This window comes from Condylura cristata, unplaced genomic scaffold, assembly GCF_000260355.1.
Source record: "Condylura cristata isolate star-nosed mole 26May11 unplaced genomic scaffold, ConCri1.0 scaffold00003, whole genome shotgun sequence".
Classification (NCBI taxonomy): domain Eukaryota; kingdom Metazoa; phylum Chordata; class Mammalia; order Eulipotyphla; family Talpidae; genus Condylura; species Condylura cristata.
This window is the reverse complement of record NW_004567104.1, coordinates 38,882,819-38,954,907: the sequence shown is the minus strand read 5'-3', so window position 1 is coordinate 38,954,907 and position 72,089 is coordinate 38,882,819. Positions and strand designations below refer to the sequence as shown.

The 72,089-nt window shown below is 40.3% G+C and overlaps 1 protein-coding gene across 1 annotated transcript; it reads right to left on the bottom strand.

Moving 5' to 3' along the window:
- Positions 1-19,593: 19,593 nt before the first annotated feature.
- ZBTB20 (zinc finger and BTB domain containing 20) lies at positions 19,594-59,685 on the bottom strand. Its single transcript, XM_004675200.2, has 4 exons — positions 59,473-59,685; positions 58,910-59,097; positions 30,415-32,022; positions 19,594-20,348 (listed from the first exon to the last, which is right to left on the bottom strand). The coding sequence occupies exons 1-4, from the start codon at positions 59,481-59,483 to the stop codon at positions 19,927-19,929; spliced, it is 2,229 nt and encodes a 742-aa protein (XP_004675257.1). The 5' UTR covers positions 59,484-59,685; the 3' UTR covers positions 19,594-19,926.
- Between the last annotated feature and the right edge of the window lie 12,404 nt (positions 59,686-72,089).

Sequence of the window (72,089 nt, the reverse complement as noted above, 5' to 3'; positions counted from 1 at the left end):
TGGAAAAGCTATTGAACAGCCGTAGGGCACTCTGCCTCTCCATCGTCACAGTGAGCGGATGGATGGACAACCCACAGGACCAAAGATGAGGCAGGCGAGATCCTGCTCCTTGATGTGCCTTGACCCAGCTTCCCCAGGGCTTGGGGGCCTTCATCACACCCACAGCCATTTTCTCCAACTGGATGCCTTCTCCTCCCACCCCATCCATAGAATGTGGCGGATGAGAGGACAAATGGTTCCAGAGAGCATGATACAGGAAGGTCTCAGAAGTTGAGGGCAGAGGTGATGGACGGGAGGCGCTCTCTTCAGGCATCCTGGCCACGGGATGGGAAAGCGTAGCTGCCCACAGAGAGGCTGGAGTCCCCCTCACATTGTACTTCATGAGATCTCAACTCTCAGGCTCACCACCGTTAGCCTCTCTCTGTTACAGCTGGCCCCCAATCCTCAAGAAGGCACTGATCCAGATAGAGAGGCAGAACCAACCGGCTGCGTCATACATAAAAGGGCTACGAACAGTGGGGTTTCAGAAACAAATTTAACTTTGGTTTTCTGACTTTTTCGAACCATAAAAATTAAAGCAGGGCTTCAGTGGCTTCAATCATCTGACAGCTGTTAAATTTTTCTCATTTGGCAAGGCTAAGGCGGGGGGGAAGAGAAAAGGAGTTTCCCATAATTGGTCGAAGACACAGGGTGGTAAAATGCTTCCACACTTAAACTCACAGTCCAGTGTTTTTGACATTTCATAAATAGCTTTTTTTCTCTAAAAAAAGAATAAAACAAGAACAATCCCTTTACTTACTCATCTGAAACAAAATAAACAGCAGTGGGTACAAACTTCTTCTTGTAACAATTACAAAAAACAACAATATAATCCCAACTTTTAACACGCATCTTGAATCAGTTATTTTTTTTTTTTTACCTCAAAACTGCAGCATATCCTTAAGGGCAAACTTTTCGATTAGTTTTTTTCTTTTTTTTTTTTAAATAATGTCTTCACCAAAAAAACAGTCTTGTACCAATAAAATGCATTCAAAAATAGAAAATATTACACAACAAAAATATGTATCCTTCCTTTCCAAAAAAGATTCTTCACAAAAAAATGTAGAAAAAATTCCAACAATTTTTCCCCTCTCCTAAACATTAATTTTCAGTCTAGGGCACAATTATTTATTGATTTAAATGTCTATTTTTGCATAAAACATGGAAGATGCAAAACGATTACGGTATTAGGATTGTGAAGTTACACCCACTCCCACCCCTACTCTAAAACAAAACAAAACCAGAAAAACCCAGCAAACATTAAATAAATGCTTGAGCCAGTTGGCTGGGAAAATTATCTCTGTCTTTTCACTATGCATTTGTATGGGCTAACTGGCTCTGTTGGCATCTGGGAATGCTGAAGAAGGGCCTTCAGGCTGGAGTTAAGAGGTTCTTTAGCGATAGCCAATGTTCTAGTGGGTCATTTACAGTCTCCCTTGATGTGGGCCACCTGTGTGAATCCTCTGGAGCAGGGGAGCACGGGAGCAGCTCCCGGGCACGTGAACTGCGTCCACGTGTGCAGGAGAACCACCTGCACAAGCCACCTTCTCAAGCAGAGCATAGCAAGTTATTGGTGTGTGTGTGTGTTTTCTATTCTCAAAATGGAGCACAAACATAGGGTTAAAGGTTATGGGGAGCACGAGCGGCCTTGGGACAGCGGGCTTGCTTCCTCCAGAGTCTCCTCTTCCGTATTCAACCCGTCTGGGCATTAACTGCAACTATGGAAAAGGTCTCCTTTTCAAACAAATGCCCTCTTTTCCCCATCTCCATTGAACCCATGTTTCTTTTATATTTTTAGCATGGTCGCTTAAACTATGTATTTTTCTTATTTGGTGGTATTTCTCTTTCATGTGGACGCTATTTAGTAAAATAGTTCCCCCGTCCCCTCCCCCTCATTACTTATTTGGTTGCTGGTTTTTTCTCTGCGGTTTTTGTTTTGTTTTGTTTCTGATTTTTTAAACAGTGAAATGTGTCCAATTTTATTTCCAGTGCATTAAACAAATTTTAAATTAAACGAAGAAATAACCCCCCCAAAGGAAATGACTCATATAAGTACAAATAATAAAATCAGGCATTGCCCACAATAGCATGATGTGCAACCTCAATTACATCAAAGAAAAACAGACAAACAAGAATTATAGAACATAAGCATGAAGGAGCCAAGATTATATACTCCCAATTATCCTAGGATCAGCAAGCACTGGTTAAAAAATAGGTAAGGCTACTCTTAGATATCTAACTAAACATAGTTAACCACTGCTCTTCTGTCTTTTCCTTCAACTTTTAATATTTTACTCACTAGTTCTTTATATCTTTAAAATGAACAAATTTGTTTTTATATTTTTGGTCTACAGTAGAATTACATATTAATAATAAAATAAAAAGATATTTCATTAACAAGTTGGAACTGCATCCATGTGGGGAAAATAGAAAAAAAGCACTCAGATAGACATAGCAAATGGATTCTATTCTTATAAAAATAACCACAAATATAATAGAAATTATAATCAGGGCAACAGATTCAACTGAAAACAGGTGTAGAAATGTATTTTGGGTAGTACAAACTCCTGACAAGCTATGCCCTAGAATTGCAGCCTCCAAATCTTTCCCATTATTTCCACCTTTCCATAGGATCACTGGAAATTCAAATGAAAATGGAAACAGAATGAAAATAAAGTGACAGGTGGTTCAGTCAGCCAAAGTTTCCAAGTTATCTCAGTTGGCTTAGTCAAGACCAGGTGACTCACTGATGATATCTGCTTTGAATTTTGGAGGCATTCCTAGCCCACTGATAAAGAGAGAAACCAAGGAACCAAATAATTCTTCTGGCAACATGTATTGACATGAAATGTAATTCTGATAAGAAAGGAGATGGTGGTAAGGAAGAAGGAGGAACAGGAAAACTTTGGGGCACCACCTCTCTCTCTTTTCCCTGAACCACTGATTCCCTTCTCTGTCTGAACAGCCTTTCAGATTCTCTATAGGCCCAAGTGTCTTTTGGGGACAAATTTGTATGTTCACCTCTCTGTGGTGCTTACTGATGTTCCTAATGGCTCGGTGACTTGGTGGATCTCAGCCCCTCAATGCCCCATGCTCTTGTTGAAAGAGAACAGGGGTGCAAAGTGGTAATGGCAGAGGCCCTGTGCATTAATCTTCTTACCTGTGGCTAATTCACCCTGATGGTTCAGTGTGGGGAAAAAAAAAAATGAAGGAAAAGAATTGATAAGAGTTGAGTTTGGTAACCAACACGTATGAAGTTTTTTTCCCCCAGACCAAAAAATAAGAAAAAAGAAATGGCATCAGTCAGAAAATACTGCTTTTGGTTTCTTTTAACATTAAACCATCCTTGGTTTTTCTCTCATTCAGTTGCTCCAGTTTCCTAAAGTAGAGTTTCTGAATCTAGTGCAAATATCATCAAATCACAGCATTCCAGGAACAAGATCCTATCCTGTCAGTCTGAGTGAATACTATGCCTTCAAGCGTCCTCAGAGACTGGGGGACAATGGTCCAGAAAAACAATCAAATAAATTATTAATCTAGTACTTGCTACAACAAGAAAGGCACTATCACAACAGATCAACTTCGAGCATTTTCCTTGCCACGGGCATGGACATTTGAATCACTCCAGCAACCACAATACTTCAACTCATAGGCCAGGTATGCGACCCTCTCCTGGGCCACTGCTGTTGGCTCTGGTCATGCAGAGCTCTGATCTACTCTGCTACCCCACATTTCACCAGTGATCCTTGTTTGGTTCTAAATGATTTAGCTCACTCTCTTCCATGAAGTTTCGTTCTCTCCATTAGTCTCTAGGTCACGACTCTATTAAAAAGGACTAATTTACAGTGTCAAGTATTACTTTTTTTTATTCCTGTTTTTTAAGCCTCAGACCAAAATCCTCTCATAAAGACAGTTCAGTAACTGCTCTAGTAACAATTCTCCTGTAAATATCAAATGTGAACAGAACGAAACCAGTGTCATCCCTTGACCACTAAAGCATATACCTTAAGTCTGTTTTATTATTTCTGTCTGAAAAAAGGAGGCTGGGCTCTGGAGATTAAAATCTTTGGTGGCAAAACTAGAGTGGGCATACAAGGTGCAAGGAAGAAATTTTTTCCAAAGCCTTAAGTATCCTATGATAATTATGTGAGTATATTTTAAAGGGTCAATGATTTATTTTTATAACTTTGGTTTGAGCAGTCAATATCCTCATGTTTACCCAATACATATCTCTGTATCTGTGAAGAGCTCTGAATTTAGAGATTCTTATTTAAAAAGATTATGCTATGAGTGCTTAAGGGATTGCTCGTTAGTTCTGAAAACTCAAAATGGATTTTTTTCTGACTAGCAAGGTGATAGCTTCCTTGAGAATACTGTAACTTGGAATTGTAGACTTGGATGGATGCTAAGAAGGAGAGGAAGAGATAGGTATTGATACTATAATCTTAGGAAAGAGGATTCAGCTGAGAGCTTTCCACATTGATGCCCTTGTGATAGTTGAGAGTAATTCAACATTAGCCATTTCTGTGGTCTATGACCCTTCCATCCTGAACCAGAATCTTTATAGCTGTCACCCTGGATTTTGAAAGAGTCCTTTAGCATCTTTACTCTTATGTTATTATTCCCCACACAATCTATTGCTTTTTCTGTGGTGCAAGATTCTTTATTAAATTACTAAAGAGCTGTCAAAGTCTAATTACTTCTACGGTTAAAAATAGCAATAAAAATAAATCCAATAGAGAAAAATTAAAAAAACCTACAACTTCAAAACTAAACTTTTAGGCACTGTTAAGGTCTTCTGCTTAATACAGGATAGTCTATGATGGAGCAGTGAGTCAGCAGGTTCTGATCAATCACCCAGCTCTTCTTCCAGTTTCAAAGTTGGCCTAACTTATTTCAAAATAAACCTTCCATCTCACTGGTTTCAGTGTTATTGCACTGTTCCCTTACTGTCATCTGAAAGGATTTTATCACATGCATGGCCTACCTCTTTGGTTAGCCTGATTTAGGTTTCACACTCAGGCTCAAAGTATACCTCCAAATGTGGGCAAGGTTATTTTTCTTGAAAGGAGGCCATGCCACTGCCCTCTGCCTCTCTTGGGATGTGCATCAGCATGAGGCTTTGTGGTCTAGGCCAAGGCCAAGACGTCCATGCATATGGGTTGGCTCTCTTACCCTCTCAACTCTTACTGAAAGGAGATAACATTGGTCAAACTTCTTGAATGTCTTCAATTTACTCTACTAACCCAGCTTCTTTGTATTAAGAAAAGAGATTTTATTACCATGGCAGTTTCTAGGCCCAATCAAGAGTTGGCAGATTCCACAAATTCTCACCAACCCTCCTAAGACCAAGGACAATGGATATAACCCTCCATTGTTGTGATGCCTCGTTTCATAGCTTTCCTTTTTCTTTCCCTCTTGTTTTGCCAACATTCTCTCCCAGCACAAGTAAATACATTTCAGTAGTGCAATGCAGTGCAGTCATATTTAGTGCAAAAAAAAAAAAAAAGCCAAAAAATAAAAAGTCCTACAACAGACACAAGCTCAACCCTAAACAGCTCTTGCTAAAGATTACCAGTGCCACAAAGTGGGAAATTCAGTCTTCTTTACCTCACACTTTTTGTGAGTCATCTCCTTTGTTTCCCCTGTTTGTTTCAGCTCAAAAGAGAGAACCAGCATGCACCATTGTATTATTTTGTAAAACATTAAGCCAATAGGCAGAAAATAAAGGAAATAGTTGAGCTGAAACCAGGGGTAGTATTTAGAAGAGGAAAAATAGTAATTTAATGCAAAGGTCAGTAGTGGTTTTTATTTAATGGTTTTCATCATGTCAAATGGCTCTGATGCTAAAGGATAAGGGTACAGAAAAAGATAAAACTTTCCTGTCTCCCAAAACACGGTCCTAAATTTAACAGTGCTGGGCTCTTATTTTTGAATAGTGCAATCAACTATTCCTTGAGGGCTGTGGGTAACAGCCATCTTAACTAAAATAAATAGGGACACTCGGAACACTCACTTTTTTACATTGTATTTTTCTCCTTCACTTCATTCCTCTCCTATCCACTTTTTTTCCCTGACTATACATAAATACAGATCTACATACACAGACACAGAAATTCTCAAGGCCCCTCTCAGAGTAGATTGAAAATTGGTATAAATAGCTCAATGACAAACAGAGAAAGTATAATTATTAAATATATAAGTAAATTATTATCCCAAAATTAAGAGCCTGCATTGTACCTCTTTTTGTGTTATTCTGTAAGGGGAAAAAAAAAAAAAACCCTTCATAGTAAGTATCTTATGAAGCTTACTTCTTATGATTAATCTAGAACTGGTTTGGGATATGATGGTAGTAAGTGATTCTGGAGAAATGCTGTACATCTGATAATCATTAAAAACCTGTCTCTTCAGCTTGTGAGGGTTTCCACTCTCCAAATGCAAATATGCTTTTCTATCATACCCACACTTGCATGTTGAAGTCTCAGAGAATCAGTGTGTAGTGGACAAGAGCTTACAGAAAGAAAGAAAAGTATTGGGTATATGGGGTCAAAGTACTCAAATTACTTTCAGAAATAAATTTATCACATATTTTTCTGAACTAGCAACCTCTTTGCTTACTATCGGACTATTGAGAGATTGCTTTTATTTGCAGTGAAAACCATACTCCTTTGAATGATAGTGCAAAAGACAATTTTAAATAGATATTAGAAAATTACCCTTATTTTATCTATCTCAACTGCCTCCTGCAGGAAAAGTGAAGTTCTACTCAGTGGGATTAAAAAGGCGTTTGACTGCTGAAAATGCCTTTGAGAATTTTCTCCTAACAAATCTATTCCTGGTTCCAAACCAAGTTTGACCTAGCAGAGCAGAAAAGTAGCCAAACTTGTTTTTTTTTTTTTTTTTTTTCAAGAACCCCCTGATGGTGAACATACACAAAAGGCTTTAACCCTTGTGTCAAACTTGAACCATTATTTGATTTCCAATTATTTCTATGCATATGCTCTGTGAGCAGAATGGGTATAGGAACAGAAAAGGGTTTCCACTGCTTGTTTTCCCCTGTAACCTTATTAAGAGACATCTTAAACCACAAAGCAGTGAGGTTATCTTACCAAGTTTTAGGATTAAAACAGTGACAGCCGGGCAAGAATGGCCACGGGTGAAGAGTGTTAACTTTCTCTGGTACCCCTGAGGACTGGCTTTAGGAATCCAGAGCTGAATCAAATTTAGCCCCATTACATTGTCCTGTTCTCTCTCTTTGCTTTCCCTCTGTTCACTTAATTAAAACTGTAATTATTTTCAAGATTGAGCTAAGAATGCAAATTATAGCACAAAAGACAGGTTATACAAAAGGTTGTCAGGCTATCTGTAAATTGAGTTGAGCTGAAAACAGTATGCTTTCAAATGAAGCATTACAATTTCCTTTTTAAAAGTTTCTAATTTGGATTTTCCTTCTTTTATGGTGGTGAGGCTGTGCATGGATGAAGTACTGACAATGTGGTGTCAATCTCTGTCACTGTTACCTCCAGTGTCAGGTGGCGGAGATGAGAAGCAATGGAGAAGTAGACACTTCTCTATATAAGACCTCATGAACACATGCAGTTTTAAAATGAAGGAATTCTGAACAGACAGTTATATGAATCAATAGATCAAATGGCTTTAGCATTTTAGTAGCATCCTTTCTTTTTCTAGCCTGGATATTTTACTAGATATGAATAAGAAACACTCAAAGAAGATTTTAATTAAATTAACGCACTCCCAGCAGCCTTATTCTAAGAATTTGACGAGGAAGAAGGATTTGTAGTGTGAAATGATTAACTTTCATCTACAATCAATTCCTTTTTTTGTCCCTTCCAGACCTGTTAGACTAAATAAATAGGGTTTCTTTCCTAAGGAATGGTTTATATTTTAACTATTCTACCTTCTAGGCACAGAGAAAATTTCTCTTCTCAAAGCTCTCATGTGCCACTAGAAAAGGAAGATACGGTTTTCCTGGGAAAAGAATTCCTTAAGGTAGAATGGAAAGTTTTTCATACCAAGAGGGAAAGGACTATGGCATGGGCAGGTGGTTATTTGGTGGCCCCTGACAGCCACAGACAGCTTCAAATTGAAAAGTCAAAATCATTTACCATCTTGAGAAGAGAGAGATAAAAGGAAACAAACAAATCAACAAACATTACTAAAATACACATTCCTCCAGTTTTAGGTTTCTAAAAAGTAATAATTATGCATAAATCAAGGTTTACAGATAGCAAACAACTGTTTTAATGTGTAAAAGTATTATCCCTTTGCTCTACTATGTTAGTTTCACTTTCTTTGAAGGAATTGCAACTGTGCACACATGTCCTAAAGTCCAGTGCAGAAAATAAACTGGTTTGCTACCAGTCTCAATCTCAGAACATTTCCTAAACTATACTTGCAAATCCTAAAACTACATATTTGTAAAATGAGATGCAGACTTTCTGAAATGCATTGTAGTGGTAGTGGGGTGGGGTGCTGGTGGGGGGGGGTGAGGAAGCAAGCTTTTTATGAGAAGCAGAAATAAATCCCTTCGTATCCCCCCAAATATATTCTATTATCTTCCTGACCATTATTTTACTGCATTATTTACTGTTAGGGCTATTGGTGCACCTGACAGGTGTCAGTTTGGAAAAGCAAGAAGCTTCATAAGCAGTAAGAAATTCACATCCTAGAATCTAGAATATTAAACAGGATTGAGACATTAATCTAAACTAACTCAGCAGTTGTGGTGAGAAATCCTGGGTCTCGGCACTATAGTTCTTCCTGGGGAACTAGAAGGAACAATGTCAAGAAGGCATCTTGGAAAAGTCCTGTGATTAACTGGACCAAATGGGACCTACCAGAATCAGATCCTTGCCTACTCTACATTATATGTTAATAATAGCATTTAGGATTTAAAAAGCCTTTTATCCTTTCAAAAGTCAAGGTCTGTAAAAAAATACTTTAGATAAAAGTACTTAAAAAAAAAAGATAAAGGGATTCAGAATGGACAAAGGAAGTAGATGGGATAAGACTAGAAGTTGCCAGCTGAAGATCACAGTCCTAAGAAACATAAATACTAAAGTTTCCTACCAGATGCATGACTCAAGAAAGGCCTTTGAACCTTCTCTGTATTTCATTACTCTCCATGGTAAGAGTTGATGTTGTAAACTATTTGACGAGATAAAAGCAAGATTGCGACTTGAGTCAAATTAAGAATATACTTCTGATAGTAAATGTTGAATCTGTCAGTGAGTAAAGCAGGAAATGAAAGCATACCTCATGCACCCAAAACCAGTCAGTAATCTAAATGTCACAGCATTTTTTTCCAAAAGGGTCAAAAGGCAATGTCTTATCTTGGCAAAAGTGTTGGACTGGAGTCAGGAGTGACTGGTTAAGAGTTGTGAATATCATGTAAGGGGACAGACAGAGAATTGCATCAGTCCTTTACACAATGGTCCAAAGACCAGACATTTGTAACTCAACTGGAATGAGATCTAACAGGTAACCAAATTATATGGTGAAAATTCAGATACCCGGGAGGGTATCACCTGGTTCTTCAAGTATTTATATAGCCCTATTATTTTTTATTTAAACATATAGTATGTTGATATCTTAAAAATTTATCTAGTTGCAAAACAGATACTTTAGAAACTTTATGATTCTTTTCATCTCTTAGTAAATTACTGCTTAAGTTCTAAACCAGTGAACAATTATTTTTCAAAAAGGTAACACATGAAAAAAATCATGCTAATTGTTTCCGATAATGTGTTCTGATAATATGTTCAGAAGAACTTGATAAGATTTGATAAGTTATCAAAATTATTTTGAAATGTTACTCCTTTCAGATTCCTATAAGTATACTATTTGGTAAGCATGTCATTTGGCCGAGTATTAACAGAAGTTGAAACAGTCTACATTGATGATAGTTTTTTTCTCCTTCAGAGGTCTACTCATATCAGGAATTTAAAGACTGGTATCTAAAGGGGGAAAAAAAAACTGAAAATATTTTCTCTTTATCTTTGGGCAAATATGAAGGTAAAAAGAATTAATGACCTCTGTGAGGATAGCTGACATTTAAAACTGTGACTCAAGTCCTCCCACACTCAAAAGAATATTGATAACTTTTAAAAACTGAAGGTGCAAAAAAGACATGCTTTATGCTGCCTACGAGTCCCGTGTTTCCGAACTCACTCATGTCAATGCCCTTTATGTAAAGCTTAAAGGACATTCAGAATGGAGTAGGGGAAGATGGAAACATATTCAGTGGCCCTGTTAGTCTTAGAGTGTTATAAGATTTAGGGGTACTTTAGTGTAAAAGGGAGAAGACATAAAAAGTATCAGGAAGAGGAAGGAGGGAAAGAATGAATGACACAATTTGGATATTATATACTCATTGGGAAAGAAAGAGGCTCACCAGCTCTTTATTTAAATAATGTTTTGTTGAAAACTTTGGCATAACAGTTTGGTGATCTTGTTAGCAGAGCCAATACTGCCTCTTTAAGGCGGACTAAGGCAGGCGGCCCCTCAGTGAGCACCAGGCTTCACAAGTGGTGGGCAACAAAAGGAGCCTGTGTTAGGGGACAGAACCTTCCAGAGGGGTTCAGAAAAATGGGACGGAATTTGGGGGAGAAATCTATTAGGAAAGAAAGGAGGGAACTGGTGCTATTTACACCGAGAAGTCTTAATAATGGTCCGGTGTGGGAAGAGTGTTCGTGCTGAATATTATAAACAGCTGGTTTTCATTTTATCCTGAATGTCAAACTTACAGAATGAGACTGATTTTAGGCACCAGCCTTATTCAGTATGGGGTTTTCCAGGCATCGGATTGAAGAGATGAGGGGAGCTGAAGAAGGTCTTTATCTGAAAATAGTATTTGAAAGTATTTCTGGCTAGAAAGACAGACGCCTGACTTCTGAAGCTTCCATGATGAACAGGTGGAAGGGAAAGGCACCAAATCCCCACCTTAATAGAGATCTGGGAGGCCAGATATCCAAGAAATCACCATGGATTCTGCAGACTAAAAAATGAGAGATTCACTAATACACTACTGAGTTCTATTTCCATCAGCCTCTGTCATGAAAAAGTTTCTGAAATTCTGATTTTATTAAAAAAAAAAAATCTCCCAGAGAAATGAACACTATGTTGCCAAGTCACCTCTGGGGAAGCATTGAAGACTAGTTAAAATAATTGTAAGCACATTGAAAACAGAAAGTAGTCAGCAAAAAGCCATATTAAAATCAATGTTTGAAAAGACAGTTGGGACAAGTAGGCATTTCATTTGTCTTATGCTTCTCAGATGAGCAGCTCTTGGAAATGAAGCCTGTAATTGTTGGTCAGATCATGTGGAGGTTAAACAGCCCCTTGGTCATATTTTTTAAAGCAAACACAGACAGTGACAGTCCAAGAGGGGAAATCACAGATACATTCATATGCACTTCTTTTGTTCTTCAGTTGGTGAAAGGGTCAGTTTAACAAGATCACTTTGAATATGAACCTCTTTGTATTGGCCACACCAAAAAAAAAAAAAGTTTTTTTAAAACAAAGTTTTCACTTTCCTACATTTGCTAAGTCTGAGCTTAAAAACAAATTCTAAAATCCTGTTAAGACAATACTGAGGCTGATAATATAAAAGCAAACTAGAGCAGTAATGATTAATATGAAATGCACCAGATTAACTGCAGCAGGTCGGTGATGGGTGATAAATGCAAAGAAATAATATTTCAATCAACTCATGATAATAGGCAGATTCAAAAGTTAAAATGAATATAATGTAATATATATGTCAATACAGAGTTGTTATATATAAGTGTATGTTCTAGGTTTCAGAAATACTGCACTGTAGTGTATTGTACTTAAGTAAGCATACCTAAATAGTAACTCATATTCCACAAAGTCACTAGAACTGTTAACTAAAAAAAAAAGAACAAAAACAACAAACTCTATTTTTTCTTCCAGTAAAAAGAAATACCAATGCTTACAGTCACAGACTTCTTTTGGATATAGAAAGACAATATAAATTTTAAAAATAATAACAAAAAAATTGTAACTAGAAGTAGCTTTACTTAGTGGGGGAGGGGAAATGTCACCAAAATAGAAGAGGAAAGAAAATGTCCTCTGAGTTCTGTAAGTTAGCAGAAATAATCTACATGTCATAAAAAATAATAAACTATCTAGTGAAAGGGCATGGAGGTGAGAAAACTGAAATCAGGCTGTGCCTAGGCCACCCTTCAGAGTCAGCTATGAGAGCAGGGTCCATTTGTTCAGAGTGCAGCAGAGTGGCGTTCTACTTTGATGTCTGAGAGGGGCAAGAGCCATCCATTCTTAGAGATTATCAAGAACTATTCTCCCCAAGAGTCTATTGGTTTGCTAGACGTGGTAAACAACCCACTCCTGGAAAGACGTCGGCAAAGGCCACACTGGTTTCAGGAGATAGTTTGTGAATTATGATGATGTCCGAAAGATGCAGGCAGAATTAGGAAGCTTTAGTTTGGGAGTAAAACTTAGATGAGTGGGTGAGTGTTTGTGTGCACACACTGGGTCACACAGCCGGAAAGAACGGAGGGAGGCTTTAAAGCTGTGGGATGGCTCAGGCCAGTGTTTGTCTGCGTCTTGCCTGACCAGCCTCGCTGCCTCCTTCCCCTCCCTTGGAGACCTGATGAGGTGCCCCAGACTGCTACTCTCTCTTGTCTGCATGCCAGTTGAATACTTCTGTTCTACCTTCTCTTGGAGGAAAACAGCCTGTCACTGTGGGTTTGCTGTGGATCCAACAAACTGCCTTTGTTTCTCCCAACTCCAAAACGCTAGAAAAAGCAACAGAGTGGGCAGGTGACTGCTTCCTGGGAAGGGAGCCACAAGTCTTGAGCACAATGGTGGGAAGAGGCAACAGTATGTATGCACCAGACCTATGCCTGTGTGCTTCCTCTGAGATACACACAAACGCCCTCAACCACAAGAAGCATACACACAAATACACACACGTGTACACACATGTGTACACACACACACACAACCAGTAAATCCAATAGAAAAGTGCAGAGCTTGATAAGTGCACTCTACTCCAAGAATATTCAAGTTTCTCATGAAAAGGGTACGTACAAACTACTGATGGTTGGGCTCCTTTAGAATGCCCCAAAGTCTCACCATAGTGGATGACACTGATACACCTGACTAAGGCAACAGAGCAGAAGCAGGTATGAGAACTTTGACTAGAAATTCCAGAATCTCTTATTGTTATGAACGTGGACACTTTAGACCTGAGAGCACCTCACACTGCATGCGTGCATACATAACGTATACTCACTTCCACACATTCCAGATCGCAGTTGTGATACACTAGTTGGGTTAAGTCCCTTTCATTACTAGAAACTACATGTAAATTGAAATTATTTTTGCTGGGCAATAACAAACTTCTGTTGCAACAGCAGTAGAAACAGATGTCTCCTATGGGGTTAAATTCGCCCCCCCACCGCCCCGGTACCTTGGGTGTATCAGAATCTCATATGAGGCATTTTGAACCAAGCAAAACTGAATTTCAGGGGGGTTGTAGGGACTTTTCATACCCTACTTAGGTATCTCAAAAGCCAGGACTCCCATGATGGTGGCTAGATTTCCCCTATTATCTGCAGATTATGCTTTCATTGAAGACTGGAGAGTGGTGAGCTTGCATTTAAGCCAAAAACTACCAGATAAAACCAGATGCTCTCTAAAACTGAGGGAATAAAAAAGTTTAGAGACATACACTGTACAGGGCAAGATAGCTTTGCATTGAGATTGCTCTCCCTGTTAGGAAAATGTTAAAGCATCTATGAGCATGTCTTATGGGATTCAGTATCTGGCTAAGTGATTATTTTATACCTGGCCGGGGCCCATGCCACTCTAGTCAGAAATAGCAGCACTTCCTGAGAGCAGTCATTCTTGGTATGTTTGGTACCTTTTCCAAAAGTGACTGTTCCCAAAGTCCTCTGTCATGAGCAGGGCTTATTTTTGTGACAATGCAACCATTAAGAAGCAAGAAAAGTTCACTTTCTCCATGCCCTTCCAATTGCATGATCTTTCTTGAGCTTTTTAATTTAAGGCAAGAATTCTTTACTGTAAGTGGCTTCTTATAAAATAACTTTAACTGAGGTCACTACAGATGAGATATTTCAGTCTGAAAGTTCTCAATTTGTGAAACAACAGGCCAGATCCGACACTACAGGAATCCAGGTGTTTCAGTTAGGGTGTAGAAATCCCATGCTTGTTTCAACCCTGGCTATGTCTGTCTACTCTTCACTCAGTGAGACATACAGTTCTGTGAAAGAACCCATGCTGTGCAGTCTTCATCTTCTACCTCTTCACCCTAAAAGGAGTCAAAGAAAGCCCTAGTGTTTATGCCAACTTCTGGGATTGCTTAATGTATACCACTGACTGCTGGATTCAGTGTTCAAGGAGAAAAAAATATTCAGAGAGTAAATCTTTGGGCTAGTTTATAGTCAGGCTGGTCACTTTAAAACCTGGTGTTAGAGAGAATGCTTTGGGTTAGTAATTTCCACATTCTGTGTTTACAGGAACAGCATCACTGGTCCTCTTGTGGAGGTTTAAGTGACATCAGAAATGGCAACGCTATACTGAGAGCCCTTGGAAAAAGGAAAATATTGTCTCTCTACAGCCAGGGCTCTTCTGTGCTCCTTTTCTGCCTCTGTAAGCAGCCTGAGCACCAGGGGAGAGATTGCTTTTGAAAATCTGCCCCATATAATTTATTTTGTGGGCATCTAAGAGAACAGCCCTTTCTTTACAAAAACACAGTAAAGAGAAAGAGGCTTCTGCAGTCCCAATTGGAAAGTTATGTCTGGCCTCAGAAAGCCCGGATGGCTGGGTCAGCTCAAGTACTCTCTTCACGTATGGCAGATGGAGAGACATTGGGTTGCTTTGCTTTTTCTATGGAATTAGGGAATCTATTGAAATTCTAGAGCACCCTTCCTTTTGTTTGTTACCAAGTCACATGGTTCTGTCTTTAATGTCCTATTTTTCTTTCTTTTTTTTTAATTTCTTTTTCTGGGGGACAAAAATTGGCCACTTAAATTAAGTTCTTTTTTCATCAGTAAAGAGGTTTCTCAGAGCCAGAAATCACTCAAAAACAGGTCTGTTGACCCTACTCATGGAAAAGCCCAGAGATTCCTCTGAGGACTTTTTGCCAAACTTCCTGATTCCGGGACTAGATTTCTTGGTTTCGCATTGTTAGGTGCTGAATATATTTTGCAATCCTTTTGTTCTCTTCCTCAGGACTTCTATTACCCTGGTCTTCAACTCATTACTAAATTAAAGAATTCTTTCAGAAGATTTTTTTAAGAGTCAGGTCACAACAGAAGGGGCAGCCTCCCATTCTCCTCAACCCCCAGGGTGTCTCAGGTTGTGTCTGCTTTTAGCATCTATCTAGGCTTTGCTTCTCTTTTTTCTAGCAGTGCACAGGGCTTAAACAGAGTTGCCTCTTGTTGGTTTCCTGATACCTTCTTTTCCTGCAGTCATGTCCACCTGCTCCTAGCCCTGACCTATAACAATGCAGGGGGCTCCAGAACAGAACATCTGGTGCAGACCTTCCTCACTGGCCTCTCCCCTAAGGACATGTCTGTTCAATGTTATGGAAGAGCCCCAACTAGAGAGCAGTATGAACCTCTCTGGTATTCTTTTGGGGAGCTGCGGGATTTTATAAGGGACACCTCATTTTCAACTTCTGTGTTCAGGAAAATCAATAATTCTGAGCATGAGCTGGGCACACACGGATGGTATGTCTGGGTACAAGCACACAGATGTTCACACAAACACTCCCAGAGGGAACTTTTCCTCTTTTCATATCAGAAAGCACAACTTCTAACTGTTGTGGGTTGGAAAGGATTTTCTTGATCTTTATGACATAATGAGATGAGATGATTCAAAAGAAAACCTTTAATCCATTCAAGCAGAGGAAATCCAAGTCTTTCTTTCTTAGGCCAGGAAATATAAAGACCCTCACTGGGCCTAGGAAAAAGGAAAGGACCAGGCCAGAGTCAGAATCACCTGCCACACTTACTCAGGGCACAGATTCAGAGCACTGAGAGCTTGGGGAGAGAAGAATCTATACAACAGTGCTTTCCCATACCAGTTCTTGCTCCCTATACTCATCCTAAGAGGTCTAAAATCTGAACATTTCCTTCCATTTTATAAATCTTTTTCTTCTGATTACTAAATTTATTTTCAGCAGTCATTGCACTCTAGCATGAATTTCTAATGTAAGAGAATTGTTGGATTTGAGATTAAAAATAAAAGGATCCATGCTCATTCTCTACTGCAGCAAAATGTCACCTCACTTCCTGGGACATTGGTGACTATTTAGTTTGAAAGTATGAATCGGTGATCTAAAAACATCTCTAATCACTTGAAATAGGTACATACTGGTTCATTTTCTAAAATATAAGTCAATCTGGAAAGCAGATCTTTCAGAGGCCAAAACAGAGGATTGACCCCAATAGTAATTTTATTGCTCCCCAAATTAGATCTTTCATTCCAATCTAGTTTCTTCCTCTCCCAGAGCACAGTCACTTTAGGTTATGAGATGTTTGAAGTGGACAGATATACAGAAAGAAAAAGTCTACTGCTGTGCAAACCAGGATAGTCCATGTTGTCAAAGTGATTACTATCACCCACCAAGAATTCTTTAAGGATCCTCCAACATTTTAGAAAAAAAACCAAAACCCAGTCACATCCACCTGCAGATACTTCCACCGGATACTTCCCCTAAAGGGAAAGGATGCATTATGCCCAATGGAACTTTGTCCCTATATGTTTTATAACAAAGAGTGGATTTTAATCAAATTGCTTAGCTATTTTTTTTAACGTGACAATCATCATTAAGGCAAATGGGTCTCCCACAGATCTCAGAAGCAAATAGCTAAATATAACCATAATGGTATCCAAGATAAACTTTTTCTAAAGATACTAGAAGTTCTATCTACTTTGCTAGAGTATGAATAAAGACATTGTTTTAAATCAGCTATGTCAGATAATTTAAAATATTTCTAAGTAGGTTTTGGCCTTCCTTTGTTTTTAGCATATGTCAATTTATTTCATGTCATTTTACTCTACATTAAAAAAGCTTTTTAAGTGTCAGTTTTATCATTTGTATTTCCTGCTTTCAATGATTTGTTTTCCAAAGTATCAAAACAATTCCATGACATGGTTAATTAACTAATGCTCCCTCTATTGGCAGTCTGTGGAAAGAAGAGTTTTACATCTACTTTTAAAAGTAAAATTAACAAGAGAAAAATTTACTCTTTTCTAATTTACTAGGCTGTTTCCCACTAACTTTTAAAACAGATCAATTTTGGGCAGCTTCTTGGCAGGAATCATCTTAGAAATCATGGTGGGTGATAATAGTTAACCATCCAAGTCTACATTAAAACTTATAGCAAAATATTTACTTATTGAGTACCACAGGAGCAAATCAAACTTCCATATACTTCATTTACACTAACCCCACTAAATATCACCAAGAATTTATGGAAAAGATCCAAGTCAACCAAATGTCTAAAAATCTATGAAAAGTCAACCTAGACATTACAGGTTATTTCCACTGGAAGATTTCTCTTCGTTTGCTGCACAGTATTTGTAAGTAAGCTGTTGATAGGAAAATTAAATTAAAATGCAAAACAATATGGAGACTAAAACGCTCTCTTCTTTTTTTAAAAGAAAAAATTTTTTAGTTTGGTATTTCTGCTTTGTTTAAAGATTTACCTTTAAGAATGTTCAAATATGCTCAGTAATAAAATCACCTTTGAGCTTTAAGAAATCCTGTATCTGAGTTGAAATCCCACCAGGACACTGACTATAATGGAAAGATCACTAGTTTGATACTGTGAACAGGACCAAGGAGAGAAACCCCAACTAGGAAGAGAGAGTGGCATCTAGGATGATACATAGAGTTGGTGACCTTTTGAGTGGTGGATGTCAACATTTGGGAGATTTCTGGTACTTTCTTTATAACCTTTCCAAAAAGCAAGAGTTAGTAAGTCATCTAAAGGACAATCATCTTATCGTTAGCCCTCTCAACCATGGGGGGGGGGGGGAATAGTCAGGAGGAGATATTTGAAACAAAGGAAGTAATTTTGGCATCAAGGAATCCTGATCTGACCGGGCTTCTCACCACATGCTCTCTGTAGTTATGAAGGGTGAGGAGGCCTGGAAGGGTTTTGGGAACGCCTCCTCCCAGTGACCACAAAAGGAAAGAACCCACTTGTCAAGACCTCCAGAGACTAGTGTTTCATCAAGGAAAAATAAAGTCAAGAGAAATTCTAGAATCATAATATCTCACTGAACTTTTAGAGAAGTAACAAATCTGTTTCTGAAAGATAAAATCCTTCCTATGAAAAAGAACAGAATTCTAGATGGATCAGTTGGGTGAAAAAAAAAAATTCAGTGGAGCAACTTAAGCTTGCTAAAAAAAAAGTCAAAGAAACTACATATCAAAATACAAAGCAGCAGTTCAAATTACAGCAGGGATGGGCTGGCCACAGAGGCCCTCATCAACCCAGGCAATACTTAAAATAATAAAAATTAAGAAAAATTAAAAAAAATATGAAGAAAATATCCTTCCTCTCTTTCAAATATAACTTTAATTGCCTTTTATTCTTTCTATCTGGAAGCAGTATCGCTAACCTTAACAGTCTTGACTTACCAAAAAATATATATATGTGTGTGAAATAAAATAAAAGAGAAGGGATTGGTGGCAGTGTACGCAAAACCAAAATGAAAAAAAAAATTACTTTTAACAATCTCATTTTTTTTTTGTTTTTTTTTTACACAAATACTGTTGTAAATATATTAAAAAAATCAGCATTCTATCTGGTAAACGTCACTTTTGCCCCTCTATAAAATTTTGAATTAAAAAAGCCTCAAGAACTTTTTATTATTCCCCCCACCCTCCATTTCTTTCTTTTTCTCTTCCACAAGAATATATCCTGACACTTTTTTTTGTTTTTTTTTTTTGCAAAGATTGTTGGAAATAATCCTTCTCTTGTACCTAGAAACATAGGTGCAAACATCTGATATCTTTGTTTTATCTGCATTCCTGCCTTTCATGAAAGTCCCTCTTGATTGTGCTGAGGCTGTGGCTCAGCGAAGACACTGAATAAATACGATAGCCACTGTTGCTTGATGCTTGTCCAAGTCTTCCTGGCTTCTGCTGAAAGGGGGGCTATGGAGGAGGTGGGCCGGGGTGTGTGGACCCAAGCAGAATCTGGGGGAGAAGCGTGCCATTCAACTTTCCCACACCACCGAACCCACTGCCCCTTCCCACCCCCACAGCCCTTTTTATGAAATCGGACAACGTGGTAGGTGGAAACAGCAGGGCCTTCCCTCTGGGTTTTCGACCAGAAGTGATATTCCACAGTTTTAACTGGTTACTGTGAAGTCCAAGCGGCCAGAATTGTGAAAATGTCCACTGAAACACTGCAAGCGGTGTACTTAAAGACAGTAGGCCTTTTAGATTTTGTTATATATTTTTGTAGTGCTCTTCACAAGTGAAAAAAAAATTTTTTTTTTTACTTTTTTTAAAAGATTTTTTTGTAAAGAAGGGTTGTATTTAGAGGCCAGTAGCTAGAGATCCAACCAGTGGACCTCTTGAAGCACTACCAGGCCTTAAGGCCACCATCCGAGGGAGGCTGGGAAAACTATTATTCACCCAAGCCTCCGGAAATGTAATGTACCAGCAGGCAAAAAACAGTTCTTCATGTAGTACAAAATGAAACGAAACAAAAACAAAAACAAAGTAAAAACGAAACCAAACAACTCTTAAATTCTAGTGCCATAGCTTTTTTGTTTGTTTCTTTTTGTTGTTGATGTTTTGCTTTGTTCATAAGAAAGAGAGAAAGATACTACTTATCCGTCAGACACATGCATCCTCATGTGGTCGTTGAACTGCTCGATTTGGTCAAACTTTGCTGGACAGACGGAGCAGACATAAGTGGTCCCCTCCGTGCAGGCCACCACGCCTGGGGGGCCAGCTCGGGCACCTGGGGGTGTGCCTGAGGGAGGGGTCCCGTTGCTGGCACTGTGCAGGGCCACGTGTCGCTCCAGGAGGGTCTTGTGGGAGAACTTCTTTTTGCAGATGTAGCACTCATAGGACTTCTCCCCTCGGTGGAGACGCATGTGCACGTTGAGAGAGCTTTTCTGGGTGAAGCGCTTGTTGCAGATACTACACTGGTAGGCCCTCACTCCTGTGTGGGTCACCATGTGCTTGATAAGGTAATCCTTTAAGGAGAAGGAGCGCCAACAGATGCTGCATTGGTGGGGCTTCTCACCTGTCGATGTGGGAAGAGACAGCAAGCAGGACAGAGCCAGACACAGTGAGGGAGGGAGAATGAGAGACAGAAAAACAAGACGACAAAAAACAAAAACAAAAACAAAAATTAAAAAAAATAAAATCCGATTTGTTAATGGATCACCCTTCATTGGAAATATCCAGTCCTTCCTTGCCTCTCATGTTCTGAGAAAACTTCCTTTAAGGTGAAACCAATAGTCTATAGGTTTCCATTTCCCTATGCCAGAAAATGGCTCTTTGGCAAGCTATGATAATCCCCACAAAGTCTTCAGTGATTATTCTGTGGAGAAAAGGGGGTCATGTTCAGTGTCATCTTTAGGGATTTAACTGTATGTTTTCCATTAATATTATCAAATGAGTATGAGAAATAAAGAGCGGGAAGCTGGCTGGAAACACGGGGTTCTCTAGATCCACTCTGAAGCTAAAAACATTGGTCTTAAAGTTAGACTCTTTGGGCACAATTTCCATTTCCAGGATTCTGTTTTGTAAATGCACTCAATTACAGGTCTGGAAAATATTGGTCAACACTGGATTAACTCATTCTGGAGAACTCTTTTATTTTTTTACCTAAAATGTGACTGAAGAGTCACTCGGCTATTCTGTCTCGCCTGCCCTCGCTCGACCCTTGTCAGGTGTGGAGGGTGCAGGTGGTGGACAACACAAGGATTCTGTTCAAGTGCAGGCACCAACACACAGCATACCACCCTGACAGCTCTCCAAATGCCTCTCAGGCACACACTCCAACTTACCTCATTGTACTGGTGTTGACTAAAATACATATGAAATCACTTTGCAGACCACCAAGAGTGGTATGGGAATACTTGCATGGTATTATTACAAGACGATCCTTCCCTCCCTGCACCCTCCCCCCACCATTAAATGGTTCCATATGCTTTTTTGAACTTTAAGATAGTTTTCTCTTTCTTTGCTCTCAGTCTGTTGGCTGAAATCTTTCTTTCTCCTCAGTTTACTGCTTTGCTTTGGTGTTGACTTAGACATCAAATGATCAAGCTTGTTAAAAACAGGTAAGTCAGAATATTGTCACTGAATGACCACTTTAATTATTCTTCTTTATGTAGCCCTCATGGGTCTGGATATATCTTTGGGTAGAGACTTGTTTTTGTTGGTATTCTTTGTGTTCAGCTGGGTTCTGGACAGGTGAGATGAGCTACATTAAGGAGTGTCCATCCCACTCAGCTCAGGGCTGTTACCCTAGGAAGGAACTCAGCTCTGAAAAACCCTTATGCAGCTGATCCCCTACCTGGGCCTAAAACTTTGAAACTCTCTAGGGTAACTTTCAGCAATGGACTCTGTCAGTGTAGGAATTTTTTTTTTTTTAATTTTAATTTACTTCCATTTAAAACACGTGCCTTGACCATGTCTCCATGCTGATGTGTCACGGTAATAATGGCCTTATGCGGAGCCTTTGCTATGAGCCAGGCTCAGTGTTAATGTTCTATGTTCACAATCTGTTTTATCAAACTTTTGCCTTAATCAGTTTTTGCACTGTGCTTGCAAACATGAAAGGATGTGTTTTGAAGGCACATAATTATAAGAAATGGCTAGTTTATTCAGAAATTATGCCATAAATTTCTGAATCAATATCATTATCTTTGAACTTTATTTCTTTCAGTTATTTACAAACATTTTGGCCTAGCTCCCTTTTCATCCCTAAATGAAGAGGTCAGTCTGCATGTGGTGTTTACATATGTACATTTTTTTGCAATGAGAGATAGCCTAAGAGAGACAGACACATATGTTATTTTTAGTTGGAACATTTCTGTCAACTTAAATATGCTTGAAATTCAAGATGGTGTTTGACATCCCACTGCCTTCAGTACACTTTCTAGTGCCCATGATAGGCCAATGTCCCATCATCACTTTAATGGGTATTTGGCAGCTAGTAAGTTGTAACTTTGTCCATGTTAAAGTGCTCTTGTCCGAAAGTTTAACCTTCCTATTTTTTCTCTAGGCAAGGTCACTGATGAAGCCTTCTACTTTCACATGCTTCTAATCTGACTAAAAATTGATTCTTCACAGTTGTCATCTTATCCTCCGTAGCATATATCTCTGTGTTGTTTGTATGACCATAATATTAACTGACTTTATGACGCATGTGACCCAGGGTTTCCTAACTGAGTGTTCTCACTTTTCTGGGTTTATTCTCTCTTCTGTGAGTGAGGAGTGGGGCCAAGCACTTGTCATGGTCCTTTGCAGACATACTGGCCTTCTGCCCACTTGATCCACAATGCTCTTGCTCCCCCAGGACTCTAGTCCAGGCCTCATCAGTACATGACCTGAGGGCAACCTCCTTTAAATCACTCAATGCTTCAGAAGTCCCACATTTTAAATAGGACAAAGGATCCTGCTCCCTTCTCTGCTGCAGAAAAATAGTATAGTTAATGAACAAAAATGTTTGCAAAGCACTGGGGGGTGCCACAAAGGAAAATACTCTAACAATTAAGGAGACATGCTGGTGGAGTTCAGGAACTATCTTCTCAAATGGGGTGCATTTCAGGTTAGTCAGGTGTCCACACTTTTCATTTCTGTATGTATGGATTTGAAAAAAAAAAAAATTCAGTTGAAAAGTTAGTATATTTCCTCTTCATTATTTATTTTCCTGCATATTGTGCAATGATTCAAAAATGACTTTCAAAATTTACGTGAAATGCATGTTGGTCTCTGATTATTGTCATCAAGGTGGAGAAATGAAAAGGGCAGATGAGTGGCAGGCTTTCCAGGAGCCTTGGCCAGGAAAGGCAAGTCCTATTTATTAGAAAGAAACACAAAGTACTTAGCAGGCTCTAGAATCATAGCATGCTAGAATCATAGCATGTGCACTACGACTCCTTCACTTTAAAAATGACCCATGGATGTGGAAGTCAGCGATATAGAGATGTGGGAGTCAGAGATAAACTCTGCTGGCCTGGTTGAGTGACTTAACCATGTCACTTTACCTCTCTAAATCCTTAGTTTCCTTATTTGTAACTTGAGAATGATAGTCAGTCCCGGTCTTGAAAATTAAAGAAAAAACACAGACAACAAAACACAGGATCCCTTTAAAAGAAACATTAAACCGCTCCCCCTTCAGCACAAAGGAACTGACAAATAAAGCCAAATGAGAAATGCTTTGCCAGTCATGGATGAAGGGTAAAACTGATAATCAATAAAGCAAAGACTGGTGTTGCAGCTATGTAATTCAGAGTTAGGAGCATAGTCTACGTTACACGTGCTAATGAAAACTAATGGTTCTGTGACTCGCATGCCTACAAATAGACAGAGGATTTCTTAGCAAAGTAGCAACTGAGCGCTGGAGGCTAAGAAACCAGACAGTGAGTGTTGAAATGGAAGGGAGGAGAGTGGTTCACAGTTCCAGTGGGAGGAGTGGAACGTGCAGATGTTCTTCTTCATTTTTTGCTGCCTAATCTTTAAAGAGTCGCTTTTCCATTCCTTTTCCAGAACCAGCAATGACACTCACTCTATCGTGACTGATAAGTAAAAAATAGCGGGGAAGAAAGATACTGTGAGGTTATTAGCTATAGAGGGCTCTGCACACAGTGTGAGTGAAAGATACCCTAATAGATCATGACACCCCAATTTTGATTAGTGATCTTTATATTGGGGGCTTAGCAATACCTTATTTATTCTGTGGATTCTTTTTCATTCTACCCAAGCTGCTTCTGGGCTAAAAAAGGACAGTGAATGTTTTTCTCAGGGCATGTTTGAGCAGCACTCTTCCTACCTCTCCCTCCCATTTGCTCAGATTTTCCATCATCCACAACAGCCTCCTCCTTCAGGAAAGCATAGTGAGGGGTCAGAAAGCTAACACCATGTGCTTGGTGTGAAGGCAGGCAGCAGGCAGGGAGAAGGTAGTATGGGACAGAAGAGATATCTATTGCCAGGAAAGAAGAAGCAGGGCTTAGAATTCGGTCCTCAGAATGGAGAAATGCAGATTGGGACAGAAAAGGGGAAAGGTTCAGTAACAGCAATGGAAGTGTAATGGTGTGGTCGCCAGGAAAAGGGGAGGTTCCAGGTTCCCTGCACCACAGGGGTTTATTAGAGGGTCACTGGCCACAAAACTTGCTGTCTTCCACAGCAGTCTAATTAAAAGTGGCCTCTCCACCTGACACATGGTGGGCTTGACTGCTCACCAGCCCTCCTTTCTAGTTGCTGGGGTGAGACCTTGGTGCCAGCTTGAGCTGTGACGCTTTCCAGGGGATGCATGTATAGTCTGTTAGGAATGCACTGGATTCACAAAATATCTGTGGCTTCAGTAACAACTAAAATGTTTTGGTGTGAAGATGAATCTAGGGATCTCAAAGATCTTCATTCATATTACTTGACTTCCCTTACAACTTTATGAGTGAGGTAAAAACACCCCCAGAAAAGAGATGTAGCAATGTTCGGAAGGTCATCCAACAAGTCAGTAGTTATTGAGCATGTTACCGCTCCACCAGATTATCTCCTTTTTCTCTATGATTATTCTGCAAAATGCATGATGCCGCGATTATACATTACATATATGTTCCTGAAAGGTGCAGATAATTTTACAGCATGTGTTTAAATGCATTTCACATTCATTATATAATCTGATTTTCAAAGCAATCATGTAAAGTAAGTATGATTGAGCTCTTTATCTTCTGTGACAACAACCAAGAACCTAATTGTATGTCTGTCACCTAAACTCAGTCAGAAAAGCTACAGCACTTGCTTTCTAACCTCAAAGTTCCACAGCTGAGCTTTACTTGAGAATTATCACATTATCATGATCTCACTATTACTACTCTATTTATGACTGTTTTGTCACTATTATTTCTATATCTGTTTGCATCAAACCCATAGCCAAAATAGCTGGGCTTCTCAAAGTAACAAACAAAATTAGCATATGTGCAGGACCCCAATCAGCTAAAAACAGTCACCAACAAAGGGTTGTTGATAGCCTGAAAAAAGGACTAAACATCTACCATTTTTTTGGGTGAAAACAGAAGCGGGAATACAGATAATGTACATTCTCTGGCAAATATCAAAAAGAAAAGAAATCTGTCTTGCTGAGAAAATACAGCATTTATAGATAAGTCCTTTGAATTACATTTTCCTGGAAAACATGTCCCCCATTTTGGAACATTCACCCCCTTACTCAATGAATATTTGTTAAACAATTACAGATACCAGTCTCTAGTCCTCTATAAATTTTAAAGCAAAAAGTCCAGAGTTAGGATCTAAAAAGTACTGCCTGGATAGCACTGCCAGATGAAATACACTCATCCAGTCAAATCTAAATTTCAGATAAATAATAAATAATGGTTTAGTGTAGGTATGTAAATATTATATGGAACACACTTAGACTAGAAATATCATTTTTTATCCAAATTTCAAATATAACTGGGCATCCATATTTCTGTTTTCTAAATCTGGCAACCCTAAATCTAGTAGTCTATAAATAAGCTGAATGCCCTCTTGGTCAATCTCGCCATTATCTGTGATATTTTGTTATACAGAGTAAGGTAAGAACAAATAGAGCACGGTACCTGAAACAAGTTCATATTCTTGTAGAAAATACTTAATATATATAAATATCCAAAGTATTTTACATTAGCTCAGTGGAGCTATGTTACACAATAAACAGCTCTTTGGAAATAGACTATCTTTTTTAGAAGTGATTAGACATCATTATGGAAGGACTGAATTCATCATTTGTCAAATATGTATTATATATGATATTATGCTGGGTATATTTAAGTATAAATCCATCCATCCATCTGATTATTTCTGCTCATACAGAGTTCACATTCTAATACCCATATTTTGATAATATAAGCCAAGTGCTGTCAAATGTCAAAAGTAGTACATTTGTCATGGTACCTTTGCAGTATGGGGGAAATTTATTCTCAAGAGTAAACCACTCACGCCTTATATTGCAGGCAAAATAAAGCTTATTCACTGCAAAGTCAACTCATTATCCATAATTGTGATTTACTTTTCCCAAGCATGAGATTCTTATTGGTGGAATTTTAGAGAGCAATTTTCTGTAAGCGAAGCAATCCGGTGCCATCCTCTTCCTATCACTCAGTCCCTCTAAGGAAGTGATTCCCAACTTAGTGTAACTCAGGACTTGTTGAGTTACCAGAGGTTTTGATTCAGATCTGAGATAGGTCTGAAAATTTGCATGCTGCTGGTAGTGGGAATCACACTTTAACAATTGCTCTTAGCTTATTTTTGAATTTCTTCTATTGCTTGCCTTTCATATACACATTGACACCACAGCTTACCCTTCCATGTTCCATCTTTCTCTTCTATCCCCTTTCTTTAACTTTTGTTTTTCTCTTGAGGAGTTTGGGCACAGAAGAATCATACTTTGTTTCATTCAGAATGGTATTATTTTTATCGTTTCTTTAATTTTCTTGCTTCCAAAAACAATCTTAACTTTTGGTTTCCCTTCTCATAACTTTTAAGCTTTAGTAAAGGGAACACGAGAAACTCTAGATGAAATGAAATTCTGCTGTGTTTACTTGGTAGTGGATAAAGTGTTTAAGGTTGACATTTTCTTTTACTTTTAAAAAAAATCATTGAAGGAATTTAAAAAAAATACTCATTTTATGAAGGAAGTTCAAGGGAAATCCAGAGTATTCTATTGCTGCACCATGTGAATTCCACAGAGGAAGGAAACACATTAACAGCTTATTATTCAGAGGCAGGAGACTCACTGTCTCCTTAGGGGGAGGGGGCTAAAGTGATATAATGACAATTTTTTAAGAAAAGTATTAAGTAGTGCTTTGTCTTTTATGAAAAGCTCACATACCTTTATAGCTACTCAAAAGGCAAGAAAATTATTATTTCCATTTTAAACTCAAAGAAATTGAGGGTTATAAAATTAAGTGACTTGCTTAAGGCCACACATCCAATTAGAGGAACCAAAACTAAATCCAAATAATAGAACTCTGTACATTTGTCTTTCACTTATGCACTCCCCTTAAATTCCAGAGCTGTAGTCATTACAGAATATGCTTTATAACCAGGGCTCCTAAGTTCTTGAAGGTAGAGCTTAGCCCCCAACATGGATATGATATACATCTTATTTGTCTCAAACACTTGCTTTCAATACATTTGTGGATCATCAGTACAAAGTTACATAGAATTTTATTTGGAATCCAGATCTCAGAATTGATTCTCTGCAGTTGTTGAAAGCAAATATTATTTACCTTAAACCTTGGAGTAACTGAAGTGCTAAGCAGATACCCAAGCCAGTGATGATATAGAAAATCCACATTTCTTTCCTTTTATCTCTGTCATGCTTTCTTGGTAAGATTTCATTTTAATTAAATTATAGGTAAGATTAATGAAGCTGCCTCTAATCTTCTAAGCTTCTTTAGAACTTTCTAGAATCTTTTTAGACCAACATTTGGACTTTTTGCTTTGGATTTTTATAATTTCCCCTGGGCTGCTGGATAGTTGGGAGGTCTCACTATTTTTTTTTTTTTAATGCTTTCCTTTCCCCAAGATATTAGATAGAACTTTGTTTTGAAATGTGGGCCACAGTGAATCCAGGTCTTGCATTACTTCCATATGTTCAGGCTCTCTTGCTTTTTGGAAATCTAGACTAATTGTTCTTAGACTTTGTTTGGTTATGAACTGCTTTAGTTAGACCAAGTTTTGACAAATTACTCTTCTAAACTGCCACTGCCAAATAATTCTGCGATGAGAGAGAAGTTCGTCTCTTTTAAACAGGTGCTTTAGTGATACACACACACACACACACACACACATTATCAATTGTTCCCAGATGTGGCCAGTCATAAACATCATTACAAAAACCCTAACCTATTGAGAACCCACATAATTTACTGGAGATCTGAACATTACACTTTGAGCAAAACTCAGGCTTATAAGCTGACTTTACTTGGAGTTTTCATATCTATATTGTCTAAATGTGCAAACCCATTGCTGGTTTTCTTACAAGCAAATCTAGTGATTTGGGTTAACCACAGAATCCTTCAGTGAATTCATTGGATAAATGTGGTAATACACTAAAATAGACAAATTTTGGTAATACATACAAAATTTTATGGTGATCTAAGAAAAATGCAAATTCTCTATCTGCTAAGTCTACTGGAGGAGATGCATGAAAGGGGAGAGTAGAAATGTCTACGGTCTTCAAGACCAGCAAAGTCAACATTGGCAAAGAAGATACATGTGTAAATGGTCTCTTTGTCCCCCTTAATATGAAGGTTTATAAAGCAAAGAACAACTGATTCACATTAACAGCATACACATAGCTTTAGACAGTGCTCTGACTTACGCTGAGCTGCAAAGAAGGCAGAATTCATCCTAAGCAATGATTTCAGTTGTTCACTTCCAGGTTTGGTACTTTGTCTTAGTGTCTGTTGCTCTCCTCTCCTTCTATTCCCCAATTTGTATTTATGAGCTTTATGTCTTCTCCCTTAGATTTCTATAAGCTTGAGAAACAAGCTTGCTTTGAGAACTAATTTATTTTAATATATTGTATGTAACTCAAGTAGGTAACTTTCCCCTGGAAATATATTTTATCATTTAACAGTGTACTCTTCTGGACTGACCAGATGAGTGCCTTTCATGATAGGAACTTCACATTCAGTGATCATCACTGGGATAAGTGGCATTATTTGGTACAAGGAAATCTCTAAAATTGTGTTTATGGGACTTATATGGAAGCCTATCAATGGACCTCTTAATTTTGTGTCTGCTTTATTATGGAGTCATGGCTGGGAGGTCTCGTGATCTGAGTGCCAGAATCATAGATCCAGGAGGAAAAATACCTTGTCCAACTTCTCTCCTGATGATTCTATGAGACCTCTAGAAATGATCATCCATTCTTTCCTTGAACATCTCTAATTATAGGAATTAAATTTCCTGTGGAGGTAAGCGACCCCTTCTTATAGAAGCTCTGACAGTTAACCAATTTTTCCTTTCACTTAGTTGAAGGAAACTCCATAGTTTCCAAAGTTCTACCATTTAGAATCAAATAGAGCAAACTTAGTATCTCTTTCTTCTCAACCACTTACATATGAATAGTGCTAACAGCAGCTACCATCTAGAGAATGCTTGCTAGTACCAGGAATTGTTGAAAGAACTTCATATATGTCAAGTCATTCAGCCCTCAAAACAGCACTATAAGAAAGTCATTTCACTATTATTCCCATTTTACGGACAAGGAAACTGAAGTATAGAAAGATTAAGTCATTTTCCCAAGATGACAGTTCAGTAGTGGTAAAGTCTACACTCAAGCCCAGGCAGTCTGGCCCAGAGCGCCAGTTTGCCTCCTACGCTATGCTGCCCTTGAAGCAAACATAATACAACTGATATAGCACCAAGAGTCTTTTCTTTTGCGGGCTGCACATCTTTAATACCTTCCACTATGACTCACTCACATATCACTGCTTTGTGTCCCTTCACCATCCTAATCATATTCTCCACAATCATGTCCCAGTTGGTCTGTCACTTTTCAAAAAGGTAGTGCCCAATATAGATTGTGGTCTCTAGATGCGAACAACAGAGTAAGCAATAGAAAATAGGGTGAGTCTATCATTCCTATTCATTTCAGGAACCACAGATAGGGCTTAAGCTTACATCAGCTTTGTTGTAGTCTCCTTAAGCTGATGTTTCATACAGAATTTCCTGCAGATTAAAACTCTTTCCAGCTTTGCCTATATGACTTTGGGCTGTAATCTGGTAACTGGAGTATATGGGCTCCAAGAAGTTCTCCAGTTTGGGATCAAAATATGGTCTAGATCAAAGACCATATTACAACGTTCAATGCATGTAAGGGGTATTGTGCCTGAAAATTCTTTACCAGGCCTTTCCATTTGACCTTTCTTGTTCCTTAACGGGTTCTGTGACTTTGTCTTTTGGTGGCAGGGTCCTGCTCCTCAGAGGGCACAGATGGGCTTCTAGAAGGTAGCTGACAGTGGGCTCTCCTGAACATATGAAAGGCCACCAGACCTTCCCTCTGCCTGCTGTCCTGTTCCTCCCTCCCCACAACGCTCACCCTTGCACAGCTGCCAAGCACTCACCTGTGTGTACGAACATGTGCTTGACGTAGTTCTGTTTGGCGGTGAAAGTCTTGTTGCAGAGAGTGCACTCATAAGGCTTTTTTTCACCCTGCCCACTGGCTGTGCTGTGGCCGGCAGATGGGGCCAGGGGCTGTGGTGCTGGCAGCTGTGCAGTAAAGGTCGACAGGCCTGGCTGGGACACTGTCACAAACTGGGTCTGCTGGCCTGTCAGGGGCTGTGGCAGGCTGAAGAGGAAAGGCTTGGGGCCGCTGCCCGCGGGCTGGGTAGTGAAGAGGGCCGGCAGGTAGGTGTTGCCGGCTGTGCCAATGACCTGTGTGTTGCTGGTCAAGGTCAGAGGCATCCTCAGGTTGCTGGTGAGGGTTTCTGTCTGGCGTAAGTAGAGTTGGGTACTTGGCAATGGCTGCCCGATGGACGTGGTGATCGAAGGCTGCTGCAGGACACTCTTGTCGGAGCTGTTGCTGACAGTGATGACCGTGCTGTCCATCTCTACATCGTTGCTTCTTTCCGGGGAGGAGGCACCTGTCTCTAGTTGGTGTGGCTGTTGGCTGCCCTCAGCTGGGGCTTCCGCAGCCTGCTCAGGTTGGGTAGGTTCTGCTGCTTGGCCATCCCGTGCTGCTCCCTGCCCAAACTGCTGCTCCACTGAGTCGGGCTCAGTGCCTATGGAGGAGCTGACTCCCGAGTCAAAGCTTTCGCCCTTGGGCTCACTCTCAGTACCCTCAGCTTGGTCAGTGTCTTCCGTGCACTCCTCGGATTCATTGCGTTCCAGGATCTGCACCCTTTGCTGCCCATAGTAGTCATAGTCGTCCTCCATCTCCTGCTTGATGTGGATGTTGCCCACCAGGGTCTGGATGCGCACAGGGCGGGGCTGCTTGCGGCAGTGTGTGGTCTCAGGGGTGGTGGACAGGTAGCGCTCCATCTGCTGAGAGCGCTCGTGGATACGTGTGATCCAGCTGGGGTCTTCCATGTGGTGGTCCCGCGGAAGGCCGAGGGCAGTCTCGTGGTGGCTGACCACCGCGCCGCTGTAGAAGGAGCGCTCCCCGCTGCCGTTCTGCATGGAGCACGCATACAGCGCCGAGTAGATCCTGTCCACACTGTGCTGGGGGTGGCTCTGCAGGTAGCCTGACTCAGTGTCACTGCTTTGACCCGATGTGCCTGACTCAGGAGTGCCCCGTGGCGTGTCCTGGCCCGAGTCTTGGATGCCTGGGAATACATCGCCCACATTCTGTGATACAATGCGCGTGCACTCATCAATGACTGTTTTGATCTGCAGGATGCTGGCGGCCGTGAGAATCTGCAGGGCTTCCGACTGGGAGACGCGCAGCACGCCGCTGTACATGAAGTCAATGAGCTTTTGCACCGACTGCACTGACACCACGGATGGGATCTCGATGTCACTGTAGCCCAGCAGCAACTTGTCCTGGAAGAAGGGGCTGCCGGCTGCCAGCACGCAGCGGTGCGCGCGCAGCATGCTCCCGTGGATGCGAACCGTCACGTCACAGAAGTGGCCACGGTTGCGCTGCTCGTTGAGGGTCTCGAGCACGGAATTGCTGAAGTTGTGAAGGTTGATGCTGTGAATGCGCTCGGTCATCCCCTTGCAACTGATGTCACCTGCATGGCGAGAGATATACAAAACAGGGCATGGGGTCAGAGAGAACTGACTGCATTCCTAACACCTAGGACTCAGGCTGGTAATACCCATGGTCCTTAGAAGCAGCCCTCTGCAGGCACAAGGCGGGAGGGGGTTGTGTAACCGTGGGGAAAGGAACAGGTGTTGCACAGGGGTCAAGCTGTGGGTATAAATGCCAACGACAAGAATACTGGCTATCTGGTGTATTGAATTGACATTAATACCCACAGAGTTTTTGCCAGGGTTGTCAGTTGAAGAAAGCCATCTGGTAAATAGATGGGTCATTTGCCTGTTGACTGTACAACATTAACAATGGAACTGAAAGGCAACGGAGCGCTTGATCTCTTGGAACTCTACCTACACTTTAGACAAGCCCACGCCTGGGTCCTTTGAGAAAGCATACATTTCTCCTGATTTTATCAGTGTTCCTTGTTCACAGGTTAACAGCAATATTTATGGTTTAAAAGTATCCTTCCCTGCTTTTGCTTTATATAGCATATCCCCCAAATCTATACTATGAAAACAGAATCTCTCAGTCCAGACTAAGATGTCCAGTGAACTGCAGCTGCCCTGTTTTCCAGTTGAGGGTGGTTATAGTATGCAGCTTGTCAGCTAAAGGAGTATTCATCCACTGCTTTCTGCATCTCTCCATTCTTGTCATCTCTCACAACCTGTTTGAGTACTTTCTAGGGTGCTTGCATGTGGTATGGTATTAATCTGAATTGTCTAAGGCTTAAGGAAGAAGGAATGTTAAAAAGGTCAGACATGGAAGCACTGAATGGGAGACTGGAGTAACATATACAATCACATTTATCAAAGTAGGTATTTTTGATAGTGAAAGGGAGCACTATTAACAATTAGACCAGGGCAGCAGGAATAATCAGGACTGGGCGGTATGATCACTACATTGTAGGGTACTATACACACTTGGCTAAAGGAGAATCACCAAATAGCTCCCAGTAGGAAAGCAACAGATTGGCACAGGATGTGGATAACCTGACCTACTGCCACCCTTACACCAGAGTGTGCAGAGGAGGAATAATGTTGGGGACATTTGGATCACAGAATGAGAAAGAAAATAGGTGCTATAACATTAAGCCTCCAAGATTTCCTTTTTTTTTTTTTAATTTTATTTTTTTTTTAATTTTAATTTTTTATTTTTTTATTATTTTTTTTAAAGATTTATTTATTTATTTGTACAGAACTGGGTTACAGGCCAGAGATGCAGAGGGTGAGAGAATTCACCAGAGACAGAGCGGGGAGCAGAATAGGCAGATCGACGAAGTACACTGCTGAGGGGAGCAGCGGGCGGGTCAGGAAGAGGTCTGCCACGCCATGTGGTCGCCTCCGGGGCAGGCGGGAAATCGAACTCCTGAGGAAGTGGCTTTAGATTCTCAGTGCTGTGCTTTAACCCGCTGCGCCACCAGGGAGGGCCTAATTTTTATTTTTAACCTCTCCTCTCAAACGGTTCTAAACTTCCTCTCTCTAAATGAGTTTTTGGTAGGATTCATTGACATAACACTGGCTTCTAATATTACATAGGCTTCAGGTGTACAGCATTATAATTTGGTATCTGTATATACTACATTATGATCACCACTCAAGGTCTTGTTCCATCTATTACCATGCTATTGATCCCCTTTATGCAATGTATCCATCTTTTGCCCCTTCTCTATAGCATCAGTTTGTTCCTGTAATCTAAGGATTTGTTTTTGTTATCTTCCATAAGAGTGAAATCAACAGCTGTTAAAAAAAGACAAGAAACAACAAGTGTTGGCAAGGGTATGCAGAAGGGGGAACGCTTGTTAGTAAAAATGTAAACTGATACAGCCATGATAAACACAATTTAGAGGGTCCTCAAAGAATCATGAATAGAAATACCATATGATCCAGCTATTCTCCTTCTGGGTATTTATCTGAGGAATATGAAAATACTGATTTTAAAAGATATATGTTCTCCTTTGTTCATTGCAGCATTATTTTCAACAGCCACGATTTGATAGTAATCCAAGTGCCTACTGATGAATGAATGAATAAATAAGACATGGCATATATAAACAATGCAGTGTTCAGCTTATTTCAAAAAAGATAAGATCTTATTTTCTGTAACAACAGGGATAGACCTCGAAGGCATATGTACTGAAATAAGTCAGAGGAAGAAAGGTCCCCCATTTTTGCCTTCACAAATGAAGAATCAGCTCGTGAAAGATGAAGTGGGTTTCCAAAATCAGGTGGCACAAATGCTGACTATGGACTGGTGGCCCTGATCCCTTTTAGAAGTAACCCCAAAAGTAATGTTCTGCAAGCACAAGGAATGCCCATCTCCTCAGACACTTCCTCATCTGCCTTAGTAGAGAGGACCTGCTAGCTCGTCAGCCTTCTGCTGCTCAGTCTTCCCCTTGCAATCACGGGAGCACAGTCAATCCATCTCAGTGTGTGTGAGTAGATTCTTTCACGAATCCATTCATTTTGTTTCCAGTAATCTACATTTGATTAACTTCAGATGTATTCACTTAATAAATGTCTACTGGCTCTATGTTGGTTTTAAGTGGTGCACTTTGCAATAATTTTGGTTATTTTTTAAATATTTTTTACATTATTTTTCATTTTGTGCATTTTTTCATCTAGGTTGTAATCCCCGTGACCTTCCTTCCACCACTTCATCCGTGGGTTATCACCACGTTCCCATGTGCTCTTCCCACCCCCATTTTGTTCTTGTCCCCACTCTTCTCCTGTAGAATGTCTCTGTTTATAGTTTTCACTTTGCAATAATTTTTACATAAGAGAATTCCTTTTTCTGGCTTCCATTTAGGCTTGTTATTTGCCAAAAATACTGCATTCAGCTATGGTTTCTTCTTTTTTTTTTCCATTTATGGAAAATAGATCCTTTTTCTCAGATCGAAGATTTATGGTGAATGCCTTCTAACTGCGCTAATACAAAATAAGTACTCAGAGGCAGGCCCCCGATAATAAAGGAAGGAATGTTTAGGAAATCAGTCCTAGACCAAAGTCCAAATTCTTGCTGAGTCCCTCACGTGTGTACATGATGATGACAATAATAAAAAGGGGCAAACTTGTTTTTTGAAAGTGCTTACAAGGTAATTTCTAAATACTTTAGCATGTTACTTCCTTTAATACCAACAATAATCCTATGGCCTAGGTAGTCCTACTATCCCATTTTTCACATGAGGAAATTGACATCAGAGAAATTCAGACACTTGCTCAAGTCTATATAGGAACGGGTGGTGGAGCTGGATTTCTAGGCAGTATGGCTGTAGATTTCTTACTCTTATCTGCTTTGATGTTGAAAGCTTTGCTGTTGAATAAAGCCTGGCCCTTAGGTGCCCAAGGTCTGTTGTATTATAAATGTGTGTGAAAGGTTTGTCCAGCATGTCCTCAGCTATTTCTCGAACTAGCCATGTATTTGCAAGGAATTTACATTTCTAGGGCTTGTGACCTACATAATTTCAATCATTGACTTTAAAGAACTTTCTATTTTAATTTTATAAATGGATACAAAAAACAGAACAATTTGTTCCTGGCACTAAAATGTAGAGTTTTCTAGGTACAATTTTACTATCATGAATGTCTTTTTCATTTAAGTAAAATAGTAAACACTAAAACTGGTTGTGTCCCTGATAAGATCACTATTTCTGAGTATGATGAAATTACTTTTAAAAATTTGCCTACACAGGTGAAAACACTTTAAAGACATCTTTGCTCATAGCATCAGTCGTAATGATATCACTAGAGATGTCATATGGTTAAGAGTTGGCTTCTTTTTCATAATTCTTAGAAACTATCACAATAGTTAATAATATCCACATAGCATTTTATAGTACTCATAAACTTTTTTCATGTAAAGCATTTCATCTACTACTTGAACAACTCAACATGTTTTCAGGACACTTCTTATTACTATTTGATGTAAGGGAAGTTGAGGCTCTTGGTGTCTACAAGACTTATCCAAAGGTTTGCACAGCTAGTGATAGGGTCGGTTAGCACCCATGCCTTCTGATGCTCCTTTCACTGAAGAACGAACACTGAGTTGCTGAGGAATGAATCCTGGGTTGCTGAAAGATTTAGAGCCATCTTAATTGTCAGAGAAAAGAGACACTGAAGTTAATGAGGATGGAGACTGCTTTAGAGTTGGAAATGGCCAACAACAAAATCTGTCAAAAATCACACACTCAATCTCCTAAGAAAAATTCACACTGCTTGTTTGACACAATTTGTCCAGTCTACCAAAAAAAAAATGTTTGTTAAATAGTCTGAATTAATACTGTTGCTGAAAAATTGTTGCACTTTCATTAAAACTTCATTACAACAGAAACAAACTTAAATCTGACTTGACAAACTTAGTGGGTCTTTTATAGACACAATCGTTAAGCAGCTTCCTGAGTATACTGGCTGAGTATACTGTAGGAGCAGCCAGGGAAGTCTGAGTGGGTTTTGCTGATATGGGTACAGATGTGCTGGGGGACCCTGCCTCTCCATTCAAGCGTGCCTCATTCCTCTAGCACACAATGCTACAGCAATTCCTTTCCCAGACTTTCTTTTATTTTTAACTCTAATACAGTGGGAAAAAGTTTCTGCCACAGCAAAGCCATGTCCAGGCTTTTGTGAAACATGTCCTTTTCACCCAGTGGGCATTAATGTATAGATTCCAATGGAATAAATTTGAAATACTCTACTGTAGAAGATTTCTCCCCCATTGAAAACAAATCTTGATTAGATGGTTATTCAGAGACTGTATAGGAAGGAATGGTGTGAAAATGCTAACTCCATTCTTTCCTAGATTGGCACTGAATAGGCATTTGGGCTATTCAAAAAAAAAAAAAAAAGACCTCTTAACTATAAAACCACAAAACTTTACAAAGATCATGTGTATTTGGGGACATCAGCCCTGCCCAAAAAACTCCCACAGTAGTGAACCTATGTTCACTGATGACAAAATGAAAAATGTGGTATGGATTTTAAAATGATAACCTGCCCCTTTTTGATTAGAGTAAAATTATGGAGTCAGCCCGTGATGGCATTCACCACATGCAGCAGCACTAGGAGTGATCATCACTCGCAGTGGTTGTGTTCTGAGAGAGAACACAATATGGACAAGGCCAAAGCAGGAGAAAGGGAGTGAGCACCAAAGGGAAAATCTGCTGGTGGTGAAATAGGTGAGAGAGGCCAAGCTCTTGGTTTTGTAGGGAGCCCTCTGTTCCCTAAGCTGTGGGCGTCCCAGGATAGGACTTAGCATGAGAATGAAAAGCTGCCTGTGCACAAGGGAAAATGAACAAGAAAGGAAACAGCAGGCAATACAATCTCTTTTAATTAGGTGTGAAATCCAGTCCTTCCTCAGTCCGGATATATAAAATGAGACTATGTAAGAGTGAGGCGCTCTAGAGGGAGATGGGAATTTGAAGTTCCCTTGACTTGGGAGAAAACCCCAGTTCTTAAATTAAAACCACTATGAATTTCAGTCAAATCAACAGGCCTGAGTCAAATGGCAGGGCCAAAAAGCCCTTGAGCTTTCAATCTGGGCCGTGAGGCTCAGATGAAGTAAGTGGGTCAGCACAGAAGTAAGATGGCCAGGTTTCCACACACAACCTCTGCATCACACTCTCCCACGTCGTACCGGGACATGCTGAATAGGTGCAGGCTGCTTTTCCTCTGTCAGGTGCTTAGTGATTATACCTTTACATGCGGGGGCTACTTACCAAGTTGATTACTAGGAAAGAGCCACCTCTCTGCACAAAGCAGACAGGCATGCTGGAAGCCAGTCTTCTAATCGCTATCTGTGGTCCTGTCAGGTGCTCTGACAGCAGTGTCTGCTTGACTTGCATGCTGAGGGGGATTTGCTGAGCCTCTGTGCTACAGGACGTTGTCTGTTCTCAGCTTCTACCATCTAGAGCAGCTGACCCTGCACACCTTTCCCTTTCTTTTCCCATCTCACCTGCATCTTCACAATTTTGGAAAGTGGGAAGGGTGGGGTGGGGGGCACTGGGGAAATCACTTCTGCAGGTGGAAGTAGACAGGACACCTTTTTCCCCTGCCCTGGGATCCATACACCTCGGGTACCCCAGCTGCCGCTGCCCCTGCAGGCAAACTGAGCGAGAGCCATCAGCCTAGGGGGGGTGGGGGTGGGGAGCTGAACTCTTCACTTAGCCATTTTAGGGTGAAAGGGCGAGACTTTGAATTTTCTCTCAGTGAGAGTTCTCTTTCATCTTCCAGATAATCTAAGCCCAGGTACCTTTTGAAATTTGATGTTTTCTCCACAGGTAACAAAGTTCTTTTCACAAAACATAAATCAATGATCACCTTTCACAAATTTGACTTTCAAATATATTTTCAGGAATACACCACTTATAAAAGTTTGTACTTTTGTAGCCACTGCTTATTATTATTATAAGTAGACATTAAAATTACCAACTTGCTTTAAGTATTAACACTGCTCCATTTAGGGTCACAGGACTGTGTTGGGTAAGTTATTCATATTACTTGAATTTTCACTCACACATTGGAACATTTCTAGAGCATATTTTAAGTATTTAAATGTTCTTAAGAAATACATGGATAAGATAGATAATGTCAGTGACTTTCTCATTACAATCTCAGAAAGGTCTATGTTTCCCCAAATTTTAGACCCACTATAGATTCCTTTAAGCTGCCTTCGACTATTTGAACTAATCAACGTGTCTGAAGCTCATGCAATCTTCATTACTACATATGATACATCAGGCCTGCTGACCTGGTATATTGCCCATTTACTCTGACTGAGCTGACGCTGCTAAAATCAACAATCTTAGTCAAAGTGACAGAACTAACCTTTCTGAGGAGAAAGACTTAAAGATAAAAGTTGGATTGAAAAGGAAGACAGAAAAAAAGAAATGTAGATAATAAAGCTATGAACTCTAGAGGAATACAGCCATATATTCTTAAAATTATGGAAATCAACTGTTATTTAACAAAATTTGGTTTGAGTCAGGTGTCTGTAGGAGATTCCCTTTGACATTAACAGACTAGGAAATACCCTTTAACCTTTTTTGACTAAAAGTAGATATTGTGGTATAAATCGAATAAAATGTAAATACAAAGTCAATATGCACTTTTAAATTAGTGCATTTATTTAATCTAGAGCATCTCAGGTCACCTGAGAACTTTGAAGTGCTTCACACAGGAGGCCAACTTTTCTTTGTTTTTCTCTCCCTTCCCTCCTCCTTTCTTCTTTCTTTTTGTTATTTTATCATGTTTTACTAAGCTTAAAATGCCCATTTTTTTTAAAGATTTATTTATTTGTTCATACAGAACTGGGGTACAGGCCAGAGGCTCGGGGCGGTGAGAGGATTCACCAGAGACAGAGTGGGGTGCAGAACAGGCAGATCCACGAAGCACACTGCTGAGGGGAGCAGCGGGTGAGTCAAGAGAGGTCTGCCACGCCATGTGGTCACCTCTGGGGCAGGCGGGAATCGAACTCATGCTGAAGTGGCTTTAGCTTCTCAGTGCTGTGCTTTAACCCGCTGCGCCACCAGGGAGGGCCAAAATACACATATTTTAAGGAAACAAAGGGACAAAATTGTGAACTAGGAGGAAACTTGCTCCACAATCTTCATGCTCCTCCCCAAATCTGGACTTATCCTTCATTCCTGACCTCCCTTCCCTCTCTTTACTCTACCAAAGGTAAGAGTTGTAAACTGTGTCTGAAGAATGACAAGTGGAATTTTCAGGTCCAAAGATGCAATGGCAGAGGGCTCTCCTGGTTTTTCTCTGTTAGCCTGGATCTTTGGTTTGTGTGATTTCAATGTAAGTTCACTGTTATTTCTGAGGGACAAAGACATGTATGCTTTTATGTCCAAAATTGCAAATGTGACTGGTAGATGGGTGGGTGAATTTGCTTTTTGCGGCCATTCAAACTGTCACCAATTCATTTGTGAAAACATTTACTGAGCGTACTCTGGAGTAGGTGGAGCTAAAAACATAGATGATGCAAAATCTAAAACAGTAGAAGAAATTTATCCATAGGACCTTTGATATTTGAAATGTATAATAATCCACCAACCGCACACCTAGATCTAAGTGATCTGGAAGAGCTGCAATGGCTTTTGACGTTTTTTGGAGACTTAATGACTATAACTAGCGTCGAGAATCAAAATTTAGGTCACATTTCAGCGACTTTATTGGACTCCAGGGCATATTTTTCTTTATTTTACCTATATTCTGATTTCTCAGAATTTCTGGAAAATGTGCACTTAAGCCATGATTAGATTGTTTTACTGAAAAATAAAGGCCTTCATGTAAATAAATGTTTCCTCAAGAACACTTACTACTGTATTGACTAGTCTTCTCAAATCAACTTAAATCACTTGAGTTATGAGGTGAGGATATACTCAAATAATGAACCAACAAGTAATTAAACAGCTACATTATGGAACCAATTCTAAACTTAAGTCAAAACTTCAGTTTTGGGTATTATCAAGCTACATGAATTTCTATACTTTAGGCATCAGATTCCAATGGAATGAAACACTGAAAGTTTGAATACCTTTTTTATTCTCTTACACTATAGTTTGTGAAAGCTAAGTTTTAACTCTGTGAACAAAGGCATCCGATAGCTATAATTCTAGACAACATTCTGAAAGAGACCTATACCCCTCATTCTAAAGCTGACATGAAATGGTTGCTTCTTGAGGAGGGAAAACCCGCTGGGACTAAGGAGAAAAGTCAATGAAATCTAAGGTTGATGCCTTTAAATCCTCTTACATTGTAAACCTTTTGAGATACCTTTTAGGAGTTTGATTTTTTTTTTTTCCTAAAGCTCTTTCCTTACAAATTTAGCTGCTGCCCTATTGTAACCTTTTTCTTTGTTCACTAAATCTGAGGAACAAAAACAGAGATGCCACATCTGTGGGTGGGATACAAAAAAAAAAAAAACGAACAAAAGGATCTACTTAAATGCACAGTTAAAGTATGCAGCTTGAATCTGGCTTTGGATAGACTTGAAAGAAAGATCTATATATTTAAATGTACAGTTAATAAGTTTGGTTCTTTAGTTTGCTTGAAAAGAGATAAGTTTGAAATGTGTTTACATAAAAACCAGCATTTTCTTATTACTAACCTGTTCTTTTGAGTTTTACATCATCATATACTTATTTATTATGGGAAAAATAAAATTTACCTTTAGTACATTTAAACAGTCCAGGAATGGTATTTCTTTGGAAAATATCATTAACAAGTAATAAAGTCTACTTAAGTAAGAAATTAATTTTTGACTTTGGGAAAACTTTCATCTGAACTTCAATGAGTGAAAAAACAGAACTGCACAGTGTCATTTAAGAAAGGCTTTTGACTAAAATAATCACAGAGCTTCCCAATTCACAAAACTTCCTTTAGTCCTCTTTTGTTGCAGCAATGTTCTGTAACTGCTTTTGAAGCAGATCTTCAGATTCATGCTTAAATGTTCTCTTTGCTTGCGTTTTTCTAGAAAAAAAGTTAAGTTGCCTCAAACGTGACAACTAGTTTTCAAGTATAGTTCTGTTTCTTGGTAGGAGGGGACTACACTATTTCTCTGCTGGAAAATGTGCACTTAAGCCATGATTAGATTGTTTTAGTGAAGAATGAAGGCCTTCCTTCTGGTGCAAAGCAGTAAGAAAAAGCCAAGGAAAAAGGTATACATTTATTTGCTGGATGACTGGTTAAGAAGGAAGCACAGAGGTGATCTGATGAGGGCCTGCTTAAGAAAGGAGCTGAAACTACATCTCAACTGCCCACCTGGGGTGATCCATTATAGAACCAGACACGGGATTTCCTTAAGAAAGAATAAAATGTAAGTTCCTGTTGGCACCTGCTGAGATGAAGAAGATCCTAAATAAGTGTTGTCAGAACTCAAAACCTTGGGAGGCACTGGTAAATAAGTGAGTGCTAGGCATATTAGTAATTGTCCTAATAGGAAGTCAGATGATTTATTTTTATTATAGTCTTCACATGTTCTTCTATATGTTTTATATATTGTTTCTATATAAGAGAAAAGCTATTAATCTGTAAGTCTTTTTAGCGATAGCTGACATTCTAATGACTTCACTTTACTGATTTGATATTATTTTTTCCTCATTTTTTCCCAAAGAAAAGTTCTGTGCCAATCCAAGAACTTGACATGTTGCCATTCTTTGCATGTCCTGTACTCCTTATTCATGCTCTCTCCTTTGTTGAATTTATTCTGAGTCCTGAAATTATTGTACTTTCTCTACTTATCACATCTTAGGTTTCATCCTTAATTCCCACTGCTAGTTGAGGTAATAACAGGTAACATTAATTTCTTTTACTGTAACATGGCAATTGAGGAAGGACCAGCCTTATTATACAAAGTTCTGGACGCTCATGCCCCAGGAGTTATGGCTTCTGGCTCAAGTCAGAAGCTAAGCCCAGAAGACAAAGCCTAAGACAAAGGGTTTTGCTTAGGACTCTAGCTCTTCTTAGGGGAATTAAATTGGACCATTTCTAGGATGAGGAAGGGAGGCTGATACTTTGGAATTAGACTGAGGGACGGTGCCATGGTTTGAGGTGTCCGCATGCACACAGCTCTTCTTGGGATAACTACTTGGGACATCTGGAGGCTGGACCTTGAATTGAACAGTGATAATCTTGGGGCTTGGCCCATGCTCCCCAGCAAGAACCACAGTGAAAAACATCTCTAAACTCAACTAATGCTAGTGCCTGGCAATTGGAAACAACAGGCTCAGTGGTGACCTGGTGGGATGAACAGGCAGCATCAAGATGGAGACCTTCTGTAGATCTACCCTGCACTCCATGTGTCTTGTGCAGAGATAGGGAGAGGATGGGAACTCAGAAATTTGTCTAAATTTCTCGATAATTTAGTGACAGGGATCTCAGGTTTAACTTCCTTTAGAAAAATAAGGAAACGTTTCCTGCACCTGAATGTTAACGAATAAATTTGAACTTCTGACACACATATCATGTACTTTAGTTTTAAAAGTATATTACTGGTTATTGTCTCTCCACTGTTTTGTTCTTCATTGTGCCTGTCTCATCTCAAAATGAAGACTTCAAGCATCTGGAGGCCTTGTGCCTTCCCTTGTTATAAATACAAGTGGCAAATTACTCTGTCTTTTAGACTATCTTGAGTAGGCCCTATCTGAGGTTTTGTATGTTTATTTTTGTAACTCTGCACTGCACTTCACAAACATTCTGACAGTAAGTGGGGATCTCAGGGTGTACCTGTTGTCTTAAGTTTGTCTATATTCAGTCACAGGAGGTGTTCCCAGTTCCTGAAGTTCTGTACAATGCTCTTCCCCTGCCCTTTATACTCTACGTTCTCTCACCAGTAGGTAGCCACAGCTCTAGTTTCAGTACAAATTTAAGGTCGTAGGCAATTGGTTTTTTTAATGCATTTGCTGAGTTTTCCACAAACTGTGCTCCTTCACTTATGATTTCTGACACAGGCCACAGTGTTCTCATCTTCCTGATTTCATTTCCCCCAAGAGATAGCTCGTTGGTCCTTCTGTCAGTTAAGGATTCGGTGGAATTCAAAACTGAGTCATATTTTGTAATCCAAAGACAGAAGCGATGACTGATGTGTGATGCGACATAAGAAATGATCAGGCCAGACTCCCACTACTCCAGCCTAACTTGGGGAAGCTAAGCCACTTGGTAACAGATGTTATAGGGATATCTGTCAATCAGCTTTGATAATGGGTATTTTTATTTGGATAAACAGTGTCTGGGATTGTTTAGAATATTTTCACTTGGTGGCCACTGGGTGTCCTCATTTACAAAGTAAATATTGAACATTTAGTGTAGGTCACCAGGGAAAATAAAAGACACTAGTTTTTTTTTTTTCTTTGGCCTTTATATACCGGGTAGAAATTTATTGCTGAACTCACAACCAGGTCAGATATTAGTACTATTTAAAAGCCGGTCAGGTCAAACTGTTAACATTTATAACCAAAAGTAACCTCTGTAGGTTCCAGAAATGAATTTGCAAGGCTGTCTCCTCCATGGAGGGGAGTGCGATCCAGTTGTTAGAATGAGCCCTTATTCATTTAAAACTGGCATGAATATTTGATTGTTGGCCTATGGAGCCACGGAGAGAGGAGCAGAGAAAGTCTTAATTTGCTCTTGAAAGAAAAGAGAATACCAAATATCTCCATGGGATATGTGTTAGATTTTGCTTTCACCTCAACTTTCCCCCCCAAAAACCAATAAAAAATAATTATGAGAAAGATAAAATGTATTCTTTGCCTAGCAAATCTTAAGTAATAAAAATTCTGCAACAAGCTGGGTCATATAATGATTGTCAATCATTTCATATTGAAGGACAAAGAATTAGGTTATCCTTTCTGGACTAGTCATCCCACCTACAAGTGAAGGTAGAGGTCACATAGTCAACAAAAATTTACAGATTCAACCACTCCAAGATACTGAGGATGACACATTGCTGGACAATCACTGTATATTCCTTTAGTGATTTTTGCATGTTTATGATTGTCATTGCTTCCAGATTTATGTTATAAATCAAGATATATACATCTGTTTCTGAGGAGATTCTCTCCTTGCAAAGCAAAAAGGATTTCGATCTCCCCACTTTGCAAATTTCTTACACTCAATATACAGACACTCTTATGACTATATAACAGTGTTTACCTTCAAATGCACTTAGTCTACTACCTAACCTTTCAACAACAAAGTTTACTGTAGAAAATTTTTTTCACTAATGGACACTGTTAGCTTAATAATCATACTCTGGCACGCCATTTTCAGTATGTAACTGTTCAGTGGAATTCCTTGCCATGCCCAACAAATTATACAGATAATATCTGGGAGGCTAGGAAACTTGTAAGCTATTCATTGCCTCTGGAGATGTTCTATAGTTTTACTGGCTTTGCTTAACAGCCTTTACCGTCATTAAAGGACTAACCACTCAAATCTCTAGTATAGATGTCTATTGCTATTAATCAACTTTTTAAATCCACAACAGTGCACAACAGCCAGGTCACTGTCACCCTGAGATTCTACTAAGGATCACAATATATGCATTCCAGCCAAAGATGTGTACATTCCTGGGATAGGTCACATTTTCTGACTTTTTAATTAGTAGATTCATTTTTGAGCTATTGTAACCCTGAAGGCACAGATCTGCAGAGCTCTCCTGACTATGTTTTACCCTAAGCCTTTTCTCCTTTCAGTTTCCTCAGTTTTCTCCTTTAATTTCACTTTTAGAACTTCTTGAGGCTCTGCAGCTGAGTGCCACACAGCGCAGGTCTTATCTGATGAGTTGGCGCCTGGTGTGGTGTAAGACACACTGGTGTTTTGTTCTTGAAGTACAGGACTGATGTTCTGAAACCTAGACTCCAACACAAAGGGGATCATTAGCTCGTTTTAAGTGTCTCTTTTCTTCCCTCCTGGCCTCCTCCTACCCACCCCAATACTTCCTTAGTCCTGTGCACTGGCAGCAGATGGTAACCATATTCCAAAGCTGAGTATATACACAATCGTGCCACGGAGAACAGAGTGGCTTCAAAGTTAGTTTCTATTCAAGTGGGATGGCAGAGACTTCTGGAGGAGTGAACTCATCTCTCATTCATTTAATCCCCTATTCATTCAGCCAGAAATTTGTTTTCCTACACATCCTTCTACTGTCCAGCCAGTTGAGGGAGGATGGGCGTGAAGAACTCTCTTGAGGGTCCTTTCAGCAGGAGGGCACTAAAGATTCTGTGCCAAGCTCTTGTTTCCCTGGGCCAGCTAGGCCTGCTGCTGATCAAATCATGCCATTCCCATGAGAGGAGCTTGTGAGCACTGTGTGGGGGGTGGATTTCTCAAGAACTGTCTCCTTGCTGGACTGACAGCCACATGCTATATGCCCAAAAACAAAGATGAGACCCAAAGAAAGGGTGAAGCAAGGAGGAGGTTTTGGGGTTACAGAAAAAGGGGGGTGGAAGTAGAAAAGCCTTTCCTTTTTGTTGTGTCAAGGTTTTCTGGAGCTTTCTCCTAATCATCTGTTTGAGCATCTTGAAAATAAGTATCTATTTTCATGATATCTATCAAAAACAGGCACCAGATTATCCCACAAAGTTGACCTTAACCCTGCCATATTGCTACTAGAATCAAAACATGTAGCAGTCTATACCCAACAGAAATGATTCTATTTTCCCCTGCATAAAAACAAGACAGTATTTGTGACATACTTTGTTTTGTAGGCCTGCTAAATTAAAAGAATCAGATAAAAAATCAACACCTATACTTTTATAAACGGGCTGAATGCTCACAAATGCACTCTCTAATTTTTTGCAAGTTCTCCCCATCACATTCACCCATTTGTTCCTTCAACAGATTATTTCCAGAGCACCTATTCTGTGCATACACTGTACTAGCTGCTAAGGATCCAGCAGTAAACAAGATAAACCAGATTCCTGCCTTCATAAAATCTTCTACCCTGCCAAAACAAGCATTTAATCATTTAAACGCTAGAATGTTATTTGAAGAGCAATAATAACACATCTTACCTAGCATTTCTTCTGAGTCTTTCTCAAATATATTTCTTGACGGTTCAGAAGCCTTTAAGCAAGATGTTTTGTCTTAAAGCTCTCTCTTTCTATTGTTATATCCATTCCTTTCCGGCTACAATGTTGAGAGTTCAGATTGCAATGGTTACCTTTAGTGTGGGGGGTGGGGAGGAGGAACTATAACCTTGAGGATCGTTACTACTTTTCAAGCTACTCATACATTTTATCTGTAAATATTGTACCATCTAATTTGTGTCTTCGGGATTCTGCTGATTAGCTACCAACATGTGATTTAGGCAATACTGCATAGGAGACGAAGAAACCATGACTCAGTAAGTTATTATTTTAAGGCTTTGATTTAGGATTTAAACAGACTTGCACACAGTTTTGTGTAGCATTTGATCTGAAACTACCAGTAAGAGACTTGTAGCTCAAGAGCCATCCTCATGTGTTCTCTTGGATTCTATACTCAGCAGCCAAAGTGCTCAGGAGTTGAGAAGCAAGTGTCGAAATTATCTCCATGCATTACCAACAACTATGTGGGGGTGCGATGGAACAGCAAGACTTGTTAGGTACAATGAGCCGAAAAGTCTTACTGAATTTCTTAAGATTATATATATTTTAACTACGTGAACTGCTTCAAAATGGAAAGAGGTAACTGGGTGATTAAGAGGGATTCTCCACTGCAGTGAAACACAGTTACTCTTTTACCTTTACCTCTATTAGCTCAAAATACTCTGAAACTATCAGGCAGACAGTTTTTCAAAAAAATAAAAACCATGCACTGCTTTTGTTGTGAGAATGACTCTGGAAAGGGCTTTCTGATGTGCAGTACTGCAGTTCCCCCTTCCCAGGACCCCATGCTTTACCTGTTCAGGTATTCGGGCTGACAGGTGGCTCCAGGGACAGGGCACCTAAGGGTGCACAGGTGGATCCTATAGTGTCCTCTGGGGGGGGGTGGGGCTTACAGATGGAGTTAAATGGATGGACTAGATTTGTGGTGGTTTCCTTAGAAATGGACAAAAATAGCTACTCTTGCATTAGAAGCCTACAGTATTTCCCTGAAGAAGTATTTTCCCCCTGAGGTTAAATTCTTTTTTTTTTTTTAAGATTTTTATTCATACAGAAGTGGGGTACAGGTCAGAGATGTGGAGGGTGAGAGGATTCACCAGAGACAGAGCAGGGAGCAGAACAGGCAGATCGACCACAAGTACACTGCTGAGGGGAGCAGCGGGAGGGTCAGGAGAGGTCTGCCGGGCCATGTGGTCACCTCTGGGGCAGGTGGGGATCGAACTCATGCAGAGGTGGCTTTAGCCTCTCAGTGCTGTGCCCCAACCCAGTGCGCCACCAGGGAGGGACCCCCCTGAGGTTAAATTCTAATGGTTAAAGTTTTTGTGTTTTCCCAAAGACCTGGAGCCATGCTCTGTAGTCCATGTTTATATCCACCTTTCTTCCATTATCCCTTTTGCCTCTAAGTACCCATTCTGAAGCTGAGATGTGAGGTCAAGAGACATTGAGTGATTATGCAAGAAGGAAAATGATTATAACAAAAAACAAGTGATCCAATTATTTTAGTTTCCACTTCTTGAAACTCTGTATATCGTATTTTATATGCTACATGAAGCTTTCTGAAAAATCATGTATGCCTTGGCTTAATACTGCATGAGATGTTAGCATAAAACTGACATGAATCTAGATAAAACCAGTAAGGATAAATGAATAGCAGAAAAAAATCCTTTTTTAACTGGGGAAAAAAAACAAAACAAAAACACGCAACTGGAATGCAAACTTCCTTATGAAGTTATTAAGACTCATATTCAAAAGTCTTCCATGTGTTTATTATGGAACATCACTTCTGGTAATGATAAAGTGATTTTTTTATTTAGTTTTATAGATAGTTTAATAGCAGAGTGAAGTAACTCTTGATTTAGCGGGTTTCAGAGTACTGTCTTGAAGTGGAAATTCTGGTTACTGTGTGTCCAGGAGACAGCGGCCTGAGAGATGTCCTTAACCACCAAAGAGAGCCATACAGTCTGAGCAAACATTTACAAAAGCCCTCAAATAATGAACTTGAGAGTGTCTTGTGACAATAAAGGAGCATGTGAGAACAAAAAACAGGTTTGCTAGTAACCACAGAGCTACTTGAATTTGGCCTAGCAGTTCATATACTTCTGCTAGAAAAGAAGGATGACATTTTGATATACTTTGCTTGAAATATTTAGGAAATATAAATGATCAAAGTTGTATGATATCTGTCTTCTACCTAATATTCAGATATTATATAGAAAGTAACTGAATATTTGTGAAGATACCCAAAGAAGACAAATACCAATTACTGCAAAATATTCTCTCATTAGCTAAAAGGAAGAGAAAAGTGACACTGGAGAAAAAAATAGAAAAGGAGTAGAAATTATTGATTTATTCAGCTAGGGTAGTGACTTCAAATTTCCTTTACAAGTACTTATCAATTGCTCTGTAAAATGGAAAAGCCAATTCCTTTCTCATCTTGCCTACTTAATAGCAGAGTATTCCTTAGCAAAGGGTTTTATTCTTTAGTCTCTAAATGGACAGGGGACTTTTGCCTCATAAAAATATTTGTTACCCTACTTTTGTGTACCTGGTCATTAGGTCTCTTTAAAGTACAGTAATATCACTGCCAGGTTCTGGAAAACTACAGCTTTAAGCAAACTGATAGTAATGAAACCAATTTACCATAAGCAAATTGAGATAAATGAGAGTTAAGTTCCTATTATGTATTTCTGATCTCTCTTACACACACACACACACACACACACACACACACACACACACACACACCAAGTTTCTAAATAAAGACCCAAAATACTTCTAATATTAAATAGTAATTTGCATTCAGTCATTCAATTATTTTCTAACCCGCTAATTCTAGTTCAGAGTCTCAGGTGGCCAAGTCTACCCCAGTGGCTTTGGATATAGAGTGGGAACCAACCCTCACATGGCAGGCCACACTCACACCCACACTTCCACTGGGGCAATTCAAACACACCCGTGACCCTAATGTGTACACCTCTGGGGTGAGGGAGGCCTGGGGAGGTTGTACCAGCTCCACATAGATAGTATCCTGGGCTAGGGACACATTTTATTTAACACTGTAACAAAATGAGAGCGGAACAAAATGTTATTTGAGGGTCTGCAGTATAAGCTAGAAGTTTTTACAAAATAGTTTGCAATTGCTGTTTTCCATCGCAGGATCTTTTCTTATGGGATCTGCCTTCTCAACACCCACCAGGAAGCAGCAAGCCTGGGGGTCTCCTGTGCTCACCATAACTCCCCATCTGCTCCCTGACGTCTCCCTCCACTATCCTGCTTTTCTTCCTTTGATGGCGTTTCATACTCTGTTTTAATCAGTCATTGTAAATCATCTCTGAGTTTCTATTTTCCTTTTTCTCTCTCAACAAAGTCATCTTTGAATTTATTTCCAATTTCATGACCACGTGTGACCTCTCAGGCTGTCCTCCAGCACCGTGTGTGACTCAGGCATTTGTCTCCACTGGGTCTACTCCTGGTATCGCAGACTCAGCACCCCGTAAAACTGAACTATATTCCGTTCCTCTAATCACTTCCTTCATATTTCTCTCTTTGATATCTTGGAGTTATCTTTGATGATTTCTCTCTCTTACCTAATTCTCAGTTAGCTCCAGCGCTGTCTACCCGCATCTACAAAGCATGCTGAATCTGACTCATCCCCAACCTCCCTTTGAACAGTCCCCTTCAGGATGCCAATAGTCTGAACTGCTGAGAAAGCTTCCTGGGCTCTCTCCTCCATCTAACGACCCCTCCCGCACACAGCCATATCCTTGCGCCACTAAGTTGGGTCATCTGTAGCCCAGTCATTGCAATAACTTTTTAAAACCCCTTCACAGCTCTGTACCAGGATGAAAGCTCCTTACACCTTACCATAATGCTTCTCCTCCAAAGAAATGATGTTCATTTTTCAGAAGAGCACACATGGATCTTTTTTTAAAGGATAAACTGAACTAGATGTTACTGTTAACTGGATTATAATGTATTTTATGAATTTTCTAATGTTGTCTAAGAGAGCAATGACTTAAGACACGTCTTTAGTTTTAAGTTCTTGGTGGCAGGGTCTGTTCGTCTCCACTATTGAATTTGGTGTCATTCCAGCCACATAGATGGACTCTACAAATGCTTGCCAAGTGAGTGAAATCCGTGTTCCAGTGCATGCAGGGGAGTGTCTTTAACTACCCCACAAGGGAGTTGTTTGTGAATGTATCGGAGCTCCTCTGTGAGGCTCTATGTCTCTGGGCATAGGGCTCCAGTTTATAAAACCACTTCTTGCACAATACCTAGGCTCAGTTCTCCACATTGAAAGCATTCAGCAAGTCGATGAAGAGTCCTGGTTCTCTTTTTGTTTGGAATAGATAAGCTCTTAGAAGCAGACTGAGTAATGGGCAGAGGGCTTGCTTGATGGGGGACGAAGTAAGGTTTCTTTTGGCTTCTTCGCTCACTGTACTGGGAACTTTTTGGTACAATACTTGGTATCTTTAGGCCTCAGTTTACTTGTCTGGGTTTATACCAGTAACCTTTAAGATCTTTCAGTGTTCATAAAAAATTCTAACAGGCACATTTTCCTGAGAGATAATAAAGGATGTAGAGGCAGAAGAATAGCAAAAATGAGAGCAGAAAGTGTTAATTCTGCTGATGAACTAATAAGAGGTTTGTCTGTGGTACCTGGTGTGGGTTTTTGGTACACGAGTCTGACTTGTTATTTCCTTAAAGCAAGGAATTCCTAGACTTTTCATGTACACACTGAGTAGATACTAAATGACACATCTCTGAGGGCAGTAGTCTATGTGATGTTTCTTTTTTTTTTTTTAAGTCAGGATGTGAGAAAACCCTGACAAAAATGGAGAAACACTAATTTTATATAATGAAATTTGTCATGAGTGGAAAAAGCACATATGTAACTGTCACTAGCAGCTGCTGATAGGAATTAAAGATCTACTCCAGTGAGATATGAGGTGGCAAGATGAAAAACAGAGCCCTCAAAATCAGCAGTCTTAACAGTTATATGTGGACACTCATAAGCACATGCATCAGTGTTTGGGAGAGCAATATGGCATGGTGTAACTTGAGGCAATGGGCCATGAGATCGGATTTGCCAAGGGACCTGTGAGGATTTCACAAGAGGACAGATTGCTAGAATCTGGAGAGACCATGAGTCAATGACAGAGTCCCAGCATGACACTGTTAGGTGACTTTGGCTCCAGGAACAAACCTTTTCAATAAGAAAAAGTATTCTGAAGGCTATGCATCAATAAATTAACACTAAATCCTGCACAGTACTTTTCAACCTCTACTGACTATATGAAGAGTTCAATTCTGCCTATTAGAACACAAGCAGATATCTTGCTTTATTATTTATTTGGATATCAGATGTCTGTAAAAGGGACATACAATTCAGCCCTGCTGCATTTCAATGACAGGCAATGTCACCCAAATATAAACCATCCTATGAGGCAAAGTTTAAGGAGGATTGTGTATCATAATCTGAACTTCTGTTTTTATAAATCACCATTTGTGCCCTGCAGTTTTGCTTCTGTTCCCTCTTCCTGGAATGCCATTCCCTCCTCTTCTACTTGACTCACACCTACCCCTTCGTGATCTAGGTAATGCCACCTTCCTTGTGAAGTCCTTCTGTTTCAGCTCCCACCTTAGGAGTTTGGTAGCATTTTGTGCACTATCAAACACTTTAATACTGATTTGCATGACCCTCATTATAGATCTAGGAAAGAGCTTTGGAACAATGAACTGAAGTGTTTCATCTTTGCTCCTACTCCTACCTGTGGACTTGGCAGAAAGGAGGGATTCCATAGTGTTCTATGAATGACTAACTCAAATAATGCACGATTGACTGTGGCCAAAATTACTGAATTAAGTGACCATTGAAGACAGTCAATTAAATTAGCATTGTAGGGAGAGAGAAAGTTTTAGTAAAAGGAGAATTTTATAAAAATGATGACATGAAGTGTGCTGGACTGTGGTGTCATGATGGTAGGTGTGATAACAACCGAGTTAATACACTAATCACAGTGCAAATCAATGTTACCTCAATAACAAGTAAAATAAAATTAAAGAAATATATCCCTAGGCATACTAAGCAGAAACTCTAGCAAACAAAAGCAAAACAAGAAACTAACTGACCTTCCAATATATAATCACTTGACTAAGCACTGGAAACTCTAAATAAGGGTATCAAAGGTAATAAAAATAATTCAAAGAGATTACATATCAGTCAACTCAGAGGCAGAGAGGTGACTTTTTAAAAAGGGGAAACACTATCTTTAAAAAAATGAATCTATACTTAATAGGTAAGAGGTTTGCTTAGGTAATGAAAGCAGAAAAAATAATTTAAACTGTTAGCAATAAAAGGTAATTGTATAATTTTTAGAATAGGAAGCAGACTAAAGAATGCAGAACACTTTGGGGACAATGAGAGCTCCTAGTTATACCAACGATGCTCCACTTACTATTTAACTGATAGGGACTCTATTAGAAAATTAATAGCAAGCCATAGAGTAACTACCTGGTTGCTTATTCCATCCTATCCTGGCTATATTTCTTCTGCGAATTAGTATGACCCCAAAATGTTTTCAAGATTGTCCAACTTGTCCTAAATTCCATAAATAAACTCTTTCAGAGGATGCTTTTTTTTTTTTTTTTTTTTGCCATGTCTCTATTACGGTTCCTCACAGATGGACCATTTTTGTCCTTCTAAAGTCTAAGAATAACTCTTTCAGTTATCAAGACATGCCAAAATCCAGTTCAGCTGCTCCTGTGGGATTCCAGTTAGTTTAGACACATCTGCTGAGATACATGCATTTGAATCCAAATGAAGCTTTTGTTTGATTATACATTTTGAACATTTATGGAGGTTTTTTTGGGGCCAAAATGGTTTTCATTTTTTTGGCACTCCAAACAGAGATCTTCAGTTATAAACACTGCCTTCTGAGCACCTCCAGCAGAAATCCAATCTTTTCATGTGAACAGGTGCCTCAGGAAGTTTTTGGAAGGTTTTACACTGAATCAGCTTTCTGATTGGAAACTTTCTGAATACGCAGTCAAATTTGCCAAAGAGACCTTCAAACTTGCTGGAGCAGTTTTCACTCATAGAGACATACATTCACACATCAAGACAGTCCAAGTAAAAGCAAACCAGAACCCTGTAAAACTGCAGTGTTTTTTTCTCAAAGGTTAAACACCATACGCAACCAAAACTGAGCAAAAAAGGCATGATAGGAAAAATAGCGAGCAAATCGCAGGAACAGAGGTGCACCCTGTTCATGAACACGTCTCCTTTAATGTTTTAGCTGAGAGTTTAAGGGACACATCCTTTTTATCAAATTTCTCACTCAGTTTCAAGTAAATGCTCAAGCAGTTTTGAAAATGCTACACCTCTGGGTAGAGCTACCAATTCCATTTACTCACAAACTCCTTCAAACTATTATTTTGAAAAACTTCCCTCTCCAATACAAACAGACCAACCAGATTCAAATCTAAAGGAAGAAAAAATACTATTCTCTAAATCTGGGGTTCTTACATGGTTTTCTACAACTTTTCTTTTCCGGCTTAAATGTAAACGGAAAAGTTGTTGCAGAGTAAAACAAGTTTTTAAGCCTTAGGCCTGAAAATTTACTACAGAGCAAAATCACCCCCCCCCCCCATGGGCTGCCCGGAATTCAGGGGGAAATCTGCTTTCAAGTTGTTCTTATGGCCCTGGACCAGATGCTTTAAGGTGGCCAGAAACCTTTGTCTACACCCACTTAGCAGATTTCTGGCTCTTTATCAGGGACTAAGAGGTTTATTTGCAGAAATGAATCACTTCCTTCAAAATATCCTTTACCCTATTTACATGCTTGCATATTCCTTCCATTTTGTTTTCCCCCTACAGCTTTACTAAGGGAATTAATTATCCAGAAGAACAGGAACATACAGTAAGTACATCTGAGATACAGGATGAGACACAGTATGTCATCTATTAGGCCTGGCTAAGACCAGCAGCTGATGCTAAATGGGAAGGAACATGCACCAAATGTTTTTTAATCACAAAGTTAGTAATTAATTGCTCTTTAAAATACATTTTATGCTTCTTTCTGTCTGTGTACATGAAATGCACATTTATTACATGCCAAAAATTACAACATTATGGTTTAAATGTGACTGGCACGGAAGTCCGGAAATCAGAGTTAATGTTCCCACAGCAACTTTAATTCTGTCCGTGTGCACATGCAGAGCTATAACAGTCTTCCATTTTAGGATAATACATATAGATGGTTTGGGGGGGAAGCTAAAGACCAATATCCTCAACTGTAGTTACCGGGAAAAAACAAAGGCTAAAAGAGCTGTGCTCTTTTCCATCGACGTGGCTAGAAAACAATGTCCTCGTGCCTGGTGATGTGTATTCAGGGAATGAAAGAATCGCTGTGATGCCTGTACTCAAGGGGACAGTTTCTGTTGCTGTGGGAACCTGAACTTTGCATTTCCTGACTTTGGGGTAATTAAAATGTCAGACTTAATGTGGCATTAATGGAGTTTGCAATAAAAAAATCCTCTTTGTTTTGTTCTCTAAAAAAATTGCTCAAAAGTTCAAACGGAACCAAATGCACTAAAATTTTTAATCCCAGGGACATAGATGGGAGAAGCAGAAGGACTGGGAGGGGGACGGTGGATGGTGAGAGAGAGATAAGGAAGAGCCCACTGGTTCTCCTGACAGTATTCAGTCCCAGAGGAGTCATGCTACCTACAGAGCTAAAGTTAAACCCACCCACACAACAGTTTGGTAATGTGTAAAGGTTAAATTAAAAATAAATAAAAACTGCTAATGCGTAAGTGCATCTTGGCAAGGGCACAAAAAATGAGACCGTCTGATGGGGACGTTGTAAAACACGGAAAGGTAAGAAACTACAGATGTCAGCTTCCAACAAAAGAAAGACATCAGAACAGGCTGATCAACAGGCAAAAGGAGAGAAGACTGCCAACTGGGAGAATCACTTCTCCCTGCCAGGGGAGCTTTACTTGGGGGGAAAGAAAATGGAAGGAATATGCCAATAAAAGTTCTGGATCATAGAGACACAGGACTGTGTATGGAACTATGAAGTACTGCAGATTGAAAGTCGTCAAGAAAGCTTTTTCACAAGGAGAGTGTCCTCTACTCTACTGACTTGGTTTAGTCTTATTTAAGCTCTGAAAGGGAGAGCTTGGCTCAGTCCATTCTCAGCCTGTTCTGTGGGTAACTGTTCTGTCAAAATCCTAGGGTTTTTTTTTCTTTTTTCTTTTTGCCCTCTGCATACCAACACTTATTCAACACCATCATCATGATCATGATCATCATCTGAGTTTGTTTACCATTAGAGTTTCAGAAATGGTGAAGAAGTGATAAACTAGGGGGGAAGGGGGGAGTTTGTGAAAAGGAGATCGCCAGTTCACAGCAGAGCAACACACATTTTGGTAGCCATGTTAACTTTTAACCTCATCACCTCAGAAAGGAACGTATTTCCCAACCATATTCCTTCTTGTGTTTAGTATCACTGGAATCTTTTGCTAAATTTGAAGTAGCTCAGCAGGTTCAATAGCCTACCGGGAACCCAAGGGGTCAAGACTTGTCCTCCTTACTCTAAAATATGGCCTGTGTCCTTCAGGCAACTCTGTGGCTCAACCACCCTTACTAGCTCGCACGCAACGCTGTCTTTTCTTTCATGGGAATGCTTATCATTCTGCCTTATAACCCAGTCACCGATATGAGTTGTTGCATGTTTTCAAGATGCCTATTTAGAGCCAGGAATGCCATCTCTGGATTTGGAACAGGGAAATCAGGCTGCTCACAGTGAAAGAAAATCCATAAACATCCCTCATTTTTCAAATGAGTTAACTACCAAGCAAATAGGTGCCAATTTTCTCAGTTTTCTCATCTGCAAATTGGGAAGAATTATAATGACTGACAGGAAATGGGCATTAAGGCATGACTAAGAATAATTTTGCTAAACACATGACAAGTAAAAAGGTGTTACAAAAATTCAGGCACTTGTGAAAGCTTGGAACACCCCACTGGTGGAATGTTTCTGAAGTTAAAGAGACTAACAAGTCAAGGGCACTATTTTTAAAATGCCCCAAATCTGTTAGTTCTAAATAGGAGCGGAATCTTTTACCTTAAAGAAATTAGGCTTTTAAATTAATCTATGGTAGGAATGACATTTGAAAGTAAAAAAAAAAAAAAAAAAAAAAAAAATCCTCCTGAATGCAAGAAGAGCATCCAAAAATTTTAACAGCTTAAAATAAACCTCTTTCCTCTCTTCTCTCAAGCAATCTCCAAATGGACAGATTTCTGTGAATCTTTCCTAAAAACAATTTTCTCCTAAGTGTAAGCTCAAATCAGGACAAACTACAATCCAAATATATTTAGAGAAAAGTATAATCAATTGAAACAACGGGGTTGGAGAAAAGAAGACTTAACACATCTTAATGGCAAAATCAAAATGACTTTCTAAATAGCTGGAGAGTAGGTTTCTATTTCCTCTTTGCTGTCTTTCCCAACTGATTCAGACTCCTTTCTGAGCTCCTATCCAATGGCTTTCCCTGGGGTCACTGAGATGCTGCCTCACTCATACTGGTTATTGTTCCTGTACCACGCGAATGCCTGGGCCTGGCCTAAGGACACTCAGGGTAAAGCACAATAAATGAGGCCCAGTGCTTTCTCTACTCAGCAAAACATTCACTTTGTTGTAACGGGATTTCTGGGCTAACGCCATTCCACAATATGTAATCTTCCCCATAAGGTGTGGCAGAAAGCCAGGCAATGAAGGTCTGCGCGCAGGAGCTCCAGGCCCTTCTCCACAGGAACAGGCTACCTTCCTGGTAGGTATGGACCGTGTGCACATGGCTATGGGCAGCACGCCAGGCTATTTGCCAATTCTTCCTGTAATTACTATTAGGCTAGAGACTATCAGGCAAGAAGGTCTGAGGATGTTACTGTTACAACAACCCACAGAACCCAGGCCTGGCTCTGACCCTTCCCAAGCTTTCTCTACAGAAGCAGCAACTTTGTCCACACTGCTGCACAAGCTGTAGAGATTCAGATCTTTTCCTTTTTATTCTCCAATGACTGCTACAGTGTGGTCTCAGTCCAACCACAAACGGCACACACTTTCTTCACCCCATCTTCAACCTCTAGTTCTTGTCTCTTTATCTAGAGATGATTATGATGAAGGAAGGAGAGAATGGCCTCTCTCAGATTCATTCACCTCTTGCCCTCTTTGCAAAGTTTACATTTGTTTTGTCAGGAAAATAGCGAATTTAGAACCTCATTTCATAACTAATAATTTTTGTCCTTCAGATAGGATAAATAAACCTTTCTTGGGCTTATCTTACTCATTTTAGGGGGGCTAACACCAATTTTAGACATCTGATATTAGGACTCAAGACTGAAAGAAATATTCTTTTGGACTGAACCCCTAAATTTGTTCCATTTTCTTCACTGTCAGCTTAAATGTTTCTTTCTCTCTCAAGTATTGGGTTACATTTCAGAAAGAGGAAAAGAATCTAAACGTGATTTATCAACTTTCTTAAAATAGAATTTGAAGAAGTGACTCCCAGATTAGTGGGGAAAAAGCAAAAATAAACAGCAAAGGAGTGATTTCAATAGCGACAATCTCATTAAGCTGCCCATTTCCAAATTTAGCCCGTAGGCAGTTTTTTTAATTAAAAAATATTTTTAACCTGAATTGTGATTGGCTACGTGAAGTCTGGGTGGCTTCTGAATTCTTGGAAGTCATTCTCTTTTCTTCTGTAAATTTATGCTATCCTTTAACCACTTCAAAATAAATTAAAAACTGGAAAGACAGAAATTCAGCCAAGCTACATGAGATTCCAATAGCTAATGCAAAGCTGACTTGTGTTATGTAATTTCAAAATGGATGTTTCCTTGTGTCTGACTGGCCTTTTGAGGCCCATATTTGGTTGTTCAGTTTAGTCATGGTGGAAATGCTGTGATTCAGAACACCAAGACAAAAGAATAATTAGAAATCACCAACCCAACTTCTTCTGAGTGTACCTTATGAAAGAGAATGTGGTTCGTGTAATTAATCAGTCTTTTGAGGACACATGGTCAATCACCTGGTTTTAAAATACAATCTAGCTTTGAAAATAGAGATGTTGGCTGAGTCAAAATGGTGGCAAGTTACTTTTGGCTACTTCAGAAGACCAAATGGAAACAGCTTGCTCTGAATGAATGCAAAAAAGCCAGAACCGAGGGGAGCGAGCTGCAAGCCCCGCGACGACACCGTCACCTTACTGGTGTACTCACAATCAGATGACCCGGTGTGAGCGTGAGAGTTTGTCAGTGAATGTGTTGAGTGGATGAGGGCTGGGTCTGGAGACAAAACAGCTTCAAAGTTCAGGCAGGGAAGGCCCGGCTTGGCGCTGGATCCACCCGGCTGAGTAATCTCATTCTCCTCAGATGCCTTCTGGTTTTCAGCTGTCTTGGGTTTCTTCCTGAAAATAAACAAAGGGCCCTTTGAAGGAACTGACTGCATATTTGGGAAAAGGCATTTTTAGAATCTGTTAAAGATAACTTGATTTTTTTTTTCTGAGGGGGGGATGGGAGGGAGTCCAGTATGTCCCTTGTTTTAAAACAAGCTGATTCTTGTTTTTTTTCCCTCCAGTAATGGCCTAACTGGGAACACATGAAAACATATGGGCCAAGCAAACAGCACCACATTTGGACTCTGTTGGCTGCATAAAAAGACCCTGTCCCAGAACTTTAGACAGCTTGAGCTACGTATGGCTGACATTATCCAAGAAAGCATCCTTTTCTTCCCCCCTTGAAGAGTTTTAACATGGTCTGGAAAAATACTAGTGGAGGTTTACCGTTCTAGCATTTGTCAGGAAGCTTAGAGACAGGACCCGTGGAGTAATGGGAGGAGCACTGGACTGGGAGTCAGGAGACTTGAGCTATGGTACTAGCTGTGCCTCTAACTTGCTGTGTGGCCTTGGGCACCTCACTTCACCTCTCTGGGCTTCAGTTTCCTCATCTGTAAAATAAAGGGCTTAAATTAGAAGGCCCTAAAGGTTCCTGCCAGCTTCAAGTTTCTATTCATGGAACACATCATGGAACATTCAACTTCCTGCCATTATTAGATTTTATTTTACATCAACACATAATTTCAAATCACAATCTAAATTTACAGTATGAGAGAGGCCTTAATGAGGGCTTTGTTAAAAGAGCACATTAAATGTTGAAAGAACTGAGATTCCAGTAGATTAAGAGGGAAGGTATCATACAGAGACTCTCTATTCCAACTCTCTACTCATCCAAAGCTTAGAATTTCCTGTTTGTTTTTTTTTTAAATTCATGATCCTAAAGTATGGGAGTGCTGACTGAAATAAAAGTCTCAATGATAGTTAGAACAAAAAGTTTACTAGATAATCAAAGTGAGGATCTGAACCAGGGAAACAGTTTGACAGATTTATTCTGTGAGAACTGTTCCCACAATCACAAGCTTGATTGAGTCAGTTTATATACCTTGTTACAGAGTGGCATTCGTACAGGAGAGGAAGGAACAATGAGTCACTGACGTCAAAAGTATAATTATTCTTGACAGGGGGCTTCTGGTTTTCATCTATAGGTTTAGAACTTTTGATTTCTTAAGTTATCTTGACCTAAAGAAATGCTGATGCTATCTATGTGCAGAGGAGGGCAAATGCCAGGGTTTAATCATTTTCCTGACTTCTGAAGAATGCATTGTGGAGACGCAAAGGCTAGGTACCCATTGTTTAAATCTTTAGCTGACTCCTTGGTCATTACAGAAGGGTGAAAGGTTGATTTTTCCTTCCTCAGGCACCAAATTCTTACATCACAGAACAAGATAAGACTACTCTGACTTTCAGCCTATGTAGATGGGGGTGGGGGGTGGTGTTCCAGAACATTCAAAATATGTTCACAGGAACATGATTCTATGTTTGGTATATGAGAAAGAGATGGGCAAAAATAATTAGAATGTAATTGTTGCTAATTGCTGTTTGGGGTCAGGAATAGGAAGTAAATGAGCTCAGCTGTAGGTCAACTCAGGTCACCTCCCAGGACAATGCAACTGATGTAAATGAATAAATACTTAGCTTATACTGCATGTACCTAAACCCCAGCCAAACTGGATTATGAGTCATACCCTGAACATTCCCCTTAGGTCCCTTGGCTTTGTTCCTTTTTCTGTCGTGTGGATGGTGACCAGACAAAGTATTTTATTTTTTGGTAGAAGCTCATGCATAGTACAGGGTTTGTAAGTAGATTGCTCTGTTTTCCTCATCTCTGCAAAGCATGATAATGGACTTGTTACACAGACTATTTTGTACCGAAATTTGTTCTACTGGGTAGTTGAATCTGCCCTTGCAGAATGTGGTGTTTTGATTACCATGCTGTGTTGCTAGTCCAACAGGTTGTGAAGTCAAATCTATATTTTCAGAGGGAAGAAATAGAGATAGCAAGGTGAAGATGAACATATAGAGGACACTTTTCGACATGTGAGATCTGTATCTGCTTTAGCTTGGCTCGCATCCCCCAGATATTGGTCATACTAGACTCCAGAATTTCCTAAACATTCCCAGAACATCCTGGGAAATCTGCATCTACCTTAACTCTACATCTTTGCTCAACTTATTCCCCTTGCTTTGAATATCCTTTTTTAAAATCCAGCTGTTCAATTATGTTGATCCTTTATGTTTACTCAATGTTATCTCCACTATGTGGCTGTTCTGATTATCCTCTGTCACATGGTCTTTCTCTCTCTGGAATTCTTCACAGGACTCCTTCCTCTCTAGTCCCCAAATACGTTTTACTTACTAAACTTTGTTTCAGTAATGATTAGGTATGTGCTTCTCTCTTCTATGAGACTAGAAACTCTCTGAGGGAAGGGAAATGTCTCAGTTAGTTCTGAATTCCCTGTGTTGACCCACTTTTTCTTCCTTCTCCCCTCCCACCACTCACGTATTCATTTTACAAATACTCACTCTGCGCCTGTGCTGCCCCAGAACTGGCTAGGGAGTAAGCCTGATTTCTGCCTCCTCAGAGTTTGCTGTCTAGTATGTACTGTTAGACAGAGTAGCTTAGACAAAACTGTTATTCAGAATCTGTTTGTTGATGGAATGAAATGGAGCTGTAATTAAAGTATATTTTAAGAGGAGTCACGGTTTGAATCCCAATGAAGTTTTCTATTCTTTATGCAGCAGCGAAATCTACCTTAACTCTCTGCTTTTCCTTTGAATTCATGAAAGGTGTTTGAAGAGGGTAGGGCTATTTTGCTCACTAAAGCTAAGCTGGTCCTCACGAATCATTTAAATATTACGATAAAACACATTTATGACAGATACCGCTGAACAGAAAAAAAATGATCTCTGATGTTCATTCAAAAGACCTAGTCTAGTTTCTTAAGTAGGCATCAGGAAGCTAAGGAAGTCTGCTTTTCAAATGGGAGCACATGGTCAAACAACTAACATTACTCTTATTTTTAACATGGCAAAATTGTATTGTTCTTTAGCTAAAGGCCTTCCCTTCCTGCTTCCTACCTGACATCTCCTGTTTGTTGTCTCAAGAATCACCCTTGGAGAATAGTCACCACCCTGAGGTGTTGGAGCCACCTCTACAAACTCATTCTTTGGCTCCTTCCTCCATTTGCCTACTACTGCTTCTCTTGTCCTGTCGCTGGACCGTTCCCCAACTGCAAAGATAACAGAGAATCACTCACTGTTGCCGCCTTCGAGGCAGTTCCTTTCCCATCTCTCCTTCTCTAATAGTTCTTCTGGAATCCTTTTTCTGGAGCTGAGGGACTATGTCTACACACTGGTAGGAACCACCGTTTTGAACCCATTCTTTCAATTCATAGTTTTTTAAGGAGGAGCAAGTCCTTTAATAATTAATTGAAAATATTTTCTTTGATGGGGTAGAAAGAGCTATAGAAACATGGTACATTAGAGGGCAAGTCTCCCCAGTCTCTGTGGCTGTGCACTATCCCCTGGAGCCTTTAGAGGGCAGCAGCACACTGGCTGAGTTCAAGCAGCTTTGCAGAGAGGCAAACTCCTGATCAGACCAGAACCTTCCTCCTGGTCACCATGCCAAAGGTTGGGTTGCCAAGCCCTGGCTGCTCTGCCTCTTTCTTCTTTTCACTTCTCTCTCTCTCCCTCACTCCCTCTCTCTCTACCCCCCACCACCCCATTCCTCCCTCTTCCTTTCTTCCTCCCTGCCCCCTCCCTCAATGCTCAATGTTAAAATTATACACTCTGATGAAGTCGCCCCTCAACCGGAAAATGAAAGCTCCAATGAAAAAGTTAGACAGGCCAACAACAACAAAGAAAAGAAACCGGGAGAAAGGGGGCTGGTGAGGGGGAAGGATCTAAGAACAAGAAAAGGGCAGATGTTTCGTAAATATATGCAAAGCAAAACTGGGTGTACCCTGAACACTTCCACAGAGAAACAGACCAATCATTGTGCACTTCCTCCCGCTGCACTGGTGGGACTCTGCATTCAAAAAAAAACCGTGTGGCCGCGGGCACCTGCCTTTCAACGGTCAGTTCTGACATCCTGACTGAGTATCTCCCATTTGTCCAAAGAGAACAAAACATTTTCATCTCCCCACTACAAACACTTCTGTTATGAGAAAAAGGCTGCTTCAAGACATGAAAAAGCGTTTTAAGGTGACTAGCGGCTGGGTTGGCCAGCAAGACTTTCTAGTTTTTTAACTCTCATTGTGCTGGCAACAAGTTTTAAGCTGAAATAGAATGGGGCAGGCTGTGGATGATGTTGGCTCTTTCCTGACCAGACCATATTGTATGTAGTAAGAAATATGCAATAAAACATATTGATGAGTGGATCGGTATTAAGCATGTTAAATGCATGGAAATTAACCAGATCAGTGACGTTTGATATATACATTTCACACTTCTTTGCACATATTGCACACATACAGTGATGGCATTGCTTTCTGTGACACATGGAAAATAAATATTTTATCTGTGTGAGCTCTTATCAGTCTCCAGGGTCTGTTGAGAGGAGAGTGCTCTCCTCTATCTCCTCCTCCCAGTTTTCTCTCTTCGCTGGGCTTCCACCCTCTCCTGCACATTAACATGCCTTCCACTTACCAGCCTGACTGAATCGGAAAGAATTAGACAGAACCTCTTTTTGATAAATAATTACTTAATCATTGCATCATGATAACTTAGACCAATGATGCTTCTTCCTCCCCAGTCTTTTTCTAGGGTTGGTGACCTAAGCACTTCCTCACTCTCTCCCCAGGCCCCCAACATAGACAAGGCTAAGTAGAATGTTTTAAGAGGAGGGTAAAAGGGGGGCAACAAACGACCTCATTGGGGGCTGGTAGCAGAACTGAGTCTCACCATCTCATCATGGATACCCTGGGTAGATTACTCTGTGCCTCAGTTTCATTGCCTGTAAAATGGAAATAATAATATCCACCCCGCTGGACCCATGTGAGGTCATTCACGTCGAGTGACCTGCACGGTGCTGCACATGCAATGGTCTGGGAGCTCTTTTCACAGACAACCGCAGTTCTGTGGTGTGGACATGACAGCCATCAGGAGGCACTTCCTTTCTCTCAGTCATTTTTCATTTTTTAATTTTTTTTTAAAGATTGATTTATTTATTCATACAGAACTGGGGTACATGCCAGAGGCGCAGGCATGGTGAGAGGCTTCACCAGAGACAGAGTGGGGAGCAGAACAGGCAGATCGATGAAGTACACTGCTGAGGGGAGCAGCGGGTGTGTCAGGAGAGGTCTGCCGCGCCATGTGGGTCACCTTCCAGGCTGGGGATCGAACTCGCACTGTAGTGGTTGCAGCCAGCTTGCAGTGCTGCATCCTAACCTATTGTGCCACCAGGGAGGGCCTCTCTCAGTCATTTTTTAATATCTAGATTTGAGCAGGGGCAAATGGGTTGTAAGTGTCTCAGAGGCAGAAAGAACGCGAGGCTGAGCATTCTCTCCTTCAACACTGTGATCTCAACGTCTGACCCTCTGGCGCCCTCTTTCTGCTCACGTGTTTGTCTCTACCTCTGCAGCACCAAGAACTCCGCTTGAAGTGGAGGGTCGAGCAAGCTCCACTTGGCCTCTGGAAGCCCATCAAACCTTAGTAAGAGGTTCTATTCACTGAAAGCAACCTCCAGCCCTCTAGCTTATCATGTCTCCTTACAATTTATCCTTTCACCGCTGGGTCTAATGTTCTCAGATCAACTTAACGATGTTTTCATGATTAAAACATTTTATTCTCTCAATTTTTTTAACCTCCTTGGCAAGGCTGATTTCTAATGTTTTTCAGTGTGCTTTTCCCCTCCCTGTATCAGTCAAGATCCTGGCATGAAACAGATGGCATACTCAGAGGTTTCAGCTGAAGAGGGCTTAATGAAAGGACTGTATACTGAGGTACAGATGAGGTTAAGGGACCCTCAAGGGAAGATGAAGCATCAGGGACTAGTAGATGTGGAGAGCTGTTACTCTCAGCTTTAACTGTATAACTGAAGGAGCAAGGAAAGGCTTGACGTTCTCTACATCCAGTCAGAATAAGAGTTGGGGGACCTCCCTGGTGGCCTAGGGCTTACGTCTCAGCATGATCACAACAGCCCGCTAGGAAGGCCTAAGTTCGATCCCTGGCTAAGGAGCTAACCCACGTGCAGCAGAATTCTCCTGCTTTGTGTGCCGTTACCCTTACCAGTGGATCTGCCTGTTCTGCCTCCGCCCCCCACTCTGTCTCTGGTGCATCCTCTCACCCCTGCACCTCTGGCCTGCACCCAGGTTCTTCTACACAAAAATAAATAGACAAAATCTTAAAAAAAAAAAAAAAACAAAAACAGGTGTTGGGAAGGGGTCTGGCCTAATAGATACCTTGACCTTACTTTCCACCCACTTGTCCACGTGGTGTTGATGTCTGCTTTTAGCTATATTCAAAAGGAAGCCAGAGGAGAAGGGGCTGTGGGTTATGTAGCCCAGAAGGTCAGTCTCTAGGGTCACAGAGGGCAAAGAATGGTTCTGAGGTTTTGTTGGGGGTGGAGAGCTAATCAGCATACCTATTCTTTTCTTTCTCCATTTCCTTCACTTTGTTTTCTCTCACTGTTACTTTCTGGAAAGCAAGACACAGCATAATAAAATGAAATCAGCTTTCAGGATCCACGTATCTGTTTTGTGTGTCTGCCACTTAGGGGGGAAGAAAACAGAATTTCAGCTCCATGAAAGTGGGGATTTTTGTTTGGTTTGCTGCCATGTCTAACTGTACAGTAGTACATGGCACAGAGTAAGTGCCCTGTGAATTTTAATTTATTGAGCAAACATACTCACTTCTGCTGTGTCGACACTGCGTGAACATTATCTCATCTAACGATGACAATAATCCAAGAAATCAGGGAGAACTGAGCGTGGCTGTGAAGGTAGAGTCAGTGGCATGGGGTAGGTTTACAATCTGAACTGTTTCCTCTACACCTACCCCACGCCTTGAGACCTGGCCTAAGCTATCTATTCTTTAGGGCCAGTGACACGTGGGGACGGACACAGGCACTCTGCACATAGATGCTAGACACAGATGCCCACTTGTGGGCTTTCCTATAATTTTTAGGAAAACTTCGGTCATGATTTCTGGGTCTGGATCTGGGTCTCTGCAGCAGGAGGGTAGGACTAGGAAAGACTCTTTATCCTGCCAGAGGATACAGAAACTTTAATGCAGATTCCTGAAAAAAACTCCAGCTGTGGGAATTTCTATGCCATGCTTTATACTTGAAGTTAAGGATGAATGAAGGTGTTTGTATAAGCTGGTTCCCTGCCTGGGTATGGGCTGAGAACTCTATTTCTGACCTTGTCACATGATTAGTCCTTGATTCCTTGAACGCACCAGTACAGCTCAACACTCTAGGGCTTCCCACGGCCCTGCCTGTCCCCTACTAATCAGCGACCATCAGAAACAAGTCAGGTGACTGCAGACAGTAAAGATAAAGAGCAAAGCAAAAACACAACACAAAACAAAAACTCTGGTTTCAGCCCTTTGGGTTCGATTTATGCCACAGACAGAAAATATGAAATTGAAAATCCTACCTGAAGTTTAAGAGGGATGTTAGTCTGCCAGGCTTGGAGTTTTCCAGTAATAGAGATGTCTGTATAACACCATCCCCTGACCTGCCTCACACCCTGATAGAAAACTTGAGAACACAACACCTGGAACAAGTTTTTTTTTTTTTTTTTAAATGTATAATTAAGTTGTTTTGCATGGATAATTTTCAAATAATTTAAATTTCTGGTTTTTCTAGTAAAAGCAGCATGTACACATCTGTTACTTTAAGCAATGAACACTTGATAGCAATCTGGCCAGTACTTTCCTGTTAGGCATCACGTCTCCTAGCCATGTATTTTTGCACCTTGCTTGTGATGGTGGCGCTTGCTCTCCATAAATGCGTGACATGGTGGGATGAACACAGAGTCATGCATGTGGAGGGCAGAACTGAGCTGGACGTGATGGCTTGGAGATACGGCTGAAGCAGCCCAGAGGCCCAAGGGGAGGGCCCTGGCCCCCTAGAGAAGCAGGAAGGCAGAAGCATAGGCCCTGAGGTGCAGCTCAGACCGCAGAGACCGGTCTAAGACAGGTCAGGAAAACTGCTCATAGAGCTGAAGAGTCAATGGAGTGGCAGAGAGGTGATGAGAGGCAAAGAGACCAGGCACCAGCTGCCACCACTGAGGTAGACGCTCAGCCACCCGAGGAGGACAGCACCAGTCCCTGTGGGATGTGCCCAGATCCAGCTCAGCACAGCCACCGGGGAGGATGGTGTGAGGTGCTACAGGCCCTGCACTGCAAGCGGGAGCTGGGAGCTGACGGCACCTCGGACTGAGTCTGGCTACTTTGCTGCATCTGAGAGATGTCACCATCTAATTTCAGCTGCTTTACAAGTGCGTGTTGTAGCCTTTTAAAGAAAAGTGAACTAAGAAGTCTGATTAAAGGAATAATGTACTCACAGTAGTTTCCAAATAAATGGTGTCACTCTTCAGGTAAATCACTCCAAGGCTTGGGCCTAGTGCAGATGTTCATTGGGGCAGGGAACAGAGAGCGGCTGCATCTACAGCAGACAAGAAATAAACAAAAGGAAGGCTGTTAAATGAAGAGGTGAGGGTGCTCATTCATTCGAAGACAGAACTTTAAGTCTCCATCTTTATACCGGAGGGTGGCAAGTCAGGGAAGGGAGACAGGTGAGAAGTCCTCGAGGCCCCAATTTTACTGACTGTATCTGACCCTGTGAGGTCTGAGACCATCAACAATAAACACCCTCTCAGTGCAGATGGAGTTGACTTTGTGTTTCTGAGCTGGAAGCTGAAATAGAGGATGAGGCTGGTGGGAGGCAGGGCAGTGACCTTCAGCCTCACCATAGCTGGTTCTTCCAGTGTTCTGGATTCTCAGTATTGCTCTCCCTCAGTATTGCTCTGTTCTTATCCATTCTATCAACACCCATTGACCTGGCCACACTTCTGAGGTGTTTTCTTTTCTGCCTTTTGCTACAAGCTTCTCATTTCTTCCCATACCATCTAACCAGAAGAGTTCAGACTTTAGGGATACAGAACTGACTGCTACTGTCTCAAGATCCAAACCCACAGGGCTTGTCCCTTTGGTCACGTTAGGCCTCAAGACCATTTGATTTCCAAACTATCTTCCCTTTTCATCACAACATAATATGTCCTGACTTACCTCCTACCTCTCAATTCTCTAATCATTCTCCTGTTCCTTAAGATGAGATATTCCTTCAGGTTCCCTGCCTATGCCCATCCTCCATGACTCTGGAGCATTTATTTACAGAGAAGCCTCGCCCCGCCCCCCCCACTGCATTTGGCTCTTGCTTGTTTATGGGCTCCAGACCGACATTCTTAATAACTGCTGCTTACTGCATCGTTTACTCATTTGTTTCCTTGTTCATTCATTTAGTGTTTACATAAAGTACCTATTAAGCAAGGGAAAAGAAGTGAAGATTGTGGCTCTCACTTTGAGCTCCCATCTCTATCAATCGTTGCACAGGCACTTTTAATTCAGAAAGTTTAAAACAGAATCTATTGCCTTTTCTTCAATATATGTTTTCTCTCCAGCCTTCATATTTCCTGCCACTTGTACCATCTTTATCCAGTTCCTTGGACCTACAGTTAAGAAGTCATCTTTAATTCCTTCTATTATTTTGCTTCGTCTATCCAAATAACTATCAATTCATGTGAGTTTTACTTAGGTTGTGTGATACTGACTTAGAAGATTTTTTTTTTTTCATAAAAGAATGAGGTGTAGGCCAAAGGTGCAAGGGTTGGGTTGGGGGAGCGGATTCACCAGAGTGGGGAGCAGAATAGGTGGATTTACTGAAATACACTGCTAAGGGGAGCAGCAAGTGGGACATAATGCTGAGACTTAATGCCTAAGCCACCAGAGAGGCCCTCCTCCCTGAAACAAATATGTGACAGAAGTGTTGATGCTTTCAGTCTTAACCCTGTTGGTGGAGGGCTTATGAGGCTGAGCCTTCAACATGTGTGATTTGCCACTATTCGAGGTCGAAGGTGCCAGAACCAAGTTGAATGACATCTGGAGAATTGCTTGCTGGTTTGGGGGAACCACATACCACACATGTGAGAAATGTGTCTCTGAAAACCCATTTAGGCTGCATTTCCTGAATCAATGTATGCGTTCTGTCCCAACATTTACTTCTCTATCACCTGCTGCAGGGTTTCCATGAGAAAGCCCTACCCTAATTTCCTCCAGATACTCTTTACTCCTAACCCATCCTTCACACAAACCTTACACTAATTTTTTAAATATATCATTCCTTTGTTCTTTATTTACTGGATCAGTTCAAACTTCTCAGTTTGGCATTCAAGGTCCCTGCAATATATCCCTAATCTAATTTCCTACTCTTATCTCTGTAATGATTGCATTCTATACTCCAGCAAAGTCTGGATCTTCCCTACCATATTCACGGCATTTCCTCCCTTTCCCCAACATCTGCATGTAGCTTCTTGAAGGACCATCTAAATGTCATCTAATTTATGAAGCATTTTTGAAAGGAAAATACAGTTCTTGGGTCCTTAAGCACTTTTTGCGAGACAGTGTCTGCACATTCTGTGGATGCTAACAGTTACTCAGATAACTTCTTTTCTTCCTCTGTAATTACCGGAAGGCAGAGAACGTCACTTTGTGTACCCTAAGGTATGTAATACCTTACACACAAGTTTGTACTCAGCTTATTTCTACTGAACTGAATTTAAGAGAATAGGGCTCTTGTTTAGAGTCATGTAAATTGAGACCGAACTGAAAACATCTTGAAGTTCCCCAACTTCAACCTGCTAATTTTTCAGATGAGAACTTGTTCAAAGGCACATATTTAACAGTGATTGAACCACAATAACTAATAGAAACGGTCACAAATCTCTAAGTATCTATGAACAACAACTTGGCAACAACAGGCACAGTAGACAATCAGTAGTGGCCAGGGAGAATAAAGGGCAGAGTGTGCAGCCCACAAAGGTGTCCTGGAGCCCAAGAATACAGAACTTTGGTTCTACAAATTCACATCCTCAAACTGAACTAATATTTTTTTTATAGAAAATTTTTAAACATGAGAGTAGATTTAAAGTACAAGGATGCAAACGTTTCTAACAGTACCAGCAAGTAACAATTAGGACAATATTACAAATGCCTCTGGAATGATAAATTCAGAGTGGAAACCACAAAGACGGGTCCTGATGAGAACATGCTGCAGTAATCCCAGGGTTGAATTCACAACTTTATAGAAAAATAGGTTACTGGCAATCTTGCTTGCTAATATGCCTCCATCACCTTTTCACCCAGTTTTGCCCAGGATTGACTCTCTAAAGTTCTTTAAATTTTCACTTGTTTTCCTTTCATGATATTACTAATGCATCTGCAGAAATGCATAGGTGACTGTTCCACGTCTTCTAGTTTCCTTCCCTTGTTTAGTCCCCTTTCTATTCTCATCCTCAAACAGTCATTTTCTCTCACCCAGAGATGAAAAGTCCAACAAATAGCCGTGTGCTCCTATATGAGGGAAACAGACTTTTCCAGAGGATTCAATACTGCCCAGAAAAGTTGGGTTCCTAAAGGGTCTCTTGCAGGACTAAAGGATGTCATTGTTCTTTCCAGGTGGGTCCTTACATATTGATATTTAACAGAGGAAATACTGGCTATTATGAATTATGTATTTTTCGTTTGGTGCGGCACAACCACGCTACACACTAAGATATCTATTAAACAGCAACACTACAGCAGACACACTAATAGCAACTGTGTTCCAGCATTCTCCCTAGTTCTTGCTAAATCATCTTATGGCTGGACAGGCTATCAACAATTCACCAGACAGAACTTCCTTCTCCCCTCTACCCAAACTACATTAAAATGATGAAGTCATCACTAATCAATATGTCTAGTACATTACTGTTAAAAATCACCTGGACACAGGCTCTCCCTGGTGGCGCAACGGGTTAAAGCACTGCATTATGAAGCTCTCCGAAACGAGTTCGATCCCAGCCATGGAGCTGACCCACATGGCATTGTAGACCTCTTCTGACCTGCCTGCTGCTCCTCTCAGCAGTGTACTTTGTCAATCTGCCTGTTCTGCTCCCCACTCTGTCTCTGGTGAATCCTCTCACCACCCCTGCACCTCTGGCCTGTAACCCAGTTCTGTAAGCATAAATAAATAAAATCTTTTTAAAAAAATCACCTGAACATGTACAAATGCACTGTATGATTAGGCAAACGTACATTTTAAATATGCTTAATGTCACACTTAAATTGTGCATTTTATAATTAAATGGAGATATAATCTTTCTGTCCTTCCACCAAACCCTCCCTTCTATCCCCACATCTTGTTGTTATGGTCTTCTTTTCAATTTTTGGCAAATTGTCACTTTTGGCAAATTTTCCTCCTTGCAGTCTGTCTCACACTTGAGCGTGTATAGAGCAAAAGTTCTGCAAAGTATGTCATGTTTCATTGCAAAAAAGGTGGACATGCTTCACAAAAGAGTGAAAATAATGTCCTGAGGTGCCTTCTTTTGTTTTCAGTGCCTTACTTAGATTTTTAAGTCAAAGATAATTTTGAATGAATGACTGCTGGGGTCACACATTCCTTCCAGATTCTGGAAATCCAGCAGCTCTCTCTGCCTCTTACATCATCACTGTAATAAAGAACCTACTTTTGGAACCCAGCTGGCAAGATTTTTGGTGGCGTCAAGGGCTTTGGAAACGGTGGGTCATTTCCATTTCAGCATAATTTATTGTTGCCGTCTCTGTAGCTCTGTCTTGGAAGCCCTTAGAGAGCAGAGCTGTTATGTAACACACTGCCACATATCTACTATACGGCACTTTCTGGGGCGGTCTCAGTTCAGTATGGCCCTTCCCATCCCTTGCGAGTCAGACCAGATCATTCTAAAACAACAGAGGAGATTCTTGTTTTTAAATAATTATAGCTA

Bases quoted from the DNA above. Each gene is read 5' to 3' on its own strand.
- ZBTB20 (XM_004675200.2), bottom strand. The intron at 32,023-58,909 runs GTGAGTACACCA...CTCGCCATGCAG, and splicing joins TCACACCGGGTCATCTGATT to GTGACATCAGTTGCAAGGGG. The intron at 20,349-30,414 runs GTGAGTGCTTGG...CCACATCGACAG, and splicing joins GCACATGTTCGTACACACAG to GTGAGAAGCCCCACCAATGC.